Here is a 70,925-nt window from a genome sequence, read left to right as displayed (position 1 = left end):
CCTGGAGGAGCAAAGTCACCCCAATGAACTCCCAAGGCAAAATTAAGCAAAATGAGATATTTGAGGGGGAAAAGCAACAAACAGAGGCTGGGCCAGCCCTGATGACCATTCACAGTGGTCAATATTGCCAATGCTCCTGAAGGAAGGTCACATGGAATTGCAGATCACAGGGAAATGAAGGTTCTGCCAATGCCACCATGCCAGGGCACTTGCCCTCCCAGTGTCTCTGGCACACTGGGCCAGAGCTGGAATATTTCCCTGTCCCTGCAGGCACAGGGAAAACGAGTTAACTGATCTTATGAAATCAGCTAATTATTGTTTATAAAGATGAGAGTCACTGTATAATTATCTCAGAGGACACTCAGTTCCTTATCAAGGGACCTGTTTGGAACCTCAGAGCCCAAGAACACAACTCTGGCTCAATCCAGCCTGGTTTGGAGAGGCAGAACATAAACCAGCCAAGCCCTTGCAGGACAAGTCAGGGTTTAGAGCCCAGCCAAGCCAGGCAGATAAAACTAATTTTAAACTTCATGAGGAGCTCTGGGACCACAGAACATCACTGATACCATCTCAAACCACCAAACTCTCCCACAGCCCTTTCATCCCCAGCCAGCTCAAGCCTGGTGAGAACTGGAGTGATTCCACCACGGGGTCTGGGATGGCATCCCTGGGAGAGCTGTACAGTTCCAACCCCAGCATTCCAGCACTTGGGAACACCCATCCAACAGCACAGGCTGGAGCAACTCAGCACCAGAGTGTTCCAGGGGGGAGGAATGCCCAGCCCTGCCTGGCATCTGCTGGACTTCTTGGTAAAGAGGGAGGGCAGTGAGAGCCTGCCCATTTCTGCAGATAAAATCACCTGAGTGTTATCACTCTGCTCCATGCTGGGGCCACAGGAGATGGACACTTTGGAAATCCTCATTCCATGAGCAGGACAGGAGCAACAAAGCTCACCACAGCAGCAAGGACCTTCTTAGGAGGAGGTGGTTGCTCAGGTTAAGCTCTTAATACCCACTTAATTCCTGCTCCCAACGCTTTTGGAAAGACAACAGCATCACATTTTCCAGCAGGAAAAGTCTTGTGTGTAACCAACATTTTCTTTCAGCAAAGAGCTCAGGAGGTGCCAAGGGTCACGGGAGCTCGGGGATGACATCAGCCCCTTTCCCATTAATCCTGTGTTGAATATTATCCAGCAGAGAGCAATTTTTAATGGGGCCCTGGCTTGTCTTGTTTAAACTTGCACATACCTGAGCTACTTTTAGGCCTAAACCCACAGAAAAGAAAATAATGCAGCTTTGGGCTTTAGAGCAAGCAGGAGAAGTGCTAATTCCCCTCCTTTTATCTCCAGTTTACTCAGTAGGACAGGGTAAATAGCCCAAAAAGGGGATTGTTACATTAGGGCCCACCTAATAATGCCCCACCCTTCTTAATGCCAATTAACTCGGGGCCTTTGAGCTCAGAGCACACTTTGGACAGAGCAGCTGAGAGGGGAGGGGGAACCACGGGGGGCACCGGCGGGGGCACCAGCAGCAGTGCCAGGGCAGAGCTGAGCCCCCAGGAGGAGCACGTGGCACCTTGGGGGCTTCCTCCATACCTGCCCCAGGTCCAACCCTCCCCAGACAAGAGGAGGGCCCCAAGCAGCAGGAATGAAGTCCAGGAGCCCATGGCACCTTGGGGGCTTCCTCCATACCTGCCCCAGGTCCAACCCTCCCCAGACAAGAGGAGAGCCCCAAGCAGCAGGAATGAAGTCCAGGAGCCCGTGGCACCTTGGGGGCTTCCTCCATACCTGCCCCAGGTCCAACCCTCCCCAGACAAGAGGAGAACCCCAAGCAGCAGGAATGAAGTCCAGGAGTCCAGTTCTTCCAGTGCTGAGCCCAGAGTTATAACTGGGTGCAAAGGCATGAGCAGCTGGGCTTGCCCAGGTCATGGAATCACACACTGGGTGGGTTGGAAGGCACCTCATGAATTATCCTGTTCCAACTCCTGCCATGGCAGGGACACCTCCCACCAGCCCAGGGTGCTCCAAGCCCTGTCCAACCTGGCCTTGGACACTCCCAGGGATGGACCATCTGCCCCATGGACTCCAGCTCTGACACTGATGCCCAGTTACACCACTGGCCACCATCAGAGGTGAGAGGCAGCTGAGAGGACACTGCTCCCCTCAGTTCCACCTCCTGCTCCTCCCAAGATAACTCACAAGGCACCCAAAGCCAACCAAGATAAACCTGGAGCCAAGAGGGGACACTCCAAGGCTGACAAGCAAGAGGCTGCAGGAGACTGAATGCTTTGCAGTCACAGGAGTTGTTAATTTTCATGCTCTAAATTAAGTCAACAGGTTGGGTTATGTTTGAGGTGGAAGGTGTGATCTTCCTTCCTAAGTATACATGTGGAAGGCTGCCAGGAGAACAGGGGCCTCCAAAACCAACAGGCAGTTCAGCTTCCAGGAGAAGAGAAGCCCTCAGAGACCTCAGGAGCTGTTTGGAAGGTCTGTTTGACAGACAGCAAGAAGGGGAAGCCTTGGTGGGACTGCAGAGCAGGAGAGTCCACGTTTCTGGTGGAAACCAAGAAGCAGCAGAGCCTTCAAAGCAAGAGAACCAGCAGTTCAAACAAACCACAGAGCTCTGGATCCAGGAGGCTCCTCTAATGAGCAGGACAGTGCTCTGAGGAGGAAGTGAGGAGCTGGTGATGCTCCTGTGCCTTTGGATCACTCTCCCTCCTGGGACTGAATGAGCTGAGCTCGTTTGGAACCTGTTCACAGCAGGACCACACTGTCATCAGCCACCCAAAGGTACAGCACCCATCTGACAGATCCCACAGGGCCACAAAACCTGCTGGGCTTGGCTGGAGGAAGGCTTGGAGTCCTCTCTAGGGTGTGGGGAACTTTGGGGGACAAGACCCCCAGGGGTATCACCCACGTGCTGGGGCTCCCGTGAGGGGCAGGGCAGAGCTGTGGGCAGGGCAGGAGGTCCTACAGAGCCAACACCAACCAGGTCCTTGCCCATCAAGCCTGAAAAGGATGGGTTGGTCACAGCTCTGAGCAACCTGGTCCAGTTGAAGGTGTCCCTGCCCACAGCAGGGGGTTGAAATGGGGTGATCTCCAAGGTCCCCTTCCAAACCAACCCATCCTGTGATCCCATGAAGACTGATTAGATTAATTAGAGGCAGGTGCACTAAATACCACTTGGGCACCACCCAGGACACCCCCAAGGCAAAGAGAAAACCCTCAGCAAGGAACAGATCACACACCCCCAAGTGTGGCATCAGCCCATGGCACAGGAGCTGCTTCCAAGAGCTTTCAAGCTTCATAACAATTCCACCTTCCAAAGGTTTTCCTTCTCTGCCTCTTGCCCTGAAATTCCAAGACTCCCCAGTGTTGAGTAGCTCTGAATTTTTGACTGGGAATCACAGGATTAAGGAAGGAGAAGATCTCTGAGTCCAACCATTCCCCCAACACTGCCAGGTCCTTCACTAAGCAATGTTCCCAAACATCAGAAAGGGTTTAGGAAAACAAACCAAAACGAGGATCCTTCCAAAAATCATTTTGGTGGGGTGGGGGAGTGACCTGTGGCACCGATGCCAGGCAGAGAATCGGCTCAATGTTCCAAACTGAGGTTTCAGGGGTTGCTAAATTTAAGAAAACGCCTTGTAACAACCTATAAAATTAAATCCCAGAATGTGACACTATGGAAAAATCTCTTCTTGCTTGAGGGGGAGGGGAAAGATTTTTTTTTTTCAAATGAAAATAGAACCAGGTTGATCCGTGCCAAGGAATTCCTCTTTTCAAACCTGCACTCTTTGCTCTGTGGCACTGAACTGGCTCAGAGTTTGTGCCCAGGGCAGCCCCCAGGGCTCAGAGGGAGGGGCTGCAGCCACAGGATGCCACCAGGATGGAACCAGAGCAGGAAAAACCCCATTTGGACTGGGATTAGCACGTGGGGCAAAGTCAATTCACTCCTTTCAAGAGGCTTTTCCCAACTGCACAGCCAGCCTGGCCCGTGTTTGGCAGCCAGAGGAGCCCACGGGGGCAGAGGCAAGAGGGGACAGCACCATCTGTGAACTTTCAAACCATCTGTGCTGCCTTTTATCTCCGTGTTGCTGAAAACAAGAGCACGGTGATGGCAAATCAGGTCACTTCACACCACAGAGCCCAACGAGGGGCTCGTTGCTCCAGTCTGAGATGTCTCAGGCAGAGCTGAGCTGGAGACAGACAACCCACCAGCCCTTCCCTGCGCTGATCACAAACAGCCCCGTCCAATCTGGAGCCTCAAAGCAGCCCCTGGTGCTGCTTGGCTGAAGGAGCAAAGCCCATCTGCAGGTTTCAAGGGGGTTTTTCTTCTCTATCAGGTTGGATGTGATTAAAAAAGGAGCAGCACCATCACATCAAAGTGTCCTTCACTTGCAAAAGTGTTGCTGGTGGGAAAGGAGGACCTGCTGGTTTGCTCTTCGTGGCTTTGGAGGAGGAAGGTGTAGATGTGGCACTTGGGGACATGATTTAGTGGTGGGGAGGGATGGGTTGGACTTGCTGATCTTGGAGCTTTTTGCCAACCTGAGCAATTCTGTGATTCAAAGGGAGACAGAGGGAAGAGGATTGTTGGCCATGCCAGTGCTCCTCAGTGTCCTGAGCCCCCACCCAAAGGACCCTCCTCTGCCTTCCCTCACCAGGGAACTCACAGCCAGCCTGGGTTATGCCAAAGGAGAGAAGCTCTCCTGGCAAAATTCATGGAGGTTTCACCCAAACCCACCCCACTCATGACAAGAAGATGAACAGGTTTAATTACAGCTCCTGGATTTGGCTGCTGCTGCCAACTCCTCAGTGCCATCCCACACACACAGGGCCATCTCCACGCTCAGCAACATCAAAAGACCTGGAGATGCCACTGAGGGAAACCAGGAATTCTGATGCAAACACCTCCAGCCCATCAGCCACAGCTCCAAAGCAAAGCCCAACCAGAAATGCAGCTTCTTCAGACTGGCAGCCCTTGCAACATCCAGACTTTCCTGCTCCTCAGAAGCTCTGGAATTGCCCTGAAAGAGCCTTCCTGAAGATGGGTCAGGACCTGGTTTTGGACTTCTCTACCTCTCTGCACACACGTCTCCAATGAAGGTGACGGGACAGGGGGTGGTGACATCCCATCCCCAACCTCCCCTTCCCCAAGCAAGAACCACCCCCAGACATGTCCTGCCTTGGGAAAAAGATGTCATGGAACCACACAGGGATCATGGAATTCCAAGGATCATCTTCATTTTACAATTCCTTATAAGTCAGCATTGTACCTGAAACCAACCTTGGGATTTTGGGCCACCCCCCACCAGCTGCCAGTTCACCAAAGTGGGATTTGGCTGCACAGAAACTCCTCCTTTCCTCAGGAATGTGTCCAGACCCCCTTAAAAAAAAAACTCTTCTCCCCACAGACTGCTGGATTTATACACAAATGGCCCCAGACAAGGGGAAGAGCCGAGGCCATTCCTGCTCTCTGCTAATGGGGTGTTAAATTATCCCAATTACATGTGTCGCAATGTCACATCTTTAGCTCCGTAACAAGCAGTAAAATCTTGGCACTGCTTTTGGCCAAAGGCAATTGCTTATCAAGCTCAGTGCCAAAGAAAAATGATAACTATTTCCTGATGCATTGGAGGAATTCTGCCCTGCATGCAGAGCTTCGTTAGCCAGAGACAAGCCCATTGTTTGGGGGGTTTCAGCTGTGGGGCAGCAGAGCAGGGAGGGCTGAGGGCAGAGGCTCCCGTGGAAATGAGCAGAGCTGAGGCAGAGACAGGAGCACTGGGCCCTGGTAATTCCCTCCCTGCTTTTGGTAGTTATTTACCAAGCCTGATTTCTGCACTCCCTGAGCTGCAGAGAGGGGCTGGCAGCAGCTCCCAGGGGATTTGTGAGAGCTCCTCACCCTTGTGAGAAGGATTTGTGGAATCACAGAGTCATTTAGGTTGGGAAAAAAAAAACCCCTAAACTCATCGAGTCCAACCCCCTCTCCAAGTCCACCAACTCCAGGAAGAAAACTGGTGCACAAACAAACAGCAAAGCTGGAATGGGTGGCCCAAGTTCTGTCCTGCAGCCCATGGATGGTGCACCCTGGGCAAACTCCTCAGTCCTGCAGCACCAGCCAAGCACAGCCCAACCCCTTCCACCACCAGCTCTGCCTGGAAAAGGAGGAATAAAGATGATCCCTCTGCAAGCACCAGCTCTGCCTGGAAAAGGAGGAATAAAGATGATTCCCTTCCAAGCATCAGCCCTGCTTGGAAAAGGAGGAATGAAGAGGATTCCCTTCCAAGCATCAGCCCTGCCTGGAAAAGGAAGAATAAAGATGATTCCCTTCCAAGCATCAGCCCTGCCTGGAAAAGGAGAATTGAAGATGATCCCTCTCCAAGCACCAGCTCTGCTTGGAAAAGGAGGAATGAAGATGATTCCCTTCCAAGCACCAGCCCTGCTTGGAAAAGAAGAATTAAAGATGATCCCCTTCCAAACACCAGCCCTGCCTGGAAAAGGAGGAATGAAGATGATCCCTCTCCAAGCACCAGCCCTGCCTGGAAAAGGAGGAATGAAGATGATCCCCTTCCAAGCACCAGCCCTGCCTGGAAAAGGAGGAATAAAGATGATCCCTCTCCAAGCATCAGCCCTGCCTGGAAAAGGAGGAAGAAAGATAATTCCCTTCCAAGCACCAACCCTGCTTGGAAAAGGAGAATTAAAGATAATCCCCTTCCAAGCATCAACCCTGCTTGGAAAAGGAGGAATAAAGATGATCCCTCTCCAAGCACCAGCCCTGCCTGGAAAAGGAGGAATAAGGATAATTCCCTTCCAAACACCAGCCCTGCCTGGAAAAGGAGAAATAAAGATGATTCCCTTTCCAAGCACCAGCCCTGCTTGGAAAAGGAGGAAGAAAGATAATTCCCTTCCAAGCATCAGCCCTGCTTGGAAAAGGAAAATTTAAAGATGATCCCCTTCCAAACACCAGCCCTGCCTGGAAAAGGAGGAATAAAGAGGATCCCCTTCCAAACACCAGCCCTGCCTGGAAAAGGAGAATTGAAGATGATCCCTCTCCAAGTATCAGCCCTGCTTGGAAAAGGAGGAATGAAGATGATTCCCTTCCAAGCACCAGCCCTGCTTGGAAAAGGAGGAAGAAAGATCTCCTGCCTTGAGCAACATCCAGGTGTTTGTGGGGTACATGACACACCAAATTGTTCTGTTTGGAGAGCCAGGAGCATGTCAGGATGGCTTCAAGTCCCCCAGACACCCACCCACATCTAACCCTCAGAGTTGGGTTGGTGACTTCTCTCAGCCTGGTCTGGGGGTCCTGCAGTGACAACCACAGCCTCTCCCAGAGCTCCAGCAGCTCCACATCCCAGCCTGCTGGAACATGGATCAGCAAAGCCTGCACTGAAGGGAAACATAACCTGGGGGAGGAGGAGGAAAGTCAGCTGAACTTTGTTTAACCCCACAGAGAGTGCAGAGGGATTTCTTATTTTCTTCCCTCTGGTTTGTCCATCCCTAATTGGTATCTCAGAGAAAGTTTTGTAACCTGCTCTGGGGGAGGCCCAGCCAGGACTGCCTGGTGTGGCAGAGATTCAGAGTTCAGGCTTTGTCCTCCCAGACCCTCTGCCAGCCCAGGCCATGGGGTGTGCCAGGGGCCAGACATCAAAGCACACTTTGGCCCCAGAAAGCCTCACGAGGTGATTGAAGTGGGATCTTCAGGGAGCTGGAGCTCCCTGGCCTGAACCCACCACTGGGAACACACTGGATGGGACCAGGCATGGAGGGGTAAGGGCTTGGCCATCCAAGGGTTGGCCCACAAAGGGTGTAACTGTCACCTGCAGCTCCCAGGAGGGACAATTCTCCAACATTTTGTCCATTTAACCTCCAGGGTGAGGAGCTCTGCTTGGGAATTTGCATCCAAGGCATTGCTCAGAGATGAGGAGAAGAGGTGGAAGAGAAGGGATGAAACCCAATCTCCATCCAACCTCCAAGGTGAGGAGCTCTGCTTGGGAATTTGCATCCAAGGCATTGCTCAGAGATGAGGAGAAGAGGTGGAAGAGGAGGGATGAAACCCAATCTCCATCCCCAAAGTGCAGCTGGTTTCAAGAGATACTTTCTCAACTACTAAAAAGCAGGACTTCTCATCACAGTGGATATTTTTAGGTGCTTCCCAGGAGGGCTGTGGGCAGGAGCCACGGACACAGCCTGGAGAACTTGGAAGGGCTGAAGCACATCTAGTTGCAGTCAGATTTTTGAGGACTGTTTCCTAGAAATGGGTGTGTCAGGATAATTCATACCAGCCAAACTTGCACCAAAACTTCCAGACTTGCCATTAGATACTCACAACAAGAGAGAGATCTGAGAGCTCAACCAGGCCAGGGAACAAATCAGTGTTAAACCAGCCAAGAGACTTAAATAAAACCACCAGGACTTACTGACAAGCCAAAAGATGAGGTTGCTCATGCAGAAACCTTTGATCCAAGAGGACAACAAGTGCTTAAAAGGATTCTCATCAATTCCCCAATTCCTCCCACTCACGGGCGACCCAAACCTGGCCAGGACATTCCTTTGTGGAGGGGATGAAGGTTTTACACCAGATGTTGTAGATTCATCTTCAGAGCAACAATGTGGCTTTACAGCCCATCAAGTCTGGCTTCCCAGGACTTCCCACTGACTGGAAGGTTCCACGAGGTGTCCTTAATCTCCATCCCACCCCACAGAGTGTACCCACCACAACGGGGCCCCCAGATGACTCCTCACAGCCATCAACAGCTCCAGGAGGGGTCTCCATGGGAGGGATTTACTCCAAAGAAGACACATCCTTCCTGATAATGCCTTCCAGCCTCCTTCTTCCCAGTCACATCTGGGGGATATTTATAGGTAGCCAGTTTAGCTCTGTGGTTCCACAGATGGTGTCTCCAACCCCAAGTGCAGAGAAACCCTTCCCAATGGGAAGGGCACAGAAAAACAACTCCCAGCAGCTTCTACAGCTGAACAAGGAGCCACCAACACACCAAGAAACAACAGGAAAAAAAAAGAAATTTAACACTGAACAAAGTGATGTGACAGCCCTGGAAAAAAAGCAGCAAAACTGATGCTGTTTGTATAAGATATTCCAAGAGCTGCTGTCGGTCCGTCGTGTTTTGCATTAAACCCAGATGGAGATGACTCCTCTTCAAAGAGGAGTGGCTGTAGCTCTTACAGCTGCTCTGGAGCTCCCCTTCTCCCTGCAGGGCAACACACCCCCTGCTCCTTGGGGCAGATGTTCCCCTGGAATATCCATGCCAAGCAGTCCGGGGTGGGCACACCACGCTGCAACTCCATCAGTCACCCTGAGCCTCCTCAGCCTTGCAGGGGACCAAGGGAAGGTCTGAAAGGGCTTTGGGGTTTTTGTATTTCCTTTTTGTATTTCAAAGCCCTCTGCAAAATCCACAAGGGGTCAGTGTCTTGGCAGAAATCCTCCTCCAACGCTGAGGAGCACAGGAATGGTCTCAACTCCAGGATCTTTTTAATACTCCAAGACCAGGGCAGGATTTGGGGGGGAAGGGGCTTCATTTTGACGTTTCTCCCTCCCTCTTTTTTGTAATTAAAAAAAGCAACTCAAGCAGCAACTGTGCTTTGCTGGGCTGTTTTTCTGCTTGCTCTGGAACAAGTGACCTCTGAGGAGAACCCAACCAGAGCCCTGCAGGGGATGCTGACCTTGGGCCTGTGCTGCTCAACCAGGATGGAGGCTGGGGCCGGGCAGGGAGGGGGCTCAGCACCACCAGCTTGCCCAGAACCTGCCAGGGCTCAGGAACCTCCTTGGTGGTGGGACAGCAATGCCCTAAAGGGTCACAGCCCCTTGGGGTCCCTCAGCCCTCCTGCAGCTCCATGCTGAGCTCAGGAACCTCCTCCATGGTGGGACAGCAATGCCCCAGAGGGGTCACAGCCCCTTGGGGTCCCTCAGCTCTCCTGCAGCTCCAGGCTGAGCTCAGGAACCTCCTCCATGGTGGGACAGCAATGCCCTAAAGGGTCACAGCCCCTCCTGCAGCTCCAGGCTGAGCTCAGGAACCTCCTTGGTGGTGGGACAGCAATGCCCCAGAGGGGTCACAGTCCCTTGGGGTCCCTCAGCACTGCTGTAGCTCCATGTTGAGCTCAGGAACCTCCTCCATGGTGGGACAGCAATGCCCCAGAGGGGTCCCTTGGGGTCCCTCAGCTCTCCTGCAGCTCCATGCTGAGCTCAGGGCTCTCCACAGGTTCCCTGGTGCTCCTCAGAGTGGTGGTGTCACCCCCACCATGCCTGGGGACATCAGCCCAGCTTGGAAACGACTCAGGATGAGCAAGGTGAGGCTGCACAGCCAAGTGCCAGAGGATATTCCAACCCAAGTCCACCCAAAGCACAGCCCAAAGGCCCAGCTGACCGTGGGCTCAGTGGGACAGGGAAATAAATAAACTGAAATAAAGCCCAGCCCCAAGTTCCTCCCTCTCCAGGATCCACCTGAGGGATAAAATACCAACAGCAGGTGCAGAGAAGGAGGGAGTTCAGACCAGATGATCTTCCAATCCATTCCATGGGGGAACAGAACATTCCCAAAGCAATAATCCCAGAGTGTTTCTAAAACAAATGGGCACCTTCAGCCTTGCTGCAGAAGTTTTCATCTCAAAGGTAGGCTGAGACTTCCAAGCCCACGTGCCACACTTCCCTACACCATTTTCCTGCCCACAGGGAGGATCTCAGGAGTGTTTTCCAGACTTTTCCACTGATTCCCTGGCTGCTGCTTCAGGAGGGGAGGTTTCCTCAGAGCAGGGATTCCTGGGGGGGTGTAGGTTGGTGAGAGAGGAAGGATTGCCCAAGTCTTACCCAAGGAGCAGCTCTGACCTCCATCCACACCATCACTTATCTCGAAGGAAACATTTCACAACATCCCGTTAAAAAATTACCTCAGATCTTTCCTTGCCATTTAATAACCCAAAGTTTGTGGCCATTAAGTTGATATCAAAAAAGCCTTCTGGAAATTTCTTCTCAGCTTGCCCAGTTTTAGACTAAAATGCTACAACCCTGTTGGCCAACTCCAAAAATATCATTGCACATCCCCTTTCATCTCACTGGTGACCAGCTCAGAAACACATTTCTGTGACATGTTTGTTAATTCAAGAACTCAAGGGCAAGCCCATCAAGCTTTTTAAAGGGAAAGTAACACTGAGGTCAGTTCCTACCAAGGCACCACAGACCCGAAGCCACCTGAGATGCTGAGAGACTCCCTGCCCAAGCTCCTACACACACACACTGACAATTAAAAAGGTTTAAGTCCTGCCTAAGTGAGCCCAGCACAGGTTTAACCAGGCTGGGTGATAGCTCAGATTTCAGGGATTGATAAAACTGGGGAGAAGAGAGGACAAAAAGGTCTCCAATCACGTTCCCACGGATGGAAGGTGATGCCAAAGGTTCCTCAGGGATTTGCTCTGCCAACACAACCAGCTGGAGGAGAAGGAGCATTTGCCCTGATGAAACACCACAAGTAACAACCAGAGGGGAACATTCTACAGTTCAGGGCATGCAACAGGACAGCTCAGCAGGGACTTTCCTGGTGGGAGACACTTTGAGCAAAGCAGAACAGCCCTCCTGACCATCCACATGCAGCTGTTCCTTCAAGAGCTGCAAAGGAAGCAGCTCAAAGCCATGAGAGCACATGGGGAGAAGGTCACCAAGCACCCAAGGTTAGAGCCCTGGTGGCATCTCCATGAGCTTCATGTTTTACTAGAGCTGAGAAAACATCTGTAGGAGGACAAAAAGCTTCTGGAGATTTTCCATGCCAAGGGTTCACCTCTCAAAGAGTCTCTTCCCAGGGAGCATCATCAGGACAGGACCTGGGGGACCTGAAGAGCACCAGGGCAGGAGACACTGAGGGATTCCTGAACTTCCAAATGCTTCAGTTCCCAACTTTATCTATTCATGATATTTTGATTGAGCTGCAGCAAAGCAGACAGAGGTCAAGACAAAAATACCACAGCAGCCCAAACCAAAGGAAACTGCTCCAAACAAATCACCTTCAGAGACCAGTGGCATGGACCACTTGCCACTGATACCACCATTCACTTCCACCACCCTTTGCCATGAGGTTTGGGACTGAAATTCTGCTGAACCCCAACCCCAGAGTCTGGAGGGTGGAGGAAGTACAGACTTTTTTCCAGGCACACATAAACAGGTCAAGATACAAAAAACTGGACATGGATCTGTCTTGAATTGAGCTGGCAAAATGCCAACTGCCCAACACAGAGTCAGGTGGTCTGAAGATGAGGAAATGGGATTCCACAGAATTCAGATATTCAGCAGAAAACCTGAGAAGCTTCTGCCAGACCCTCTAATGCCTTCAGCCTCTCTCCTGGTCTCCCAAGGCCAAGCCCAGCTCTGCCCCAGGAAAACAACCCCATTCCCTGTGGGCACTGCCCATAATGGAGCCCACAGAGCCTCAGACAGCTCTGCAGAGCTGAGCAGAGAGAGGAGCCAGTACAAGGGCACAGATTCAGCACAAGGTCACAGATTCAGCAGTGCCAAACATCCCATGGAGAGACCTTCTCCTGCAGCTCCAGCACCAAACCATCACATCCAGAAATTCACACGCTCAGGAGTTTTAAGAGCCAACAGTGGGTTAATTATGGACTTGCCAAAGCTGTTTTGAAACTGCTGCTGTGACAGAGAAGAGCAGCAGAAGCTGCTCCAGCATCAGCTTCCCTGGGCTGATGGTCCCACTCAAGCCCCACCACAGGAGCTGCTCCGTGGGCTCCTTGCAAAGCCCTCAGAAGAAAAACATGTTGAATTCCCCACACTGAATCCAGGGGTGTGTTTGCCCAGAACGGGCCTCCCTCGCTCCAGTTTCATCATCTCTCAGTGCCCTCAGCCTGGCTGGGGCACCATTTGGGCAATAATTAACTGTTCCCAGAGCTCAGGGCCTGCTCCCAGTGCCTGTTCCCAGAGCTCAGTGCTGCATGTTCACAGAATCACAGAATGGATTGGGTTGGAAAAGACCTCCAAGATCAGCAAGTCCAACCCTTGATCCAACCCCACTGTGATCACCAGCCCAGGGCACAGAGTGCCATGGGCTGGTGATCACAGTGGGGCTGGATCAGGGGCTGGATCAGGGGCTGGATCAGGGGCTGGATCAGGGGCTGGATCAGGGGCTGGATCAGGGGCTGGATCAGGGGCTGGATCAGGGGCTGGATCAGGGGCTGGATCAGGGGCTGGATCAGGGGCTGGATCAGGGGCTGGATCAGGGGCTGGATCAGGGGCTGGATCAGGGGCTGGATCAGGGGCTGGATCAGGGGCTGGATCAGGGGCTGGATCAGGGGCTGGACTTGCTGATCTCTGAGGTCTTTTCCAAACCAATCCATTCTATGAATGCCACCTCTGGAGGCTCTTCCCTTGCTCTCCCATCCCTGTTTCCTCTCTCTGCGATGCCAGGCTGGAGGGATCAGGTCAGGCATCAGGTCAGAGACACCATTATTTGAAAAAAAAAATTAAAATAAATCAATCAAGGCTTTTCTGTCAGTGCTTCATCTGGAGAGAATAATCCCATTTCCTCTCTCCCCTGTGCCACAGGGTGATGCCCACCCCACAGGATGGGCCCTGCCAGTCCCATCACACGTGGAACAAGACTCCTCACCCAACTCCAGCTGGCAGCTGAGGCTCCCAGGGCTGTCCATTCCCTCAGGGCTGTGGAAGGAAAGAGCTGGGAAGCACCAACAAACGGATGAGGAACCTCTGAGCAAACTCCTGGCAGTGGTTCTACAGCACCAAGGAAACCCTCAGCTCCAAAGCTCCTGTACCATGACCCCAGGATGGGGAGGTGCCACCAGTGCACAGGCCCTGGCAACCCCGAGCCCAGTTCCCACTGCTAACCCCTCCCACAGATGGGATCACACCAAGCACAATCCCATAAACACAATCCAGATGTGACTTGGGAGGCTCTTCATTTTCTGACAATGGTGCCCGGAAGGGTTTGGAGAGTTGACAAAAACCCTTGGAGTTTTAGAGAATGATCTTTGGACTTGCACAGCCCCAGCTCCACCGGCCCCATCCCACCCTGAGCACCCTTCCCACACCCCAGGGTGCTGCAGGGGCAGGAAACACGAGCCCAAACTTTCCAGAGATCCTGTGGGGTGGGATCAGGGAGCTCAGATGCTGCTCTGCTGTTTGTCTCCATCCTGGTGGTCCAGGAATGACTCTGACGTTACTCGAGGAAAACAGCACTTGGGACATTTCCTCTCTTTCCTGGTCCAGCCTGAAAATACTGTGGGAAAAATGATTCCCAGAAAAAAAAAAAAAAGGATTGGTAGGTCTGAGGCAGGAAAACCAGCAGAGCAGCCACTCCCAAACGCAGAGAGGAGCTGCTGGGGGGGATTTTGGAGCAGTTTCCCCAAGGAAACACGGGATTGAGCCACTCTGCCCATGCCCCCAACTCCAGAGCCACCAATTTGCTGGTAACAAAAAGTGGGTGAGGATGAGCCATTGCAAAAGGCATTCCTGGGGTCTGGAGGGCATCCCACACACCCTCCCTGCCCCTGGAAACACCACACAGGAGCTGATGCTGCTTTAATAAGGAGCCACGAGATGTCCCAGCAGCAGATCCTGCACCTTCTCAGACAGGCAGGAAAATCCAACCCCCAGATGTGACTCCAGAACAGCTGGAGCCCCCCAGGCCTTCCCCTCCTCAACAAACACCTTCCTGCTCTCCAAAGCTTTGCCTCTCCACCAGCAGGATGCACTTCCCACCACCCTCCCAGAGCTCCATCACACACCCCCCAGGTTTCATCCCACTCCTCCGAGGTCCTTTGGCATCTTTGTCCCCCAAACTCGGTGTCCCCCCCCCGAGCCAGGGCTGGAGGGAGCTGCAAGAGTCACATTTCCCCAAGAAATTCCGGGAAAAACGCTCCTGCTTTTAATGAGATTTTTTTTTTCCTTTCTGCTGACTTCCATAGCCAAGCTAATAAAAATGGAAAGCACTAAGAAATTCCAGCAGAAGGGAGGTGTGGGGGAGGAGAAAAAGGAAGATACTGCTCATTTAAACCTATCCTAAATAGAAGATAATTAGCCACATATATCCCAGAAAGAACAGCACCAGTATTTGCAATATTGGGAATGCACACTTTAAGAGCATTTGCCAAAAAATGCCTGGTTTTATTAAAAAGGAATGGTCCCACAAAGGCCCAACTGTAAGAAAGGTTGTAATTTGCCCAAATAAAACTTAATTTGATCCATGAAATAGCTGTGGTTTATTGTGTAATATACGTGCTATGTGTTTTAATTTAATAGAATCCAATCTAATTGTAGGCCAGTCAGGCTTCAGAGCAACTCGGGGTTGTTCCCACAGTGCCCATGGCACAGATGCCACGTTGGGGCACAGATGCCACGTTGGGGCACAGATGCCACGTTGGGGCACAGATGCCACGTTGGGGCACAGATGCCACGTTGGGGCACAGATGCCACGTTGGGGCACAGGGAGAAATCAGGAATACAGGGAGGATTATCCACAAAGCAACAAGAGATGTCCCATCACAAACCAGACAGAAAACCAGAGCTAAAAGGAAGTAACTTGGGATGCTCTGCACTCAACCAGGGGCTCCTGGAGGCAGTTTGGGCTGCTGGTGGTGGCCCAGGGACAGCCCCAGGTGGCATCCAGCAGCACCTGATGCTGTGCAGTGACAGGTCCCCCAGCTGAGCTCCCTCCCTGGGCACCACCAGGGGCAGCAGCCCAGCCCACCTCAAGTGAGGGGAGATGGAGATGAATCCTTGTTTTTGCTTTCTAGGAAGGTTGTGGTCCATGTTGGCCACCCATCAGAGCGGATCTGGGCTCACCCACGAGGCAGTTCCTGCTCCCAGTCAGCTCAAAGGGCAAGGGGGACACCCTGGGATTCCTCACCCCCACCCCCAGCATCCATTTTCTCAGAAAACTGAGCTCAAATCCAGCCTGGAAAAGCAGAGCAGCAGCTTCACCCCCAGCCACACTCCCCAAACCTGGCAGATCAACCCCCAAGGCCACACTGTGCACCAGCAGCACCTTCCCACAGCCCTGTCCCTGCAACCACCTCCTCCACACAGCATTTACCTGGATATTTGAGGGGTTTTTTGGTCAGGAAAAAAGCCAACCCACCCCTCAGAGGTGCCAGGATGGCAGCAGCTCCACTCCATGCCCTGCCTGGGCAGCTGTTCAAGCTCTCCCTCCTCTTCCATCCCACCTGAGGCCCTGCAGAGCCACCCCAGGAGCAGAGCTGAGCCTGGAGGGCCCACTGGGATTTGGGCAACTCTGCTGCTCTGACCAAAACATGAATCCACATCCCAAATTGCTGCAGATGCTCCACAGACCACCAAGCCAAGCAGCACCACACCCCAAAACAAACCTTCAGCTCCTTCCTCTGCACCAACAATGATTTTTAATTATTTTTCCTCCTAGTCCATGCATGGGGGGACAATATTGAGCTGTTAATTATGCACTGAGCAAACCCTCCCTACTTTTATGGCAGAGATAAAACCCTAAGGAGAACTATGGCCTGAAGAGTGACAGACCCTGTGGCTAAACCTGGGCCACAAAGGGAGCTCAGCCTCTATTTTTAATGAGTTGATGTGGATCATTTTAGCATTAATTGGCATTTCTCGGTCCCAACAGCAATGACCAGCAGGGACAGAGATGAGAAATGTCTTCTTACAGAAGAACAGCAGGCTCTGGGACCCACCAGAGCCACTGACTGCTCCTCAGCAGCCTCTGGCAGCTTTAAATCCAGTTTTACTAAATTCAGAGGATCTTGTCACATGAACACATCAAAGGACTCAGGTCCAACACTAGAATTGCCAATTCAGGATGTGCACTGGAACAGACTTGGGGTGCTTTTGGCACAGGGAAAGCAGAACCAGACTGTGGAGCCTTCAGCCTCCTGGTTGCACCCACAACACCTTGAGAAACCAGGTGATGCCTCTACCACTGTCTCTGCACCCACAGAAGGTGCCCAGCAAGTTCCACTGCTTGAGAAACACCTCAGAACACCTCCATGTCCCACCACCTCCACAGATGATCCATAAAGCACCAGCTGAGTCACCCCATTCATCTCCTGCAGGATCAAGATCTTCCTCCTTACTGGCAGGGAAATCTGAGGGCTGTGCTGTGGGGAAGCTCCACCTGAGGAGTCACTGCCTTGGAGGGGTGAGAGTCACCAGCCTGGGTTCAGCTGAGGCACCAAACCCACCCAACCCCACCACAACCTCTCCATACAGCTGGGATGTTGGAGCAAACTCAGGGTCAGGGCATGGCTGGAGCCCTTCAGCACAAGTGGGGAAGGATTTGCTGCCCTGTGTCTCCTCTGAGCACGCAGGGCTGGGGATGCCACCCCCACCCCCCTGCCTGGGCACTGAGCAGCAGCACAAGCAGCTCCTTCAGCTCAGCCTGGCACTCTGGAGCAGCACAGTGGGTGTTCCAGCACCTCCACAGCATAAAAAAACCCCTTCTCTGCTGCCCTGCCCAAAACAACCTCCCAGAAAATGCCCCCAGTGACATGTAACCACTCAGGAGACCCAACAGCTGTCCCAGGACAGAGCTGAACCAGCTCCAGCTCCAAAGGAACCACCCAGAGCCCCGCGGGGCCCCGCGGGCGGCACCCGGAGCGAGCCCCGCACGACTCCGCGACAACCACCCAGAGCCCCGCACGACTCCGCGACAACCGCCCAGAGCCCCGCACGACTCCGCGACAACCGCCCAGAGCCCCGCACGACTCCGCGACAACCACCCAGAGCCCCTCACGACTCCACAACCACCCAGAGCCCCGCACGACTCCACGACAACCACCCAAAGCCCTGCAGGACTCACAGCAGCACCAGGAGCTCAGTCCAGGCACAGCCCAGCACCTCCTGCCAAGGGGCTGCTTTGCCTTAAAATGACAAACCACCACACAGACCTTTAGGAACAAGAATAGAGAATGCACCACTTACCTCAGGTACTGGGAGACCAAGAGTCCTTCAGGGGACAGAAAAGCACAGCCAGAGCACCTCAGGAGGCTGCTGGAAGAAGGGAAAGGCTGTGGCCATCCTGCTTTTATAGGGGCTGGGGCTGATGGGCAAACACCACCAGCTGAGGGTGGGCACAGCTGAGACCCATCAGCTCGTTAATCAAACCCAACCATGTCCAGCTGCTCCTGCAACCCCTGGCAGGGAAATAACTGTTCCTTCCCTGCTGGAAGTGCCCTCCCAGGTGCCAACTCAGCCTCCAGGGCAAACCCAGTGCAGGGGATCACACAGGGGAGGCTCCAGCTGAGCTTGAGATCCTCCAGTGTGGAGTTCAAGAGCTTTGAAGTCCTAAAGCTTCTTTAAAGAATCCTGAATTTGACTGATTATGAGATTAAAGGGGCAAAATGGGGCAGAAAAGGATACTGATTTCATTGCCTCACCATAAAATCCTTTTTTTATTCCCTTTAAGGCCTTCCTGTCAAGCAAAATAAAACTCCAGATTTAGTCCTGGGGAAGTGCACGAGTAATGAAAAATTCAGCACTATCAGTGGGTTGCACAAGGGAAAGCCCAAAGTTAATCCTCAAACCCACCCTGGGTGCTGTTTGGTCCAACATATGGATGAAGTGAGGAGAGAGTGGAAAATGATGGTGCTGCTGCATTGGAGGAGGAGGAGGAGAGGGAGGAAGGCTCAGCCAGCTTGGGATGTGAATGCAAAACCTTTAGGGAGGCATGGGAAATGCTGGGAAAAACTGAAGGAAATGGGGAGAAGCAATTCAGCTTTTGGCTCATTTTCTCCAGGTAAAATGAGGACAATTTGAACAAAGATCTCTTAAAAAAACCCCAACAAAATATAAAAACATCCCCTTGACTGAGCATGTGAAAGTGATACAGGAAGGGAGGGGGTGGTGGGGCAGGATCAACCAAAGGGGATAAAAGAATCCCTGCAAAGCTCTTGAGAGCTGCTTGAAATGGGAGTGACATGTTTTGACACCGTCCCTAAGAATGGCTGTGACACAAACAAAACTCCACCATGTCAGGTATTAATCCTGATGCTCCAGGAATTCAACCAATGTGGTCCCAATTAAACATCAAATACGTTTCTAATTTGGAAAAGGACTGAGGAAATGTCAGTGGGACATTCCCTGCTCGGGTCTCTCCCAACATCCACCCAGGTCCTGCTTCCCTGGGGGATCAGTTCCCACCTTCCCCCATCCCTGGAGTGTCCAAGGCCAGGCTGGACAGGGCTTGGAGCACCCTGGGCTGGTGGGAGGTGTCCCTGCCCATGGCAGGGGGTGGGATGAGATGAGCTTTGAGGTCCCTTCCAACCCAAACCATTCCATGATTCCCCATCCTCACTCGTGGTGGTTGTAGGGACATCAAGTCCATCTACCCAAGCACAGGACCCTGAGATGCACCAGGAGAGTTTTTGAGGACCAAGTTTAGGTCCTGTTTTACTCCGAGTTTGAGGAGGTCTCATTGCATGTTTTTCTCTGCAAATACCAAGGTGACAAAACCATCCTCTGCAACCCTGAAGGCTGAGGTGCCTCCCAGCCCCTGGACTCGAGGCTGGGACTTCATGGAAATCAAAGGTCCAGGGATTTGTAACCCAACTCCAGGCCTTGGCAGGGCTGCTCCCTGGCAATAAATAACTTCCCTGAGCAAGCCAAGGCAGTGTCCAGGCAGCCCCTGGCAGCCCCTGGGTGCTCTGTGCTCACAGCAGGGCAGCTCAGGCACCAGCCAGCAAAGGGCCTGCCTTTAGCCAGGATTTCCAGGGAGGAACTCAGCCCACACAGGCACATTTGACCAGGACACTTTTTTGGCTGCAGCTGCTCCTCAGAGCAAACACGTTCCTCCCAAACAATTCTGAACCAGTTTGTGGCGGGACAAACCTGCACACAACTCATGCAATGCCCTCTGATGAGTTACTGGAGACAGTCCTGAGGTTCAGGCCATGCTCCAACAGAGGATCCACCCAGACATGAGTTGTCCAAAAGTCCCACTTGTTTCTGCACCATCAGACATGGCAGGAGGTGCTGAACTCACAGACAAGCTCTGGGAAAGGCTGGGAATGCCAACTGGTCCTGCTGGGCAGCTCTGTGGCCACGTTGTGTCCTGGTTGTCTCTGATACACATGGATTGGCACTGACTAAGTGCAAACTCCTCCTCACCATGTCCCACCACGTTTTCTGTTAGCAGAAACACAGCCCTGAGTGACATCAGCTACAGGATATTTCCCTTCCACCTTCTCCAAGCATTCTCTGCTGTCCAACTGCCCTCCCTGACCCTCCTCTGGGGGTCACCTGCACCCTTAAACTCATTGATTGGCTTTTTGGGGTCCTGGCTGAGATGGGAGACAGAGGTCACCCCTCTGGACCCCCCCTGGCTGCAGAGCACCCCAGAGCAGGCACTGCTGGACTTCAGTTTTGGGAGGGGGGGGAGAGAAAAAAGACAATTAAATCCCCCCCCATAATGCGAATACTTTATTATCAATGAGTGACTGGTATTAGCTTTTTGTCTGGGTATTAATAATATTTCCAAAAAACCATACATCAAAATTAGGGCTTTCTCCTATTTTTGCTGTATAATTTTTCTCTTTTTTTTTTCCTTTTTTTAAAAAAAAAAAAAAAATCTGTATTGAAAGAATTATATAAGCCAAAGTGCATTTTCTGGTTTTTGTCCATATACACATTGCACCATACATAAATAATTACATTGTAAAAATGACTCCATAATTACAAGTATAATATATATTTTCATATAATATATAAAACTTTATATTAAATCTAGGTAGATGATATTTGGGATAGTCTGTGTCTTTTTTTTTTTTGTTGTTTTAAATTGCTGTTGGGGTTTTTGTCTTTCTCCTTTCCTCAGAGGACCAACCACTACCGGTTGTTACTGAGGAGGATCTCCAGCCAACACGGACAGGAGGTGATGAACTGTCTGGAGTAACAAGGTCCCCACCCCTTGGCGAAGCTGATGCGGACGCTGTTGGGGTCGTAGGGCCCATCTGTGTAGTCCAGCTCCGTGTGCTGCAGCAGGCAGGACTTCTCATAGTCAAACACCTTGATGGAGTAGCCCGGCATGACCTTGCGCACGATGAGGCTCCTGCAGTTGGGGATGTCCAGTGTCGGGGAGTTGACGAAGATGGGGTGCTCGCTGCGGTTGTAGGCCCACACTCCATCGGGCTCTTTGCTGAGCAGGATCCCGTAGCCGATCTTACTTCGAGTCCTTCGCACAGTCTCGCTCCTGTTCTCCAGGTTGAGCTGTCCCAGGCAGAAGCCGTTTCCTTGAGGTAGGTCGTAGAAGATACTGACAGACTGTTCGTACACTGTGTAGAGGCGGCCCACGCGCGTCCGGTGCTCCCAGTAGGCCACGTTGCACCAATGGCTCCTCTTGGCGGCATCGGGCGACGTGCTGGCGTCTGGGGGGAGAGCAGAGCACAGTCAGGGCTTGCTGGGACCACCTGGAGGTGACCGCTGTGGAAGGGAAGGAAACGGCTCTTCCCAACCCATCGGCTTTGCTCGCACGAGAACCGAACTTGTGCTCAACCCCAAACTTGTGCTCAAGCCCAAACCTTGTGCTCAACCCCAAAGTTGTGCTCAACCCCAAAGTTGTGCTCAGCCCCAAACTTGTGCTCAACCCCAAAGTTGTGCTCAACCCCAAACTTGTGCTCAAGCCCAAACCTTGTGCTCAACCCCAAAGTTGTGCTCAACCCCAAAGTTGTGCTCAGCCCCAAACTTGTGCTCAACCCCAAAGTTGTGCTCAACCCCAAAGTTGTGCTCAACCCCAAACTTGGGCTCAACCCAAACTTGTGCTCAACCCCAAAGTTGTGCTCAACCCCAAAGTTGTGCTCAACCCCAAACTTGTGCTCAACACAAAACTTGTGCTCAACCCAAACTCCATGACCTACTCAAAAGTCATGTCCAATACAAAATCCATGCCCTATCCAAAAGTCATGTCCAACCCAAACTCCAAGCCCTACCCAACATTTGGTTTCAACACAAACTCCATGCTCTACCCAACATGTGAGTTCAACACAAACTCCAAGCCCTACCCACCATTTGAGTCCAACACAAACTCCATGTTCTACTCAACATCTGACTTCAAGACAACTCCATGCTCTACCCAAAAGTCATGTCCAACACAAACTCCATGCCCTACTCAACATTTGAGTTCAACCCCAACTTCATGCCCTACCCAACACCTGAGTTCAACACAAACTCCATGTTCTACTCAACATTTGACTTAAACACAAACTCCACGCTCTCCCCAACATTGGAGTTCAACATGAACTTCACATCCAACCCAGCATTTGACTTAAACACAAACTCCACCCTCTCTCCAACACTTGAGTTCAAGCCAAAACTTGTATTTAACCCAAAGTTTATACTTAACCCAAAACTTGTATTAGGTGGAACCAGACAAATTTTAGGGTGGATGGGGAGGGGGTAACTGGGCAAGCTGGGAGGCAGTGGGGTGTCCTCTGCTGTGGGCAGTGCTCATAATCTTCAACTAACCCCTTCACAGGTGACATTTTTGGGGAGACCATCTCAGTACCATGGGCAGGGACACCTTCCACTCAACCAGGTTGCTCAGAGACCCATCCATCTTCCACAGCATCCAGTTTCCATGGTCATCTTTCCCCTGGGACATCACACAGATGCTCCCAATGCCTTTCCAGAACCCTCCTACAACACTGAACTTTGCTGTTGTCCCACTCAAGAGATCTGGGGGGCCACAGAGCAGCTCAGGGCCTTTCATCTGCAGGCTGGGAGCAATTACTGAGCTCTGCATCTGTTTAACCTCCCACCCTCCTCAAAGCCCTCCATGCTAATTAGCTAAGCTGGGTTTGTTAATACATTTTTCAGCAACTACTGCTCAGCCCCTGAATTTCCCTTAGAGACCAAGGATGGGACAACTTCAAACTCCATTTGTCCATCAGCTGAGAGAAACAGGGGAACAGGCAGCAATAAACATTTAAAGAGGTGTTTCCTGTGGTTTATTGCAAATTAACACATGAGGGGGGGCAGCAAACAGGATTCCAACTGTGTCTGTCCTACAGGAACATCTCACTGGAGGTGCCACCAGCCCTGGTGTCGTCTCTGCTTTCCAGGAACTGGCAGAGATTTTGGTAAAATCATCCATGAAAATAAGAGAAGGCTTTTTTACACCCTCTGCTTCTGGGCATCTGAAACAGCTTTATAAAACCACTCCATGCAATTGAGGGCACCCCAGAGAGTCCTGCAGGGATCAACCCACAGCCCTGGCACCAGGAGGGCACCCCAGAGAGTCCTGCAGAGATCAACCCACAGCCCTGGCACCAGGAGGGCACCCCAGAGAGTCCTGCAGGGATGAACCCACAGCCCTGGCATCAGGAGGGCACCCCAGAGAGTCCTGCAGGGATGAACCCACAGCCCTGGCATCAGGAGGGCACCCCAGAGAGTCCTGCAGAGATCAACCCACAGCTCTGACACCAGGAGGGCACCCCAGAGAGTCTTGAACCCACCCCACAGCCCTGGCATTAGGAGGGCATCCCAGCAGAGATGAACCCACCACCCCACAGTCCTGGCATCAGAAGTGGACCCCAGCAGGTCCTGTAGGGATGAACCCACCCCACAGCCTTGACACCAGGAGGGCACCCCAGAGAGTCCTGAACCCACCCCACAGCCCTGGCATCAGAAGGGCACCCCAGCAGAGATGAACCCACCCCACAGCCCTGGCATAAGGTGGGCACTCCAGAGAGTCCTGCAGGGATGAACCCACAGCCCTGGCACCAGGAGGACACCCCAGCAGAGATGAACCCACCCCACAGCCCTGGCATCAGGAGGGCACCCCAGCAGAGATGAACCCACCCCACAGTCCTGGCATCAGGAGGGGGCATCCCAGTCAATCTTGCAGGGATGAACCCACAGCCCTGGCATCAGGAGGGCACCCCAGCAGAGATGAACCCACCCCACAGCCCTGACATCAGGAGGACACCCCAGCAGAGATGAACCCACCCCACAGCCCTGACATCAGGAGGACACCCCAGCAGTGATGAACCCACCCCACAGCCCTGGCATCAGGAGGGCACCCCAGCAGAGATGAACCCACCCCACAGCCCTGGCATCAGGAGGGCACCCCAGCAGAGATGAACCCACCCCACAGCCCTGGCATCAGGAGGGCACCCCAGCCAGCCCCCAGCCCAGGGGCCTGTGCTGTGTCTCATCCCCTGCCAAGGCTTAGCTTTGCCTCCAGCCATCAGCCACTGCCACTCTGCACACAGCAGGGGTGGCTGCCAGAAATCCACGGCCTCTGCCTTCTAAATAAATATTCCACTTTTCCCTCCTCTTTTTTCCACCCTGCCCTTTAAGCACAGACAAGAAAATCCACTTTTTGTCCTTCCCACCCTCTCCCTTTTCTGCTGGAACAGAGACTGGCTTGTTAACTTGCTTTGGGAAGAAAGGAAAATATTTTAGCCCTGTAGTGGTGCACGATGTGTTTGTAACAACTCTCATTGTGGGCAGCTCCAACTTCCAGCAGCTCCACTGAGGTGCAGTCAGGACTATCTGCTCCATCAAAGCCACCTCCATCCAGCAGATGGAGGGGCTGAAACTCCAGCTCCAGTTTTCCAACACTCAGAACACACAACCTAAAGGAAATCAAACAATTTAAGACTAAAAAAAAAAAAAAGATAAGAGAATCAAATCCAGAATTTAATGGGAAAAGAGTCCTGCATGGCTCAGGGTCTGGGAATAAATGCAGAGAGCAAACACTGGGAATCCTCCTGGCAGGAGCAGCATCGCTGGTGTCGCTCCCTGCAGAGTGTGGAGGGAAAGAAAATAACTTGAGGTTTGAGACTATTTGTGATTCGACAGCATTTTCTGCCAGTGAAGTTCAAAGGAGTGCAAGAAAAGAGCAAAGAAAGATGCTTTTTTCCAAAACAAAACGCTGCACAGCCCCACTGCTTGATGTTGCACTTGAAAGGAGGGTGGAAAACACGGGCAGCTCACGAAGGACACGGAATAAAGAGCTCTGAGTCAAGGCTTTGGCTCTTCCCAAGCCACCAAACCCCCTCTCAGCAGGTCAAACGGCCCCACAATATCTGGCTGTGAGGAAGATCTTCTCCAAACACAGTGAAGAGGCGCCCACAGGGAAGACCACGCCATGAAAAATAAATCACTGCACTCTCCAAACGTGACAGGGACTTGAAGGCACAGCTGGGCACCTGGAGAAGGGGTGGGACATTCCAGAGTGTTCCCACACATCCCCCTCTCTGCCCTTCTGTGCCACGGGGCAGCCTCACACTCCTCTGCCCTGGGAGCTGTTACATCCTTTCTCAACACCTTCCCGTTCAGTTTTATTCCACTTTAGGCTCTCTTAGATCCATTTCCCCCCTTTCTCCCACAGCACAGGTCTGTGTTTCTCCTGCCTGACACACAGGGTGGTTATACCCACACCCAGGTCACTGTGAACAAGGTCCAGATACAAAACCCTGCAACAAAGAACACACACATTTCCCAAAAATCTATTAACAGTTCACCAGGGAGCCATCAGTTCAAATCATCCCCCGTTAATAGACCTGGAAACAAGTTCCAGGGTAAGGAAAGGGTTAAAACTTTCCACAGCAGAAATGGAATTTTTATGGCCTTGCAAAAAAAAAAAAAAAAAATTAATTGTCAATCTGTCCCAGCAAAGCTCCCAACCATTTTTGTTGAGCCAATACACTTAAAATACCTCTGCCTTCCAAGTTTCAGCTGGAATGTCTCCCTGTGCCCCCTTGGAGTCCTGAGGGTGGGGAGGAGCTCAGAGCTGTCCCCAGCACGGGGGTCCCCCACACAGATGTCCTGGGGACACAAACTGGCCACCTGCCCTCTGTCCATCCTCACTGGGAGTGGTGGGGTGGGACTCTGAGGGCACCTTCCCACCCTTGGAGATGTTGGTGATGCAACAGAGGCAGGAGATGGGATGACACCCCGAGGGGGCCCTGGGGACACTGGAGGGAGAAGGTTCTCCATGTGGAAGCCAAGGAAAGTCCTGATGAGGACACAAAGGTAGTTCAGTGCCCTTCTCTAATTCCTTCCTGGTTTCTCCAATGAAGAGGGAGCTGTGTCTTAAAGCAGGACCACAACAGGACAAGGGGGCACGATGGACTCAAGCTGTGCCAGGGGAAATTGAAGTTGGAGAGCAGAAAAAAATCCTTTGCAGAGAGAGTGCTCAGGGATTGGAATGGGCTGCCCAGAGAGGGGGTGGATTCCCCATCCCTGGAGGTTTTTCAGCTGAGCTTGGCCGTGGCACTGAGTGCCATGATCTGGTAAAGGGACTGGAGTTGGACCAAGGGTTGGACTTGATGATCTCAGAGGTCTTTTCCAACCCAATTCTGTGATTTTATGAATGTGGCACTGAGTGAGAATCCACCATGTCTTGATCCAACCCCACTGTGATCACCAGCCCAGGGCACTCCGTGCCCTGGGCTGGTGATCACAGTAGGGTTGGATCAAGGGTTGGACTTGATGACCTCGGAGGTCTTTTCCAACCCAATCCATTCTATGATTCTGTGATAAGGAGAAGGCAGTTGGGTGCAAGTAGAAGGCTGGACAGCCCTAATTTTCCTCTTGAACTTCTTCTTTCAATCCCAGAATCAACTGAGGATCCTTTCATGTCCCACGTTTCACGAACAGAAACTCTCTCCTGGTTCACAGAGGCCCTGAAAAGCTCCCACCAGCTCCCCAGCCTGTGCCCAAGGTCAGCCACAGGGACACCCATCTGGACCTTGCCAGGCTGGCAGAGCATCCCACTCTCCCCCAGACTTCTGGGTCACCCCAGAGACCTGTGGGTTCAGCCCAGAAAAAGGTGATTTTACATTACAATGGATCTGGTGTCACCGCTGTCCTGGGGAGGGGGTCCCAACTCCTCCAACCCCACCATGGCTCCAGCACATTCCTTGTGTTGGATGTGGCCATGGACACCAGTTCAGCTCACTCATCCCATAAAAACCACCAACAAGGAAAGATGGGTGGAAAGAGCACTCACTGCCACCAGACCCACCATGGAGGACCCACCATGGAGGACCCACCATGGAGGACCCACCATCCTCCTCCTCCTCCTTCTCCAGCCTTTCCCTCGGAGCAGAGCTCTGGTGCTCCCCATCCTCCTCCTGCAGCCAGTTTAATCTGTTAACCCAGTAGATGATTAACTCAGAAGAACACTTGCACTGGGTTAATTAATGCAATTAGTTCCAAAAAGGGTCTGAGGAGCCACAGAGCCGGTGGCAGAGGTGTGTGGAGAGGCCTGGGGGGAACGGGGGACATTTCCATGGCAGCCCAAGAAACAAAAGCAACACAGGGCAGGAGCCAATGCCAAGAATGAGGATGAAAACAATTTTCTCTGCATAAAAGAAACCACTCTGCAAAATCATCAGCTCATGCTAATTTTTTTTTTTAAGATCCTTCAAAGAAAAACAGATGCCATGTTTAGTTCTGCCCGGAAATTTGGAAGTCATCATCACTTAGTGCATTTTCAAGCAAAATTCAAGGAGTTTGCTTCTAATGTACCTTCTCTGGCCATGAAATCTGCAGTCCAGGACATGATTTGAAGGTATTTTAGCAGGTTTTTTTTTCCCAGCTCCCCTGCATGGTTTGCAAAGCTCTTTGAAAAGACTAGAAAGTAAAAAAACTGGAAAAACTCAACTTGGGTATTTCTCACTGACATTTTTCCACGTTGCTTCTAAATGCCAATGTTTTCAGAGGTTTAGGTGAGGGGTTTTGTTGGAGTCCAACAGTCTCCACGTGCTCTCAGCTCTCACAGGAACATCCAACTCCTTCCAGTGCCTGGGCCGTGCCTGGCACGTCAATGCCAGCACAACAACGTAAAAACACCTCCAAAAGGCATCTCTGTCCCAGCCCTGTGTCCCCACCCTGTGCCCCAACCAGCTGGAAAAATGGGGAGGAAAAGGAGCTGCTGGTGGAAAACACAGGTGGGGGGAAGGCAAAGTCCTCACTCATTCATTTCCTCTAAAATCCAGAGGTTTGGGTGAAAACCTTCTGAGCATCCTCTACTTGGGGTTGGGTTTTCCCTCTGCTTGCCAGCTGGGAAGGCACTGACTCCACCTGGAGATGAGGAGGCTCATTCCCAAGTGACCTCTTGCCAGCGTGAGGGATACCAGGACAAAAAAGGAGGAAAAAAGGAGGAAAAGAGAAGGAAAAGAGGAGGCAAAGAGGAGGCAAAGAGGAGGGAAAAGGGAGGGAAAAGGGGGGGAAAAGGGGGGGAAAAGGGAGGGAAAAGGGAGGGAAAAGGGAGGGAAAAGGGAGGGAAAAGGAGAAAAAAGGAGGAAAAAAAGGAGGAAAAAAAAGGAAAAAAAAGGAGGAAAAAAGGAGGGAAAAGGGAGGAAAAAAGGAGGAAAAAGGGAGGAAAAAAGGAGGAAAAAGGAGGAAAAAGGAGGAAAAAGAAGGGAAAAAGGAGGGAAAAAGGAGGGAAAAATGAGGAAAAAATGAGGAAAAAATGAGGAAAAGAGGAGGAAAAGGGAGGAAAAAGGGAGGAAAAAAGGAGAAAAAAGGAGAAAAAAGGAGGGAAAAAGGAGGAAAAAAGGAGGGAAAAAATGAGGAAAAGAGGAGGAAAAAGAGGAGGAAAAAGGGAGGAAAAGGGAGGAAAAAGGGAGAAAAAAGGGAGAAAAAAGGAGGAAAAAGGGAGGAAAAAGGGAGGAAAAAAGGAGAAAAAAGGAGGAAAAAGGAGGAAAAAAGGAGGAAAAAGGGAGGAAAAGGGGAGGAAAAAAAGGAGGAAAAATGAGGAAAAAGGAGGGAAAAAGGAGGAAAAAAGGAGGAAAAAGGGAGGAAAAAAGAAAAAAAGGAGAAAAAAGGAGGAAAAAAGGAGGAAAAAAGGAGGAAAAAGGGAGGAAAAAAAGGAGGAAAAAAGGAGGAAAAAAGAAGGAAAAAAAATCCCCTTTTTTCCATTTTTAGGTTGAGAACTCGCATGTTTTCAGCTCCTCCAAACAACCATGTGTGTAATCCCTGTTTTTTTTTTTCCCTGAGAGCCTGGAAAACGTTGAGAGAATCAGGGAGAAGTCACCCCATCAATCAGCCCATGGCAGCTTTCCCTGGCATGATGGGATGTCCAAGGCTCCCTCCCCGCTCTGCTCCCGCCCGGCCCCGTGCCAACCATGCTGGCAGATTATCCAGGGCCTCCTGCTGCCGTGCCAGAGGCTGGCATGGCCAAATCCCATGGGATCCCCTCAGCTCTGCTCTGCCTCTGCATCCCAGAGCCATTCCAGGTGCTCAGGAATGCCACCTGAAGCCCTCAGTGCCCAGAGCTGGGCACAAGGGGCAGAGGCTGCTCTGGGAAAGGGGATAAATAAATATAAATAATCCCAGTTTTCGCTCACGGAGGAGTTTCGGCTGAGCTCTTCAAAGCACTTTAAAAGCAGAAACTAATTAGTAGGTCCCTCTGAAGAGAAACAGGAATAACACCCCTCTGTGCCTCCCTCCCTCCATTGTGCCTCTTGGGCAGGGCACGTTGGGCGCTGGGGCTGAGCCTGGGAGTCACCTCAGCACCCTCAGGGGGAGGGTCCAGGGCCTTCACCAACCAAGCCCTGCCTGGGTCACACCAGCACTAACTGATGGAATCGTTAAGGGATGGAAAACACCTCAATGAAGGGGGTTCTGCCAGGGTGGAGGGGCACTAAGGGGATGGAGCTTCTTTTGGGAAGCCACAGAGTGAGTTGTGAGGATGTCACAGAATATGCTGAGTGGGAAGGGACACACAAAGATCGAGTCCAACACTCAGTTCTGCACAGAACTATCCCAGTTCAACTGAGTCCAACACTCAGTTCTGCACAGAACTATCCCAGTTCAACTGAGTCCAACACTCAGTTCTGCACAGAACTATCCCAAAGAGTCACACCCTCTGCCTGAGAGGATCATCCAAACACCCCTTGAGCTCTGGCAGCCTTGGTGTTGTTACCACTGCCCCGGGGAGTCTGTTCCACCAGCAGAGATGTTCCTGGAGATGCTGAAGCCTCCTCATTTTCCACACTTCTTAAGAACATCAGTGTCTCTCCAGCAGCAGCAGGACCACTAACCCAGCACTGGGTGCCTTTAGGAACATCAGCAGCAGCAGGACCATTAACCCAGCACTGGATGTCTTTAGGAACACCAGAGCATCCCCAGCAGCAGCAGGACCACTAACCCAGCACTGGGTGCCTTTAGGAACACCAGAGCATCCCCAGCAGCAGCAGGACCACTAACCCAGCACTGGGTGCCTTTAGGAACACCAGAGCATCCCCAGCAGCAGCAGGACCACTAACCCAGCACTGGATGCCTTTAGGAACACCAGAGCATCACCAGCAGCAGCAGGACCACTAACCCAGCACTGGATGCCTTTTTTCATCCAGCTGTCAGATAATCCAAGGGCACTCAGCTCCTCCAGACCAAGTGGGCTGTGCTGCCAAGGCCAGACAGCCCATCATCACCTCCTTACACCACCCTCAGCTCAGCCCCAGCCTGAATTTTGCTCAGCTCTCTCCTGTAACAACCCAAACCTGCCATTTCCAGAGGGAAATGCTCTGCTTCCCCTACAGGAGGCCTCCTTCAGATGTCCCAGCTGATCCTGCAAAACCTGCTTCCCAACATCCCAGAAGAGCTGGAGACTTTGGGCTTCAGAGCTTGCCCAGGACACAGGGCATGGAGCAGGATGGGGCTGCAGCAGCTCTGCCATGGCATTCCACCCTCCTGAGCTTCAGAGCTCACCCAGGACACAGGGCATGGAGCAGGCTGAGCTCACCCAGGGCACTGGGCATGGAGCAGGCTGAGCTTGCCCAGGGCACTGGGCATGGAGCAGGCTGGGCTGCAGCAGCTCTGCCATGGTGTTCCATCCTCCTGGGCTTCAGAGCTCACCCAGGGCACTGGGCATGGAGCAGGCTGGGCTGCAGCAGCTCTGCCATGGTGTTCCATCCTCCTGAGCTTCAGAGCTCGCCCAGGATACAGGACATGGAGCAGACTGGGCTGCAGCAGCTCTGCTGGGTTTTCTACCTTCCTAACCAGAGAAGGAGCAGAGATGCTTTCCTGGGATGAAAACCAAACCAACACCAACCAACACATCACCAACAGACACATTCTGAGGCCTGCCCTGTGCTCCAGCCTGAGCTGCTCCCTCTGGAGCAGGAGCCCACCCTGCCATCACCCCTCCAAGGGATTTGTGCCTGAGAAGGACCTGCTGGGCTGCAGAGATGACGTGGGAAGGCTGAAGAAACCCAAGGCCACTCTCATTTCTTGGCACAGCCACGGTGGCACCTGAGAGGAGACCCAGGCGGAGAGATGTGTGTCAGCTCCACGCCAATCCCACTGCCAGGATCAAGGACTGGGAAAGCTTTGGGAAACTATCACAGACCTGGTAAACAAAGCTGTGATGGAGGAGGCTCCCCAGGGGCCACAAGCAGGAGCCCAACAATTATTTTGCTCCATGAAGGCTGGGAAGGAGCTGCTTTGCTGGCTGGGTGCAGAGTCCAGTGCTGGGCAGACACCAGACCTTGACATGGGAACTCTGGAACAACAAAGATCTTGGGCTTTCAACACAACCCCCTTCCAGGGGTTTCATCCCAGACCCCAGACCAGCTGTGGGTCCTCCATTCCAACCCATCCCCTCCCTCCAAAAGCACTCCTCAGTTGATGCCTCCCCTCATCTGATAATTCTCCCCCAGCAAGCCCCCAAAAAAGGCTCTTTTTTCCAGCAGGGTATCAGTGCCCTCATATATGGGAAGCAGACAGGGGCTGAGTGGAATGGAAATTCAGGCTTTGTTCCAAGATCCTGCTCCTGATAAAGCTCTGCCGAGCTCTGTGTCTGAGCAGGCTCGGGGAGTCCCGGCTGCCCCGCGTGGCTCAGCCCACGGCTCCTCCCAGTCCTCACTCCTGGGGGATTTGCCAAACTTTTACAGGGAATTAAAGGATTTGGGGTGCCAGCGTGGCCTTTGCAAGGAAACAATCCCTGTGGGGTGCCAGCCAGCTTGGTCATGCTGAAGGGATAAACCTGCACTGGGAAGTCTTGGGGCTCTGAGCTGATGGAGAGGGATTAGAAGCAATGGGGATGGGGTTGGTGGGGGCAGCCCTGGGAAGAGCCTTGGGAAGAGCCCAGTGGGAGCAGCCCTGGGAAGAGCCTGGTGGGAGCAGCCTTGGGAAGAAGAGCCTGGTGGGAGCAGCCCTGGGAAGAGCCTGGTGGGAGCAGCCTTGGGAAGAGCCCACTGGGAGCAGCCCTGGGAAGAAGAGCCCAGTGGGAGCAGCCCTGGGAAGAAGAGCCCAGTGGGAGCAGCCCTGGGAAGAGCCCAGTGGGAGCAGCCCTGGGAAGAGCCCAGTGGGAGAGCCCTGGGAAGAGCCTGGTGGGAGCAGCCCTGGGAAGAGCCCAGTGGGGAGCAGCCCTGGGAAGAAGAGCCCAGTGGGAGCAGCCTTGGGAAGAGCCCTGGGAAGAGCCCGGTGGGAGCAGCCCTGGGAAGAGCCCAGTGGGACCAGCCCTGGGAAGAGCCCAGGGGGAGCCATCCCGCCAGGCAGAGGCAGGTCCTGCAGGGCTGGCAGGGAGCACAGGGATGGATGGATGGATGGATGGATGGATGGATGGATGGATGGATGGATGGATGGATGGATGGATGGATGGAGGGAGGGAGGGATGGATGGAGGGAGGGAGGGAGGGATGGATGGATGGAGGGAGGGAGGGATGGATGGATGGAGGGATGGGTGAATGGCTCCTGCCCTCCTGCTCGCCCCAGCCTGGAGAACATGCTGAGGGCAGCGTGAGTGAGTGTGTGAGCGAGTGAATGAGCACCCACACAGCAGATCTCCTGATAGCTGGGTCAGGGGTTTATGGGTAAACATCTTCTGGGGCCGGGCCAGCCCCCACTCCACTCCCAACTGCTCGTGGTCAGCACCCACGGGCTCTGACTCCCTCTTCAAACCAAGACTAAACAATGACTTCAGCACCTCGGGATTGAAGCCCCACAGTTGGTCCCTCAGATGCCCAGTGGAAGCAGTGAGGATGCTGTGCTGGCATCTCCTGCTTTCCAGGAGGTTCTACACCCCTGGGAATGCTGTGGGTAACAACCCTGGAGCCATCTGTGTGCCCTTCTTCTGGAAAATCCACAGATCAGCAACACGGGACATTCATCTCTAACAACCTGGGATAAGGTCACCCCCAAAGACCAAACAGACCTTGTCTTAGAATCACAGAATTGTTAAGGTTGGACCTCTTAAGATCATTGAGTCCATTTGTCTTGTTTTTATACTCCCTGAGTGGTGCTGTAAAATCTATTAAAGTGCAGAGAAAAAGCCAGAAAATGTGTGTAAAGAGTAAGCAGGGGATGGGGGAGGAAAATCAATGTATTTGTGTGAAACCCACAACATTCAAGAGCATCACTGCAGCCCAGAGAGGCAGCAAGTGTGGCCTCTGAAAGTCCCCACCTCTCAGTGTCATCTCCCAGATGACCAAATTCTAACCCTGTCCTTGCCCATGGAGAGTGGAGGTGACTCACACTAATTACCCTCCCTGGCCAAGAAGGAGGACTTGTTTTCATTTCTAAAAACCACAGTTTCTTAAAAAAAAAAAAAAAAGGGAGGGAAATAGGAAAATGCCAAAATACACAGAGAACTCCATGGAATACATCCTGTCCTGCTGCACTAACACAAACCCCAGACACCCCAATACTGCAGCTTCACTTGGGATGGTCAGAGAGAGAAGGATTAATGAGCTATCCCAGAATCCCAGAGTGGTTTGGGTTGAAGGAGATCTTAAAGTTCATCCCATCCCATCCCACCCCTGCCATGGGCAGGGACACCTCCCACCAGCCCAGGCTGCTCCAAGCCCTGTCCAACCTGGATCCCACCCCTGCCATGGGCAGCAGGGACACCTCCCACCAGCCCAGGCTGCTCCAAGTCCTGTCCAACCTGGATCCCACCCCTGCCATGGGCAGGGACACCTCCCACCAGCCCAGGCTGCTCCAAGCCCTGTCCAACCTGGATCCCACCCCTGCCATGGGCAGCAGGGACACCTCCCACCAGCCCAGGGTGCTCCAAGTCCTGTCCAACCTGGCCTGGGACACTCCCAGGGCTGGGGCAGCCACAGCTCCTCTGGGCACCTGTGCCAGGGCCTGCCCACCCAATTTATTCTCAATATCCCAACTATCCCTGGCACTCCCAGGGATGGGGCAGCCACAGCTTCTCTGCCCAACCTGTGCCAGGGCCTGCCCACCCAATTTATTCCCAATATCCCAACCATCCCTGGCAGGTTGAAGCCATTCCCTGTGCCCTGTCCCTCCATGAGTTATAGACACAGCCACAGCCCGTGGAATCCTCTGGATTAAAACCCTCCGTCCCTTTGCAGGACAAGCTCCCATCTTTCTTGGAGGGCAGCTGAACCTTCAAGCTAAAAATAACCTTTTCAGGCCTGACCTACACGGGGTTTGTGGCTGCAACTCCTCCAGGAGAAGGGCTGGGAGCACAACCTGCCCTGAAAAACACTTCAAATTCAGCCCCAAAGCAAACGACCTTCCCAGGCAGAGGAAAAGGGGAAGGAGAGCAGGTCGGGCTCTTTGTAAATCAAGGCCAGGGAGATTAGCAGAGCATGTGAACACAACGCCGGGGCTTAATGAGCTCAACGCTGCACTCCCTCAGAGCCTGCGAGGAGCAGCAGCTCCCTGCAGGCAAATCCAGATAAAGGAAGGCACATTGGGGGGAATTCTCCAGGAAAAAAGCAGCCTGTCAGCAGCCTCAACCAGCCCCATTTCTCTTCCTCCTCCTCTATAGATCACATTTCTAAACAACCCACATGGGTGCAGGGAACCCCCTGCACGAGCCTTGAAGAATAAGTGAGTGGTGCAGAAATGCATTCCCAAAACTCCAACCCCAAATTCCCACTTTTGGCCAACTCTGGCCCTTTATTGCAACGTTTCACACCATTTCTGGGTGATGGAGAAGCCTCATCCTTTGCATGGCATAAATATCAATGTTATAAACTCTGTCAAGAATCCTGAAATTGTTAAAAATAGGAAAGAAACTGCACAGTTCACATATTTTATAAAGCTGGGTTAAATCAACATCTGCAAAAAATATCCCCCTTAAACGAAATAGCAGGATTTCATTAAGTAAATTGCAAGTTGGCAAAAATTCTGAAAGAAAGGGAAAAAGCCACAGCCAGCCCTGTAATTTAAACCTTATTTTAACTGTGACAGCACGACTGAGAGAGGCTGCACTTCCAAAGGAAAAAAAAATAAAGTTTAAAAAAAGTACCTGTTCCCCTGGACCCCACCTTGGTGTCTGGAGTCATTACTCTAATGAGCTTTTCTGTAGGGACATGAGGAGGGAGAGCAGGAAATGCTCCCAGTCCTGTATCCTCTGGATTAGATCTGCAAAATCCAGGATTTCCCACTCTGGGAGCACCCACATGGATGGGGGGTGGTGGTGGCTGAGGAGCCCCCACAGTCAGGAGGGCTTGGGGACACCCCAGGGATGCTGGATTAGATCTGCAAAATCCAGGATTTTCCATGCTGGGAGCACCCACATGGATGGGGGGTGGTGGCGGGTGATGGGTGGCAGTGGCTGAGGAGTCCCCACAGCCAGGAGGGCTCAGGGACACCTCAGGGATGCTGGATTAGATCTGCAAAATCCAGGATTTTCCATGCTGGGAGCACTCACGTGGATGGGGGGTGGTGGTGGGTGAGGAGCCCTCACAGCCAGGAGGGCTCAGGGACACCTCAGGGATGCTGGATTAGATCTGCAAAATCCAGGATTTTCCATGCTGGGAGCACCCACATGGATGGGTGGTGAGTGATGGGTGGCAGTGGCTGAGGAGCCCCCACAGCCAGGAGGGCTCAGGACACTCCAGTGATGCTGGATTAGATCTGCAAAATCCAGGATTTTCCATGCTGGGAGCACTCACATGGATGGGGGGGGGTGGTGGCTGAGGAGCCCCCACAGCCAGGAGGGCTCAGGGACACCTCAGGGATGCTGGAGATCTTCAAAATTCAGGATTTCCCACTTTGGGAGCACCCACATGGATAGAGGGTGGTGGGTGATGGGTGGCAGTGGCTGTGGAGCCCCCACAGCCAGGAGGGCTCAGGGACACTCCAGTGATGCTGCAGGTCCTGTCCCAGGGAGCCAACCCTGCTCCAGAAAGCTGAGCAGCCAAAATCCACGAGGAGATGGCTGTGGATCTGAGAAACAGCTCAGGCTGGGTGACACTTCATCCCTCTGGATGCTTTAAAGACAACCTGCCCCCCTGCACAGGCCCCATGGCCACAGCCATCTGTGGTCCTGCATGGTCTGGGTGCCATGGGAAGGGTGGGTGGCAGGAATTGGGCTCCTCACAGAACCACAGAATTATAGAATCAGAGAATGGATTGGGTTGGAAAAGACCTCCAAGATCAGCAAGTCCAACTCTTGATCCAACCCTACTGTGATCACCAGCCCAGGGCACAGAGTGCCCTGGGCTGGTGATCACAGTGGGGTTGGATCAAGACATGGTGGATTCTCACTCAGTGTCACATCCATAGAATCACAGAATGGATTGGGTTGGAAAAGACCTCTGAGATCATCAAGTCCAACCCTTGGTCCAACTCCAGTCCCTTTACCAGATCATGGCACTCAGTGCCACGGCCAAGCTCAGCTGAAAAACCTCCAGGGATGGGGAATCCACCCCCTCTCTGGGCAGGTGGTTGGAACATGCTGAGCTGGAAGGGACTCCCAAGGACACAGAACCACAGAACATGCTGAGCTGGAAGGGACCCACAAGGATCAGAGTCCACCTCCTGTCCCCACACAGGACCATCCCCAAGAGTCACACCCTGGGGTTGAGAGCGTTGTCCAAATGCTCCTTGAGCTCTGTCAGTGTTGGTGCTGTGCCCACTGCCCTGGGGAGCCTGTTCAGTGCCCAGACACCCTCTGGAAGTCCCTGAAGGGACAGGATGTGTGTCCTGCTACCCAGCAGGACATCAGTGCTCACCCCAGGGAGCTGTGCCGGGGTCTCCTCTGGGAATGATGGTCATGGCACTGTGTGCCCAAATTCAGGGCAAACCTCATCCCTGGGGGCAGGCAGGGCATGGCCAGCCCTTCCAGCCAGTTCTCCCAACCTGCTGAGTGCCCTTCCTGCCCAGGGTGACTCAGGAGGGCTGGGCTGGGCTGTGTGGGCACACTGAGCTCTTCCCACAACGCCTGCCAAGGGCTCTGCAGGGGCCATCCCTGCAGGCACCAGGGACAGGGACACTCCAGAGGGCACCTCCTCCAGGGCACCTCCTCCAGGGCCCAAATTTTAGCTCTGAAATGACAGCAGTTGGTGTTTCCCACCCAAAAGCTCTGCTTGTCCCAAGGGAATCCCCTGGAAGCAGCACCCTGGGAGCAGTAAAACCCCTCTCTGGGCACTGCAAATCTGTTTGCTTTGAGAAGAATTGCAAAACCTCCAAACAAAACGCTGAAAGAGCAGCTCTGATAAGCAAACTCGGAGCTGAAGAGGAGCCCTTTCACAAAAAAAGACCAATTATTTGCTCTCAACGTTTTGGCTTGGCTGTTTTTCCTGGCCCTGGCGACGCTGGAGTTATTTTGAAGGGCTGTTTGCTCCAGGAGGAGCTGAGCAAACAACGAGCCCATTTCCTTTCGGATCTAAACATCCGCCTGCCGTGCGAGAGGGAGGAAAAACCAACCCCCTGAGCCTCAGCAAGCACAAGGAAAGGGCTGGTGGCTGCTGGGGGAGAGGAGCAGGCAGAGCCCACCCCCAGCAAGGCTTCACCTGGCTCTGCCCAAGGGGCATCCACCCCCTGCTAGCCAGAAATGGAAGGGAATGGCCATGCCAAGGGGGATGGGATGCTCTCCTTGAAGCAGCCCAAGCAAAACACCCTCACATCTTCCTCATCCCACCCATGGGGGTTGGACTAGATGACCTCCAAAGGTCCCTTCCAACCCACACCATTCTAGGAAGACAAAGGCTGCACTCACGGTGGGATGGGGCAACTCCTGAGGGGGGAAATCCAGGTAGTTTGACAGCCTTGGGCTGGGAAAAGCAAGAAGTAAAAGCTGCACAGGCCCCTCTGGAGAGGCAGCAGCACTGGAGCCTTGGAATCAAATCTGGGAGCAAAGGAAAGGGGGTTGTCCTGGGGAAGTGCATGGCAGAGGACATGGAGCTGCAGGAGCAGATCCAGAGGAGGCCACGGAGCTGCTCCAGGGCTGGAGCCCCTTTGGAGCCAGGCTGGGAGAGCTGGGGGGGTCACCTGGAGAAGAGAAGCCTCCAGGGAGACCTGAGAGCCCCTGCCAGGGCCTGAAAGGGCTCCAGGAGAGCTGGAGAGGGACTGGGGACAAGGGAGGGAGGGACAGGACACAGGGAATGTTTTCCCACTGCCAGAGGGCAGAGTTAGGTGGGATATTGGGAAGGAATCCTCCCAGCTATGCTTTCCACCCTTCAGTGAGCAAAGGGCCAGCTCACCATCATGTTCCTAAATTTCCTGGCTTTTGAGGATACAGGCCAGGTCATTAACATTATTTATAGGTTCCTGTGTATGAGTTCCCATTTGTTTGCCTGCTTAAAACCAGTTAGGTGAAAAAAAAAATTCCTGGAGGTCAGACAGTTAAAAAACCCTCATGGCCATGGTCTGATGGACCCAAAGGATCAGCAGCTCCTTCAGAGACAGAACTGTTTCCTTAAATGCTTATTGTGTAAATATTTAAGCTACTTTATAAAACTTTTACAATGTACTTAGGAAGCATAAATCTCACCATCAGAGCAGGTCATGGGCTCAGGCAGCTCTGAGAACACAAACAGGGCCATTGCCAATGCTAATGCTGCACCCCAGGGGCCCTGAGGTCACCAAAACTACTGAGCTGATCCCCCTGGTCCCCCCCAGATGGCACAGTGGGCATTGCAAGAGTGTAACTCCAGCAAAGACAACAACGTGCTGATGTTTGGGCAGAGTCCTGAGATTCTGCTCTTTAAAGTGCAGCACCAGATTTAGTGTCAGCCCGGGCCAGAATTCTGCAATTCCAAAATAATCCACTAATGCACATCCATTTGAAGAATGAAACTATTCTTTTGCAGTGCCATGTGGGCAGGTTTGAAGCCAAACCCTGTTCATGACAGCTCAGCTCTGCTTCCCTCAGTGCCAACCACCCACCCCAGCCCCTCTCCTGGGGCCAGCTGGGGAGATGCCCTTCCCAGAGGGGAATATTCCCTTCCATTAGGGAAAAAGCCCCATGCCTTGACTGCCACATCTGCATCCAGGCTGCTTTCCACATGGAAAGCTGTGCAGCTTTAGGAGCTTTCCTTGGACACAGCATTTCCCAGCTCCAATTCATCAAATAAATGAGACCTTTTGATGAGAAATAACATGTTTAGGAGTTTTCCCCTGGAAACAGCTTCTTTACTGTAATTTAGATGCATTTGAGGCAACAACAACAACAACTGGAATGAGGGAACTGGAAGTTTATTCCCTCTGCAAAGCACAGCTTGCTGTTGTACATGATGAAGTGCACAGAAAATCCAGAAAAAACTTGGATGGGAGTTCAAACAGGGATGATGTTTTAAAGATGAAAGCCTGCTCTTGGGTTAAATGTTTAAATAAAGTTTTCTCCTACTAAATCATTGAAACATTTTCACATTCCTCTCATTTCTAGAAGTGCCCTTTGCTTTTATTTATTGTCCTAACCCAGTGCCCCCATCGAGCCACCAAGGCCACTTGAGGCAACCTGCTCTCAAAAGGGAAAGTCCTTGCAGGAGGAAAAGGGCAGCCTGAGCCTTATTCTCCACCCCTCATTTATCCTCCAACCACCATCAGATTTTCCTCCTTTCCTTACAAATAAATCCTTCCATGCTGCACATGAGCAGGGCCAGGTTCTGCTCCAAATATTGACCAGAAACTCAAAGCAACTCAACTGACTTCACCGGGGTTGTATTTAGACAGCTGAACCTCAGAGCAGAAATTGGCCTGCAATTCAAATTGTCTTTTTTAGAAGCTCTTGGGCTGTTCCAGAGTGCTGTCAGTGATGAGGTCAGCCTTACTCATTGGGACATGGAGCTTGGCTCTGCCACCAGAGCCCTCAAACAGCTCCAAGAAGAAGAAAATCTGAGGTCCTTGAGCTTCTTGAGAAGGTACAACTCATACAACCATGAAGACCAACACTCCAGCAAAGCTCTGACCTGCCCTCTCCCAACCTTTGCTACAAAGCTTCAAGGAATGAGTAACTACAGCAAGATCCAAAATAAATGGGGATAAACTTGCCACAGGGACAAACTTGCCATGGGGACCAACTTGCCACGGGGACAAACTTGCCCTGGGGATAAACTTGCCCTGGGGACAAACTTGCCACGGGGACCAACTTGCCACGGGGACCAACTTGCCATGGGGACAAACTTGCCATGGGGACAAACTTGCCACGGGGACAAACTTGCCACGGGGACAAACTTGCCATGGGGACAAACTTGCCACGGGGACAAACTTGCCATGGGGACAAACTTGCCACGGGGACAAACTTGCCATGGGGACAAACTTGCCATGAGTCACTTTAGAGCAGAAACACTGGCAAGGTTTTCATTGCAGTAGCAGAGGAATGGAGAGCTGAATTCCTCTTCAGATAGAGCTTGATAAACACGATGTGCTTTCCAAAGACAGAAGGCAACTGGGCTAAGTCACCCACCAGTGCCCTGGTACCAGCCCTGATGTTCTGATTTCCTTGAAAATCCATCATTAAGGACAGAAACAACAAGCCAGGCCCGAGGGGACATCCTGAGTGCCCCGTTCTGCTCCGGGTACCCCGGCGGGTCCATCCCACTGCTCTCCACTGAACCTCTCCCCAGGAGCTCCCAGGGCTGTTTAGTTAACACAGCCCAGTATAAAACTCCCTGTTTGCTTTGGCCCCATCCCCTGTGAAGGCCCTAAAACCCAAATAAAGTGCATTCCCCTCTGTGAGTGTCCCCAGCCCGGCCAGCGCTCGGAGCCAGCGGCAAAGCCAAACAATGTTGTGTAATGGAGCTGCAGGAACCCCCGGGCAGGGGGAGCTGGGGATGTGCTCGTGGGGAAGGCTCTGAGGGGAGGCAGCCCAGCAAAGCAGCACAAGAAATTCAGCTTTTACTCTGAATAAACCAGGGGCTGTTTGCTGCCTGTGACATCACGGCGCGACACCGGAGCGAGCCGGGCGCTGGTGGAGTCACAGAGAACTCGGCCCTTTCTTGCTGCACTTCCCTCTTTTACAAACAGCTTTTTTTTTTTCCTTTCATGTGTCTCACAACCACCCAAATCCTCTCTGCTGGCTTGGCTGAGGGAAGGGTAAACCACAACATCCCAGGGAACGATGCAAAGTTTGGGGGAACGACTTATGTGACTGATTTTATCCCTCTCCCTTAAAGAGAAGATAAATTGTGCCCTGTAAGTGGCTCTTTCTCCCTGCTGACTGCAGGGAAGGAGCTGAAAGACCAGCTCAGCCACAGATATCTGGATTAATCCAAGACTAAGAGCAAGAACTGCTGCCCAAACACCATCGAAATGACTCAAGAACGGATCAGTCCTTTAATTACATGCAAAAGCAACACCTCACTAAGAGAATTCAGTTTTTATGGGTAATGTGCCATCCTGCTGGGTTACTCTGGATAGGAAATGGAGCTGGAAATGGTCTGGGAATATAAACACAAGTTCCACCTCATTTTCATGTGTCCATTATTCCAGAATTAACTGTTACAAATAAAGAGCTTCCCCAAACTCCTCCTGCAGCCTGAAGGACCCTGTGGTGGCCAAGCCCAGAGACCCATCCCAGCCACCACTGGGTCTCTGCTCAGCACAAAAAGGATTTTCAGCCCTTCACCTGCAATGTAGAAGGCAGAGCAACAACTCTATTTTAGCCCTGCTGCAATGCAAGATGGCTACAAAAATAAGTCCTGCTTGTCCCCTCCCTGGGGACATCCCTGTCCTGCTCCTCCTGGCAGCACAGACTGGGCAAGGTGAGCCCCACTCACCTGCCCTGGGCCAAATTTACCTGGTTTCAGCTTTCCTTATAAACCCCAAGACATAAATACATCCCTAATTCTGCTGGGGAAGCTGAGCCAAGTTTCTGGCAATGCTGTGCTTGGGATTGAAACAAGGGGGGGAAAAACCCCCACAGTTTCCACCCACAACAAACCCCCCTTCAAACTTGGCAGTTCCCACTGATTTTTGTCTCAAACACTTGGGGAAGGGGGTGGGTTTTCAGAGCCTGCAAGACACCCTGTGTGACACTGGACATCTCAGTGGATGCAGCAGTGCAAAGACAAGGAAATCACAGCTTTAAAGGCAGCAGAATCCCCCCAACCACCAGAGCCTGTTGCTCAGCCCTCATTGCCAAGCCCCTCCGTGCCCAGAGAGGAGCAGAGGAGGCTGCACACAAACAGAGCTGCAGGCACCTCTCTGATGGCTGCAAAGGGGAGGTTAAAAGCAGGATGTTTGGCTGAGCTGCTCTTCCCTCAAATAAACACCCACGACCTCACTCCACCAGAGAGGCACCACTCTGGGAGCTCTCGCTCCCTGTTTCCAAATGCCCAGCCTTGATTTTCCCCCCTTTGCTGTGGGAATGCCCCAGGGCTGGATGGGGCCAGAGCTCTCCAAGGGGCATCCTGGAACATGTAGGGAAGAGTTTTCTCATCATCCCTTTCTCAAGAGAGTTGCTGGGTTGGAGCTACTCAGAAAATCCTGTTTCAGAAGCTCTGAAATGTTGAGTTGTGGAGAATTTGTCCCCACATCACGTTCTGCTGTGTGGCATCCCAGGAAGTAATCCAAGGTATCCAAGGGTGAGCTGGAGCTTCTGGGACTGGATCTGCATTCAACACTCAGTGTTGCCTCTGCAGAGTGGAGACCACCAAATCTCCAGAGTGTACAACTGCACCACTCACAGCAGAGCACCAGGAGACAGTCCCACCCTTGTGCCTTCACCTGGGGTAAAGACACAGCACTTTGGAAAACCATTCCTGCTGCCTGCACATTACACTACTTCACCTTATTCATGTGACAGGGGCACTAAATGTAATTTAAAAGGAAAAATCAGGTATGGAAGCTCCAAGATGGGTCTGTGCTGTTCCCCTCAGTGGCTGCACTCACCCCGAAACAGGGAAAGGCTCCTTCCCTCTGCTGAGGCAACAAACCCTGCAGGTACCTCACCACCATCCTGGGACACCAAAGGATGGATGTGAGGAGGAGTTCTGGTACTTCCTGCAGCAGACCCATGTGAGCTGTTAATGCCTGACCCAATTTCACTCCCTTGCCTGCTTTGGAAGCTTCCTCTGAATGCCTAAAACTCTGCTGGGTGTTCAAACAGGATGGAAAACACAACTCAAAACCCCAGCGATGCTTCCTGTGCTCAACACGCAGCAAACACTCACACCACGGGCTGTGAGTGAGGCAGCCTGACCAAGCAGAGAGCTCGAGAAACAAGCAAGCTCCTACTCCTCTGGGATGGGCAGAGGTGGCTGGGGCACGGCAAGCTGTGTGGCACATCCTGTATCCCACATGGCACATCTCACGTGGCACATCCCGTGTGGCACATCCTGCATCCCGCATGGCACATCTCGCATGGCACATCCCGTGTGGCACATCCTGCATCCCATGTGGCACGTCCCGCATCGCACATCCTGCATCCCATGTGGCACATCCCGTGTGGCACATCCCGCATCCCACGTGGCACATCCCACGTGGCACATCCCACGTCCCGCATCGCACATCCTGCATCCCATGTGGCACGTCCCGCATCCCACGTGGCACATCCCGCATGGCACATCCTGCATCCCACGTGGCGCATCCTGCGTGGCACGTCCCGCATCCCGTGTGGCACATCCCACGTGGCGCATCCTGCGTGGCACATCCCACATGGCACATCCCACATGGCACATCCCGCATCCCATGTGGCACATCCCGCATGGCACATCCTGCATCCCATGTGGCACATCCCGCATCCTGGTCCAACCTCTGCACCACCCGCAGGGAATGCTCCAAAACCAGCCCCAGAGCCCAAGCACATCCCGCATCCCATGTGGCACATCCCACATCCCGTGTGGCACATCCTGCATCCCACGTGGCACATCCTGCATGGCACATCCTGCATCCCACATGGCACGTCCTGCATCCCACGTGGCACGTCCCGCATCCTGCGTGGCACGTCCCGCATCCCACGTGGCACGTCCCGCATCCCATGTGGCACATCCCGCGTGGCACGTCCCGCATCCCACGTGGCACGTCCCGCATCCCATGTGGCACATCCTGCATCCCACATGGTACATCCCACGTGGCACATCCCGCATCCTGGTCCAACCTCTGCACCACCCGCAGGGGATGCTCCAAAACCAGCCCCAAAACCAGCCCCAAAGCCCAAGAGGACAAACCCCAGGTGTCCAAAGAGGACAGAGCCAGGAGGAAAAGCACTCTGGAGGCTCAGACAGAGGCACCGGCAGCGCAGCCACGAGGGCTGAGCCCGCCCCAGCCCTGGCCCCGCGCGGTGCCAGCTTCGCCCTCGCCCGGCCCCCGCACCCAGCTGGCTCCTGCTCCGAGGGGAAAGCGCCTTGGAAGGCAGCTGGTTCTCATTGAGAGCCTGCAGGGAAGGAAGGGGAGAGGGAGAAGGAGGGGCAAGAGAACGAGGATTAAAATAATATTGTGTCGAAATCTCAATGAGAGGGAGGAAAGGGGGAAGAGGAGAGGAAGGAGCTCCTTCTGCCAGGCAGGGTTGGAGCGGTGGCGACCCAGGCCAGGGCTGAGCTGGGATTATCTGCAGGCTCCCAGCAAGGTTCTGGTGCTGCTCAGTTTGTCCTCAGTTAAACCCAGACTGATCCCATCACACACACCCAGCCAGGCACGTCAGGTGGCCCAAAGGCACCAGCAGGAGTGGAGCTGCTGCTTCTAACACAGACAACACTCACATCACATCACCCTCCACCAGGCTGGTGGGGGGCACTGAAAGCCCTTTTGGGGCAGCCCAAGGCTCTGGGAGGTGACAGCCCTTCAGCCCTTGCATTAGCACCTTTGATTTTACCTTTTTTTACCCTGTTTCTGTATTTTAAAGGGATCAGATCCACATGGATACACCAGGCAGGAGGGGAAAGGGCTTCCTGCCCCACGGCAACAAAACCTGTTTGGTGACAGATCTGCTCCAAACATGCAAAACACCCCAACCTCAGCCAGCTTCTCGTGCTTTTCCTTCTGAGATGAAGCTACTTGGGGAAAAATACACTTCAAGACAAGAATGGGGGAACTTCACAAGATTCTTTTTACTGTTCACTTTTTTTTTGATCCTTGCTACAGTCCAACTGCATCTCTTGTGGTTGGCTTCACATTGCCCAAGATCTCAGTTGAATTTTATGGGACCAGCTATCCCCAAACTCCAAGTGCCATGCAAGTCACCTCCAGGCTCATCTCACCCACAAAGCAAGGAAGGGAACCACATTTAGTGCTGTATCACAAGTCCCTGATGGAGCTCCAGCTCTGGTTTCCTCCAGGAATGAACCCTGGACATGGAGTTTCCTTGGTGGCTTTGAAAAGCCCCGCTCAGTTTGTCCTTCCTGCAGGTTTGAACAGAGTCCTGCTCTGCTGCTTCCCGCGGGTCGTGGAGCTCAGCACATCAAACACCCAGAGCAGCAGCCTTTGAAGCAGAGCCCTTCAAAGACAGCCACATACCAAATCCACTGAGGTTTTCTACACAAACAAATTCAGCATGGCAAGAGCAAAACTAATTTGCAAAGATCTTTAATGTTGGGAGTCTCAAATGACCGACCCTTTCAAGCACAGCTGAATTCAATCCGGCTCTAAAGGTCTGGACTGGCAAATCAACATGGAAAAGACCAGGGATGTTTCAAAATATGTGGCTGGAATTACTGGGAAATAAAGAGCAACCCTAATTTTCTTGTTTCAGGGATGAAGAAGCTGCCCAGTGTCTGTAAGAGCAGTGACTTTTCTTCAAATATACTTGTGCTGATGCTTCCCTTCCATTAAAACAGCTCAACAATGGGGGGAAGAGCAGCTCCCTGTGCCCACGGGATCTTTACCTTACTTTGTGCTCACACAGGAATTTCCTTGTTCTCCTCTGGGGGAAGTTTCCACTGTCACACACAAGTGGCTTTAGCAGAGTGTCCTGTGGCATCCCAGAAACTCGTTAGATCCCTTTTTCCAGGAGATGGATGTCAATGTTCTGAGTACAAACACTCCAGTTTGGGTGTGGATCAGCTGGGCTGAGTGAAGAAGGTGGTGGATTCTCCAACCCTGGAGGTGTTTAAGGTGAGACTGGATGTGGCACTGAGTGCCCTGGGCTGGTGAGCACAGTGGGGTTGGATCAAGGGCTGGACTTGATGGTCTCAGAGGTCTCTTCCAACCCAACTGATTCTGTGATTCCAAGACAGAGGTGATGATGTGCTGTCAGCAGGGTGAGCAGGGCTGTCCCACTCCCTGCTCACTGCCATGGCATGGGATGGTGGTGACACTCTGTCTGCACACCAGCAGCTGTCCCAACACCTGGCACGGCTTCAGAGGGATACCAGGGATGGACAGAGCCCTTGACCATGGACAGGATGGACCGCACGGATGGACAGAGCCCTTGGCAACGGGCAGGATGGACACCAGGGATGGACAGAGCCCTTGGCCATGGGCAGGATGGACCCCAGGGATGGACAGAGCCCTTGGCCATGGGCAGGATGGACCCCAGGAATGGACAGAGCCCTTGGCCATGGGCAGGATGGACACCAGGGATGGACAGAGCCCTTGACCACGGGCAGGATGGACCCCAGGGATGGACAGAGCCCTCGACCACGGGCAGGATGGATCCCAGGGATGGACAGAGCCCTTGACCATGGGCAGGATGGACACCAGGGATGGACAGAGCCCTTGACCACAGGCAGGATGGACCCCAGGGATGGACAGAGCCCTTGGCCATGGGCAGGATGGACACCAGGGATGGACAGAGCCCTTGGCCATGGGTAGGATGGACCCCAGGGATGGACAGAGCCCTTGACCACGGGCAGGATGGACCCCAGGGATGGACAGAGCCCTTGGCAACGGGAAGGAAGAAATTTTCCCTAATTTCCTGTCTAAACCTCCCCTGGCACAACACCCTGCACTGGCACAGCCACCCCACCCCAACTGTGCCCTTGCTCTGGATCCATGAGCAGATCCAACGTGCCATGGATGCAACAGCCACCCCGTGTCCTCACCTGCACCAGGAAACCCAGCAGGAACCCACCTGAGGTGGAGAAAAAGCCTCCCCTCCAAGTTTGCAGCTCCAGAGCTGTCACCCAGCTCAGGCCCCAACCATAAAACAAGCTCCACAATAGAGTTATTTGTTTTTTTGAAGTCACAAATGATTTCCAGCAGCAGGAGGGTGGCAGGATGTGGCTCTCTGGACCCTGCCCACGGCACCCAGCCAGTCTCATAAATGGTTGGCAGCCAACAGAGCAGCAAACCCATTTCTATTGAAATGAGCTTGTTACTACTAATTTTTACTGCCTTCCCAGTCAATTCATAAAGTTTTGTTGGTTTTTTTTTTGTTCATTTGGGGTTTTTTTTGTTTTTTTGCAGATCTCAGAAAGCAATTCCTGTGACATTTGAGGAAAACTGAGCCCCGGCCTCCCCACCAAGGACTGATCCTGGCACAGGCACCTCATCCCCCCCAAAACTACAGAGTGTTGGTTTCAGGGCTTCATAAAATCTTGGGAGAAAGAGTTCTCCAGAGCAGAGGCCAAAATGCAAACCTGGTGGGTTCAGTTTTCCTGCTCTCAGCCCCGTGGCAGAACAGCTCAGAGGCAGCTGCAGACACACATTTTATAGGGAGGGTTTGGGTCCCAGACATTGAATTCCCCATTTTCACATCTGCTCCTTCTCTCCACAGCTGGATGCACTGAGGGCCTGCACCAGACAAACCCAGGCAGACCCAAGCTTGGAGCCTGAGCTTTTTACAAGCACCACTATTTGCTGCGAGACTTGGCAAAGCTTTGCTCGTGATCCCAATGCCTGTTGAGATGGGATGGATCCCAAAATCATGGAATCACTTGGGTCACAAAGAACCTTCCAGACCATCTCATTCCAACCCTCTGCCATGGAAAGGGACACCTCCCATGGCTCCATCCAAGCTGGCCCTAAACAATTTCAAGGGAAGGACTCCTGTTTTCTCAAGGGCAAGGACAACCCAAGTGACACCCCCTGCAAACCCCACAAGGGTCACAACAGTTTTACTTCATCAAAAAATCCCAACATAAAGACTGTAGAACCCAACACACAGCTCAGCACCGAGATGGGCCCTAGGACAGGAGGTAAGGACACCCTTAGCCCAGCCAAGGCCAGGAGGAGGAGGAGGATGCTCTGGGACAAGCCCACCCAGCATCACCTACATCCCTGTCACATTTCTAAGTCTTCTCTAACACTTTAGTATGGAATCATAGAAGGGATTGGGTTGGAAAAGACCTCCAAGATCAGCAAGTCCAACACTTGATCCAACCCCACTGTGATCACCAGCCCAGGGCACTCTGTGCCCTGGGCTGGTGATCACAGTGGGGTTGGATCAAGATGTGGATTCTCACTCAGTGTCACATCCATAGAATCACAGAATGGATTGGGCTGGAAAAGACCTCCAAGATCACCAAGTCCAACCCTTGGTCCAACTCCAGTCCCTTTACCAGATCATGGCACTCAGTGCCACAGCCAAGCTCAGTTGAAAAACCTCCAGGGATGGGGAATCCACCCCCTCTCTGGGCAGCCCATTCCAATCCCTGAGCACTCTCTCTGCAAAGAATTTCTCTCTGATCTCCAACTTCAATTTCTCCTGGCAGAGCTTGAGCCCATCGTGCCCCCTTGTCCTATTGCTGAGTGCCTGGGAGAAGAGACCAACCCCCACCTGGTCAGAACTTCCCTTCAGGCAGTTCCAGACAGTGCTGAGGTCACCTCTGAGCCTCCTCTTCTCCAGGCTGAACACCCCCAGCTCCCTCAGCCTCTCCCCACAGGGCTTGTGCTCCAGTCCCTTCACCAACCATTCCCCTGTGTCTTGCTTATTGTTTAGACTTAATCAGTGCAAAGACCTTTTTCTACATATTTATTTCCCTTTTCCAAGTGTTGTTTGGACCCTAAAGAAATCCACAGCACAAGGCAAGGGGCTCCTCAGTGTAATTCCATAGTTTTGGCAAAATCACAGAATCATAGAATGGATTGGGTTGGAAAAGACCTTCGAGATCAGCAAGTCCAACCCCTGATCCAACTCCACTGTCATCACCAGCCCAGGGCACTCTGTGCCCTGGGCTGGTGATGACAGTGGGGTTGGATCAAGATGTGGATTCTCCCTCAGTGCCACATCCATAGAATCATGGAATGGATTGAGTTGGAAAAGACTTCCGAGATCATCAAGTCCAACCCTTGATCCAACCCCACTGTGATCACCAGCCCAGGGCACTCCGTGCTGGTGATCACAGTAGGGTTGGATCAAGACATGGTGGATTCTCACTCAGTGCCACATCCATAGAATCATGGAATGGATTGGGTTGGAAAAGACCTCAGAGATCAGCAAGTCCAACCCTTGGGCCAACTCCAGTCCCTTTACCAGATCATGGCACTCAGTGCCACGGCCAAGCTCACCTGAAAAACCTCCAGGGATGGGGAATCCACCCCCTCTCTGGGCAGCCCATTCCAATCCCTGAGCACTCTCTCTGCAAAGAATTTCTTTCTGATCTCCAACTTGTGTTGGGTTATCCCACGGCTTTGAAAAAGAATGGGGAAAAAAATACATACAGTTCATTTTCCCTGTAAGGTTCAAAGAGCAACAAATATAAAAACAACAGGAAAAAACATCTGTTTGCCACAGAGCTTGGGAAAAGATGCAAAATGATCACTGGGAATGTGATGCCAACAGCAAGGAATGAAGGAAAGCAAAGCCCTGGGAGTTCCCAGCCACCACTGCCCATGTTTGCCTTTCCTGGGCAGGGCAGGGATGCTCCAGACCCCCCAGGCACAGCAGGGGGAGAGGAATCAACTGGCTCATTGTTCCCAGTGGACAAACTGGCCTTTTCCTGGCACAGGGACTCACAGACAGGCCCTTGTGTGAGCCCAGGGTTGGGCAGTGCCAGAGGGGAAAGAAAGGAGGGGAAGCGAAGGCAAGGCCAGGGATGTGCTCTGAGCAGCACGTCTGGAACCTCCGGAGACACAGGGAATGAATCACAGACAACTCAGCCTTATCACAGAACCACAGCAGGTGGAGCTGAAGGGGCCGTCAAGGTGGGGGACGTCAAGGTGGGGGCCGTCAAGGTGGGGCACGTCAAGGTGGGGCACGTCAACGTGGGGGCCGTCAAGGTGGGGGCCGTCAAGGTGGGGGCCGTCAAGGTGGGGGCCGTCAAGGTGGGGGCCGTCAAGGTGGGGGACTTGACTGACTTACTTCAAGGTGGGGGACTGGACTGACTTACTTCAAGGTGGGGGACGACTTCAAGGTGGGCCCTCAAAGCTGGGCCCTCAAAGTTCATCTCTAAAAGCTCAGCCAGTTCCAGGGGCAGGGGCACCTTCCACCAGCCCAGGGTACTTGGGCACTCCCAGGGCTGGGGCAGCCACAGCTTCTCTGGGCACCTATGCCAGGGCCTGCCCACCCACCACTCAGCCCCCCAAGTGCCAAACCTCCCTGCAGGTATTTCTGGGGCTTTTCTCCCTCATTCACCACAACCCAGTGGTTTGCATCACTCTATGTGGAGGCACAAAGCAGCTGGCATTCTTCTGCCTAAAGCCTTTAACATTCTTTGGCTCCTGAAATGGAAAAATCTCAGCAAATGAGATCTTAATAAATGGAAAGAGCTGAAAAACAGCCTTTCTGCTGGTGTGCTTTGCTCCTGCTAATGGAACACGGAGATAAAACCACCAGGGTTGTGTCTCCCACCCTTCCTGCCCGGGCAATCCTGGCACCAGGAGATGCCCCTGCAGCAGGATGAGGCTTCTCCAGCTTCTCCAGCCTGGAGGAAGAGGCAGCCCGACCCTCCTCAGAGCTACAAGCACTTATGAGGAGACACATCTCCAACCCACACAGGTGGAAGAAGGCAAGGAGGGGAGAGATGGCCAAGCTGCTGTGGCTGCAGCTGAGCATCAGTGCCCAGCTGGGACAGCAAAGGTGGCACAAGGGCACACCCAGGAACTGCCACTCAGGGAGGGAGGGAGGGCTTTGGTCCAGCATTTGCTCTGGGGAGCACACCTGGAATGGGACAAGGGATGCTGCTGGGCAGGAGCACAAAGGCACCACTGCAAGGGGTCCTTGTCCCATCAGGAAACACCTCCTGAATCCCCCAGGAACAACAAACTGCTGTGAAGGGGAAAACAAACTCTCTACAGATCCCTCTCCCTTGCACTGTTGGGATTGGACTTTTTGGCAGGTTTCAAACCTTGCCTTTTATAACCTCAAAAGCAAAGTGTTAAGTGCCCAGAGAAGCATCACAGCCTGTCTGTTCCCAGACAAAAACTCCATCCCTGTGGAGAGGAAGGATCAGGCTGTGATGTGTGAGGGAATTCAGGTCTGGGTATCAGAGGAAATGCTTATATATTTAAAATAAAAAGGGGGGGAAATGGGGTGCAGGGCTGATTGAGGAGATGCTGGGGCAAGAACAGACCTTTGGTTTTAATTGTATTTATATCCTCTGTTCCCACAGCCAAGGCCCAGGATGAGGAAGCAGAGGGATGCTCAGCTCCCTGAAGGAGAAGCACCTCTGGGAAGAGGGTGGTGGGGCAGCAACACTTCAGTGCTGGAGCCTCTTTAATCCCTGCTCCAGCCCAGGAGCTGCAAAGGCCATTACCAGGCAGCATCAGCAGCTCTGCAAGAGGTCAGCCAAGACAGGCATTTCCATGTGAAATGGTTTTGTTCTTACAGAAAAAAAAAAAGCCCAAACAGGAACTCAACAGTTGCAGTGCTGGTGATGGGCTGCACATCTTCACATCAGCCTTCCCTCTCTGACCCTGCAGTGCTGCTTTTTCCCAGCTCAACACCCGTTTTCTGGGGCTGTGAGAAAGCTGGAGAAGGACACAGGACAGGGTGGTGGGCAGGCCCTGGCACAGGTGCCCAGAGAATCAGAATCCCAGACCATTCTGAGTTGGAAGGGACCCACAAGGACCATTGAGTCCAACTCAAGTCAGTGACACACCCAGGGGATTGAACCCACAACCTTGGCATTGTTACAGCCAAGTTTGAACCAACTGAGCTGATCTCAGGGTTAGAAGCTGGGGCTGCCCCATCCCTGGGAGTGTCCAAGGCCAGGTTGGACAGGGCTTGGAGCAACCTGGGACAGTGAGAGGTGTCCCTGCCCATGGCAGGGGGTGGAATGGGACAAGATTTAAGGACCCTTCCAACCCAAACCATTTCGGTTTCCATGACCCACCCAAGTGTGGGGCACAGAACAGGAGCTGCCAGGACGGGCACCATCCAAACCTGACGCCCCACGAGCGAGGTGGGACCCCAAGGAGCAGACAGGCACACCCCACAAGTGAAGTAGGACCCCAAGGAGCAGACAGGCACACCCCATGAGCAAGGTGGGACCCCAAGGAGCAGACAGGCACACCCCACAAGTGAGGTGGGACCCCAAGGAGCAGACAGACACACCTCACAAACAAGGTGGGACCCCAAGGAGCAGACAGACACACCCCACAAGTGAAGTACGACCCCAAGGAGCAGACAGACACACCCCACAAGTGAGGTGGGACCCCAAGGAGCAGACAGACACACCCCACAAGTGAGGTGGGACCCCAAGGAGCAGACAGACACACCCCACAAGTGAGGTGGGACCCCAAGGAGCAGACAGACACACCCCACAAGTGAGGTGGGACCCCAAGGAGCAGACAGACACACCCCACAAGTGAGGTGGGACCCCAAGGAGCAGACAGACACACCCCATGAGCAAGGTGGGACCCCAAGGAGCAGACAGGCACACCCCACAAGTGAAGTACGACCCCAGGGAGCAGACAGACACACCCCACAAGTGAAGCAGGACCTCAAGGAGCAGACAGACACACCCCACAAGTGAAGTAGGACCCCATGGAGCAGACAGACATCCCTCCTCCTCCTCCTCCCCAATGCCCCCAGAGCCCAGGGAGGCAGCTCAGTCCTCTCCTCCCTCCCAGAGCCCGTGGCTCTCTCTGCAGGGCACCAGCAGTGCTGGGAATGGCACAGTCACGTGCCTGCTCCCTGCCCATCCCCTGGCAGCGACAAAGAGCCGAGTCTGCTCCGCCAGGAAATCCAACCTGTGGCTCCAGGGGCTGGGGGACACTTCAAAGCCCTCAGCAGCCTGGCCAGCAGCAGCAAAGGGCTGGACTTCAGGGCTGTGGGAGCAGCAGAGTGAAATCCACACAAACAAGCAGTGTTCCAGAAAACCAGGTTTAACCATCAGCAGCTCCCAACGACAGGGGATGTTTTTCCTGAGCGTTTTTTTTTTTAATTTAACTCCTCCTTTCCAGTTTGCCCCCCCCCCTTTTTTTTTTCATTTTTTTTCTGCTAAAACCAGGCTCAATCTCCCACATCACACCCCCCTTTTGGGTCTGAGCATCCTCCAGAGGTAAAATGCTGAGTTAGGTATTGGAGCCCAGGAAAGGAGGTGCCTTTGATGAAGAGCAAATCTCCAGACTTCAATCGTTTTGGGGAGTGCCACACATTTAATAAGTTATTTCCGTGGAAAACCTGAGTAACTGAGTTATGAATCAAGCCTATAAACACCTCTCACTCATCAAAGTGCCACAAAAAAAAAAAAAATCTATTGCTGTGACTGTGAACACAAGACTCTCTCTACAGGTCCACTGGAAGAAGCCAAAATTCCTCCTTGCAAACATTTGCAGTTTTCAAAGGTCAGGAATACACAGTGTCCAGTATTCAGCAAATCCCTTCCAGAAGCCCAACAGAAAAAGGAAAGTTCAAACAAAGACCTTCCCTCGGATCTGTGCTGGGGAAGGGACACAACCAGCTACATCAAAAGAACTTTTTACTACCTAGAAAGCCCCATCCAACCCCTAATAGGGTGCAAGAATGTAATGTTTTGGCTACAAAGATTAAACTAATTCACTTTTAAGTAACTTGCTTACTTCCTGATGTTTCTTTTTTGAAGAGTGATGCCGAGGTGCTTGGAGAAGTGAGGGGTGTGATTATTCTGTGATTCAAGGCCAAACATCATAAGTACTCAATGAACCACAGACAAAAACATATTTTCTCTGGGTGTTGTACCTACTCCAAGAACTTGGAGGTTGAAAATATCCAGGCTAGCTGTGAAAATCCATCCCAGCTCCAGGTGAGAGAGGGGGGGAAAGCAACTCTCTCTCCTTCCCTGTAGAAATACACTGAGAAATTCAGTGTGTTGCCTACAGTGGTGCCCAAATACTGCCCATGGAACTGTCACTTCAGGGCATCACCATGCCTGGCACCACCCTGGCAAGTTCCCCTTCACAGGGAGCTCTGTGGACACTCCTGAACACAGAGGCATCATCTGCAAAGCAGCTTTAATCCCTGCACAGGGCCAAATATTGGTAAGAACAACCTTCTCCCACCACCTTGGCCACCAGGCAGGCTGTGCTGCTCCAGAGGGATGAGCCCAAGGCTCTGGCAGCTGGATTTGATTTTATTCCTCTCCTTTTTCTGGACTAGGAACAGCTCCAACTGTCCACATTTTTTAGGACAGCTCTGATTTACCCACATTTTGCAAGTGTTGTCTGTTGGATGGTTATAGCAGAATTATCAGCCATCATGAACAACCCAAAGGGAAAGATCTTCTGGCACATCAAGCAATGGATGGCCACGGGGAAGGGGAGATTTCAGCTCCATTCCCAGCCATGCAACACCTGCCCTTTCTATCCTGGGAATGCCACTCACTCACAGGGAAAACCACATGGGAAGGAGGGCCTCCCCCACTGCTTCAGGTGAAGAACATCACCTGAAGATGCTCCCTGGGGCAGCAGCTCCTGGGGATGCAGCAGCACAGGATGCTGGGGGAGCTCCTTCCCACCCTCCCCTCTCGACACCAAAGGTGCTGGAGAAGGCACTTCTCTTGCAATGCCTTCATGTGACCAAAGACCAAGGGACATTTCTCCACCTCCCAGTCCAGAAGACACTTTCCCTCCTGGAAAACAGTCTTTTTGGAGGCTCTTTTTGGATGCTCTTTCTTGCCTCAGCACAACCTTTTTTCCCTCCTTGGGAGACCTTCAGTACAAACCATCCCTTCCCATCTCCAGCAAATTCCCCAGTGGTCCCTCACCCTTCACAAAACTAATTTGCCCTCCCCACACTCAGCTCTGCCTTAATCCTTAATCTCCAGACCAAAAGCCTTGCCCTGGGAGCCCATAAACCACAGGAGGTTTTTTACTAACAGGTGGCACTTCTTGAAAAGTCTTTCTTAAATTGGTGCTTGCTCAGCCTCAATGATCTGGACAACACCTTCAGATGCTCATCATGAACCCAGGTGGGACATTCCCTGCTGGGTTATGTTGCTTATGGATGAGGCACTGCCACCAACAGGCTTTGGACACAGTGAGGAGCCCACCTGGCTACAGAATCACTGATCCCTCTCCCTTCTGCTCCAATAAAAAAAAACAATGTCTGAACTCCAGGAGGTGCCAACGGAGCTCAGTGTGGTGAGCACAAACCCCACCACCCTCCTGTAAAGTCACTGGTTCCTGTGGATGTATCACCAACCCAGAAAGACACCTGCCATGGAGTAGAGCACACCTGCACCTGTGACAGGGACAGCACTGAAAGGCCAGGGATGGATCTCCCAGAGCTTCCCCACCTTCCCTTCCAGGGATTAATCCAGGAGTCACCCCATGCTTTGAGAAGTTGCCTTTGCTGGCAGCCCCAGGCAGGGCCAGAAGCTACACATGACCAAGGGCAGGTTATTCCTGTGGAGCAATCCCAGCCATCCAGAGGGATGTTCTCCCAAGGGGATTCCAACACGCAAGGCCACCCATGGCCAAGGGCAGGTTATTCCTGTGGAGCAATCCCAGCCATCCAGAGGGATGTTCTCCCAAGGGGATTCCAACACCCAAGGCCACCCATGACCAAGGGCAGGTTATTCCTGTGGAGCAATCCCAGCCATCCAGAGGGATGTTCTCCCAAGGAGATTCCAACACCCAAGGCCACCCATGGCCAAGGGCAGGTTATTCTTGTGGAGCAATCCCAGCCATCCAGAGGGATGTTCTCCCAAGGGGATTCCAACACCCAAGGCCACCCATGGCCACCTGGGAGAGACACCGAGCAAAGAGCTCCTCTCTGGAGCAACTGGAAAATAGATGCCCTTCATTTCCTGTTGGCAAACTGAAATTATGGAGGAAAGCTGTTTAATATAAAAACATCTGACAAAGCACCTCCAGGATGTGCTTTTTTGCATCAAAGGAGTAGCTCTTGGCAACGGGCTCGTTCCTCCAACCAGGAGAAGTTTTAGCCAAGCCCTGATTGTTGTAGACTGTACAGGGTTAGACAAGCCAGCAAAATAACAGTTAAATATGGAATAAAAAAAAGAAACCAAAACCATTACTGGCCCAAATAAACATCTGTCTGTGATTTAACTGGATGCATAGAGATGTTCTCTGCCTGGTTTTTAATGGATTTGTTTCTGCAGGACTGGAGGAAGAAAGGATGAAAAGGCTTCAGGGTGCTGCTGGGTCAGACCCAGCCTGCAGCTCCCAGCCCATGGTGGGACACACAGAGTCAAGCCTCAAAAAGAAACCAAACCAACATTTCCCCCCCAGAAGAAACTGCTGCCCTATTAGTGAGAGAAATATCTTTTTTTTTCTCTTTCTTCCCAGGTAATTCCACAAACTCTCCCCAGGCTGGAAAGGGCAATGTTTGCCCAGTTGCCACACATATCCTGACATATTTAACAGGCTTTTTTTTTTTTCCTACTCCTAACACACACAGGATCTTCATAAATTTCCTTGGGAGCATAAATCCTGCAGCCTGTTATTGCTGGGGGGAGAGGAAGAGAGATGTTCACTTTCTCCATTCAGTGGGTTTTCAAATATGCTTCCTTAAGATCATCCTAAATACTGCTGGAAGCAGAAAAACCCCCTCTGGCTCTGCCTGGAGCTGTGGCATCACTTCAGCAGGGCTGAGTCACTAGCTGGGATGTTCCTGCCTTCTGCCTCCCCTTGGAGGGACTCTGCTCCCCAAATCCAACACCCCCAGCCCCACCACTGCCCTGGAAAAACTCCTCCATCTTCCCAAGGCTTGGAAAAAATAAAAATCAGAAATAATTTAATTAAGTTCCAGCCTATTCAGTCTCTCTGTTTACAATTCACTTAAGAGTTGGACTCGATGATCCTTGTGGGTCTCTTCCAACTCAGAATATTCTGTAACTCCATTTCTTCTCTCTGTTAATTCCCAATCATACTCCACCAGCATCAGAGTAAGTCACCAAGCAGAGCTCATCCCCTCACAGAGCTCTTCCATCTTCTGGACCTCAGCAGAGCTGCTGGGAACAGACTCAACCTGTGCTCCCACTTTCAGGGGGGAAACAACTTCCCTCCACTTTGGAGAGCAGAGAGAATTCATCCTTCCTCCAACAAACCAACCCACCATTTCTTCTTCTTCTGGATTAGCTCAGTTGGGTAAAACTTGGTTGCAATAACAATGCCAAGGTCATGGGTTCAATCCCCTGTGTGGGCCACTGACTGAAGAGTTGGACTCGATGATCCTTGGGGGTCCCTTCCAACTCAGAATAGCCTGGGGTTCTGTGAAAGTCAGGAATATTATAAAAAAATCATGGAAATTTTCAGCCATAAATGGGTTCACCAGCAGAGTTTTAGCACGTGGGAAGTGAATTGATTTAGTTCAGAAGAAAAGTATTTTTGGGAAAAATAAACCAGCACCTTCCCTGGCTATGGCCAAGGCAGCACAGAGACCTGCAGGAGGATCCTGAGCTGCAAAACCACCTTTTGCTCCACCCTTCCCCTCCTGCAGAGTCCTTGGGACCTCCGGGATTTAATGCCACCACTGCCCAGAATTCTGGTTGGTGCCTGTAGGAATTCCTGGGGCTTTTTCAGGCAGACACCACATTGTGCAAGGGGAGGGCTGAGGAGCTGGGCTGTTTCATGGTCTTTGGGAGAGGGATGGGGAGGGATGGACAGCCCTGTGGGGCTGGAGGAGGAGGAGGCAACCCCAAAGGGCCCACAACATCTGCTCCAGCACGTCCCCACCACCCCCAACCAGTTCCTGCAGCAGCAGCAGCACATCCCTCTACAAGCCTGGCAAGTCTAACGGGTACAGCAGCTTCTTGGCATGTGCTGCAGGAGCCAAGTCTGAGGGGAAGGGAAAAAAAAATTACTACAAATGTTCCACCAATTATGAGTCACGAGGCTGAGCTTTTGTTCCTGCCCTGCTGGAGTCTGCCCTTTCCCTGGTATTTCCCCAGCTCCGGTTGGGAGCCGTGGGGACGCCGAGGCTGTGCCACATCCCAGGGGACAGGCACGGCCCCTGTGCCAGGGCAGCCACCTGGGGCTGCAGCACAACTCCCAAACCAGCAGGTTTCCTTCAGCTTTATTCCCAGGAAGAAATCAATCTAATGAGGGAAAGCTGGAGCCCCTCTTGGTGCTCTCACCAGCCTGAATGTGACGCTGCTTGAGCTCAGGAGACAGAAAGTTCAGGGCCAAACACCTCCAAGTGCCTTTTCCCAGAAACTCAGATCATTCCAAGCCATCACACCTCACTCAGGGAAACAGGGACATCCCTAATCCAAGGGAAATGCTGTGGCTGGATGCTGGTCCTTGCACAGACAACTCTGTTTCATGACCCAAACACTGTGGAGCTCAGAGGAGAGGGCTCTGGGGTGCCATCCTTGGATCCAGGTCATCACACAGAAGGGTCACAGCCACCCAACTACACACAATTTGTGTTTCCAGTTAGCACTGGAAATGGAAACACTTCCATTTTATAGGGAGCCTGCCAGTTCACTGAAGACTTTTACTCTTAAAAGTGACATTATAGCCATGAAAGGTTCTACTTCAAAAAGAGTGTGGTTTTTTAAAAAATTTATACATATGACAGAGATCATCTTTTCCCTTCATGCTAAAACTTCCTGTTTAGAAGTTCATCAAGTAAAGGACCAACAGAAGAAGAAGAAGAATGGTTCTCTTTGTTATCCAAAATTGAATTTTGTGGTTTTAGTAGGAAAAGCCTTTTTGATGATCAAAGCTGCAGCAATAAATAGTCGTGGCTTGATGCTAGATCCAAAATGGACTTATTTTTGGAAGAGGAGTTCAATGCACACTGAGCTCCTTTGGTACACAAGAGGAGGCAGGGAAGACCATGTGCTTTGTGTACCCTTTCCACAGCCCTACACTTGAAGCAGAGCTATTAAAGAAGCTGAAATGGAGAATAAACAAACTGAAAGGTGGCAGGTAGACTGGAGCCTAAGTGGGTTTTTCCCTTTTCCTGGCCTGTGATGACATGTATGGGTTAACTCCAGCAGAGCTCCTCTCCCCTTTCAGCAATGGTGAGCACTGGGGACAAATAAATCAGCCAGCCCCAGACTCTTATTAAAAGTTACACCACTGGAAACACGGGGGGAGAGCAGGGATCCGATTTCAGTCCGATCTCAGTCACGTGTCGTCGTTATATTGTTCAAGGAAAAGTTAAAGTCTCTCTTCTAACTCCACACAACCCACCAGATGTCCCATAAAGCCTCGGTGGGGAGGGAAGCAAAGCCTTGGCCCCCTCCGGAGCCTCAGCTCCCACCTCGGCTGCTCTAATTAACGCCAATTAGCACGTTCAGATAAAAGCCATGGGCACGGGGAGCTCTGTGGACACACATCCAGCCCCAGGAATGTTTGTTGGGAATTGCAAACACATTATTTGTTATAGCACAGGCCAGGAACACTCCAACTCCTGGCTATCAATTGTTCCCCTGCCACGGCCACTTGGCAGCGCAACAAACGCCGGCGGCTGGCACGGCTGGCACGGCCCGATCCGGCACGCGGCAGCACCACGGCTGGCCCCCGCGCCAGGGGCACCTGAGAGGGGCAGGGAACATCCCCACCAGAGGCAAATGTGCCACCACACCCTGGCACTGCTCCTGGAATGCTCTTTATGGAGCCGGGATGGGCTTAAACATCCCAAGGAAGGCGCAGGTGTTCACAAACCATCCGTGAATTCTTTCAGGAGAACACCAAGGGAAAGCCAGGACTAAGGGACCAGCTCCTCAGTGGTGCCCCTTCACCACCACCAGCTTGCAGCTTCCCTCAGAGAAGGCAGCAAACTCAACACACGTGTGCTCAGCAATCGGGCAACGCGGCACGAGGTGCCCAAGTCCTGCCCAACCACAGCCCAACCACCAGGACCAAGGTTTGTCCACCTTCATCTCAGTTCTTAGATCATTAACCAGGCAAAGAAAGTACTCCTGGTCCTACAGACAGGCCAGTCCTGTCACTGCATGGCCAGCCCCCAGCCTGGGATGAGGCACCAAGGAGAAAGATGCAGAACCATCACTGCAGCCAGAGCCAACACCGAGCCAAGGAAAACCCCAACTCCACCTGCTGTCAGGTAAAACCACTCCAGGCCTTTCAGAGCTCCATTAAATGAATGAAAGGTTGCAGGGGTGGGGCAGAGCAAAAACCAGGACCTAATTAAGCCAAGCTTTGTTCAGGAGCTTCAATGGCACCGTGGCTGGGAGCCTGCCCATGAAAGCAGGGACAGCACCACGGGGCCAGCGCCCAACAGGTAACACAAGCCAGACGGACCCAGCAGGAACCACCACAAAGCAGCACCTCTGGAACAGCCTCACTGCTCCTGCCATGGACGTGGGGAGGGTGCACAGCCCCACCCCACTGCACCACATAGCCCTGGAGCTTGGGAGAGGTCCAGGTGGCTTCCACAGTGGACACACGAGTGGCCACCTCCCAAACGTCCCCGCTCATCACACCAACAGCACCTACCACAACATGTTCTGGTGTCTCTGACCAACCAACTCAAGTAACTGCTACTTTTTTCCCTTCTCTTCACACCAAGAACACAAACCAACAGCAAAGACCCCAAAGTGCCCCCTCCCCTCCTGCTGTCCTGCCCCAGCCCCCAGTGCAGCCCACGCGGGTGGGGAGGCGCAACATCTGCCAACCTGAGAAATCTCCGGGCGTGACGTTGGGCGAGTTCGTGGCCTCTGTTTCAGTGTAAGACAACGTGGAATCTGATAGATCTGAAAAAATAAAATAAATAAAAAGCACTTTTAGTCCTCCTGTGTTTGCCTGCACTACACGAGCAGCCCCTGGCTCTTCAGCTTCCCACCACCTCCCCCAGAGAAACTCTCCACCCACCGAGCCAGAAAGCAACGATTAACTTTGTAGCTCTACCACGCAAATGCAAAGCTTGAATTGCCTCGACCACAAAAATAACTCCAGTTAAGTTGATCAAACAAGTAGGAACTTGGTGCTTACTGGATAAAGTTACATTAAGCCTCTAAACAAGTCAGAGTTACTATACTTAATTATCACCATTAAAATTCTTGAAGCTGTTTATTCTTGCTTCCTTCCTTCCTTCCTCTTTGCTGAAGCGAAGGAAACTTTGTTTTAACAAGTTAAGAGTCTTTGTTATTCTCTCTTGCTTACACCCCTCTAATTAAGTGCTCAACTGTTTGCTCACAGATTAACTATTATTTTTCCAATCAAACAAGCCAGTGAAGCAAATTTCAATCCCTGGCTGTTGTTTTAATAAAGTCACGTGTTGCTCACTATCATCTCTCCCTGCAGCACAAGCACTTTCCAAAGGGAATTAACTCGGAAGGGGGAGTGCAGAGAGGGACAACTCCTTTTTTTTTTTTTTCCTCCACACCTAACAAAGAAAAAAAAGCAAAGAAACCACAAGCAGCCACTTTGGCTTTGCAGGACGCTCTGGTCAGGGCCCTGTGGTGACGGAGGCGCCGGTGCCTCCGGCGGGCACGGGGTGGCTGCGCCACGGGGAGATCCCAGGGCAGGGACTCACCTTTGGCACGGGCCAGCGCCCGCCTTCCCTCGGGGCTGGGTGGGACAGGCAGGAAGGTTGTCCCATTCCTATCCCCCTGCCAAACCCTGGCTGTCTCCTCCCTGTCCCTGCTTGACGGGGTTCCCATTGGTCACCACTCCTGGCAAGTCAGAGCCACTGGGCACAGCTGCACTGATGCCAGCAAAACCCCCCCAGGGACATGGGATTCCTGACACGGGATTCCTCCCTTCTTTCCTGTGCCTTTGCTTCCAATTTAACCAAGCAAGAAGCAGGTGCTGAGAAAGGTGGTCAGGATGCAGCAATGCCAACTTGAAACACCTCCAAGCCAACGTGCAGCACACACAGGACCAGGATCCAAGGCTGCCAGGCTCTCCAGCACCCTTCATTCCATGCCCAGCCCACCCACCCCAGCAGCTTTCACCACCTTTGCTTTGCAAACCTTCCATAATTCAGCAGGAAAAGTGATAATCCCACTCAGAAATGACAGAGCTGAGTTTCAAAGACTTGACATCTCTTTTAACAAGCAGAGGAAGGGTAAGAGCTGGTTCCTCCGTGGTTGAGGACAGCCAGGGCTCCATGGAAATGGCACCCAGGAGCTCCCACTCCCCCTCTGCTCCATCATCCCACAGATTACACAGGCAGACAAAACATGACGTCTGGTAACCTTTCATTACGCCTTCATTAAAAATAGAGCTTCATATTATTTTGGAAAATATGCATGTGTCTACCTGGTAATTTGGGAGGATAAACTCACATCCATTTACTTCTTAAAGCCAGTCAGGTGATGCTTGCTCAGAAATAATGAGGAGCCATAAAATCCCGACTTGTTGGCTTTTGCCTGACGTGCCAGGGAGGGCTGTCTCAGAACCAGCACCGGGACTGCACCATGAAAGGCTTCCCGGGAGATCAAAAGACACAAAACACGTACCCAGTGGCTTTTGCTCATCGTTAGGAGACAGCCGAGAGTAGGGAGGTGGTGGAGACTCTGGAAAAACAAAACTTTAGGTTAGTGCTGCGTTCAGTTTATCAGCAAACCCTCCCACTTTATCTCTCGGGGTAGGAACTTTTCCAAGGTTATCAACACCCAATGGAAAAAAACTCACTTGGGAGCAACTGGAGAGCAAGTTTTCCCAGTTTCTGAGGAGTGGGGGGGTCCACCTTGACCATTCAAAGTGGGCTTTCTTACTAAAAACACTGCAAGTCTCCCCTACACCCCTGTCCCATACCCATGCCTGGACACTCACACAAAACATCACCCTGCTTCCCAAAAAACAATGTTTCCATCACCTGCACCGGGAGACAACCTTCCAACCATGACTCCAACACACGTGGACTTCACAGGAGCTCCCCAAACACATCCCAAGCACTGAAAAAGGGTGTTGGGTGATGGAAAGACACTCCTCTCTTGGCACATAAAGGTTGACACCAGAGCCAGGCTGGCTTCAGCCAACAAGCCACCAAATTTTGGTCCCTCCCAACAGGGGCCTCGGCACACACGTGACTCAGCCCGAGAGGCCTCTGTGATCCTTCTCTCCTGACCTCCATCCCACAGAGCTCCCCAGCACACGCTGGGCTTTGAGCAGGACTGCAGCAAGTCATGTGCTCCACGTTCGGCAGGTCCTCAGAAGTGCTTTGCTGAATCAGGTCATTCAACTGGCTCTGGGTGTCCTTGTAAGGGTCAAGACCACGCAAGAGGCTGATGAAGGTCCTTCACCAACTCTGTGCTTTGATTAGAGGGTTTTATTCCCTTTCCACAATAGGACAGTGACGTCTTTCTCAAATTATAACTTGCCAAAACTGAGTGTGCAGCCAGCTGGGCTGTGTCATGGCAGGAGCACTGAGCAGGCACTGACTTCAATGAGAAACTGCACTGACAATCAGTGGCATCACATTCACCCCAGAGTATTGAAACGTGGGTGTGCTCCTCAGCATTCACACAGATCCAAAAGGCCCTCAGTCCACAACTGCAGCTCAGCTTGGCTGAGTTCACCAAAGAGAACCTCAGCACCTCAAGTGTGATGGCTCTGGGGTCATCTACTGCTTCTAAAAGGTTCCCCATCTCTCCTAAGGGAGCAAGATAGATGTTCTCAGAGGGTGCCTGAGAGTTTCAAAACAAAAAATAATCACAGAACGGATTGGGTTGGAAAAGACCTCTGAGATCATCAAGTCCAAACCTTGGGCCAACTCCAGTCCCTTTACCAGATCATGGCACTCAGTGCCACGGCCAAGCTCAGCTGAAAAACCTCCAGGGATGGGGAATCCACCCCCTCTCTGGGCAGCCCATTCCAATCCCTGAGCACTCTCTCTGGAAAGGATTTTTTTCTGATCTCCAACTTCAATTTCCCCTGGCACAGCTTGAGCCCATCGTGCCCCCTTGTCCTACTGCTGAGTGCCTGGGAGCCACCTGTCCTGTTCAGGTCCCACAGGGGCCATTTCCCAAAGCACCTCAGCTACCTCACCCACGGCCAGCTGGGTGGGAAACACGAACAGGGATCGTTTCTGTGGAGCCACTGATGGAAAAGGGCATCAGGGCCATTCCTTGGCTCCTGCCAGCAGCGCCCAGCCGGCACGGGTGGGGCCCTGGCACAGCCACCCATTATCAAAGTGATAAGGAGCCACTTGATAACAGCTCTGCTTTCTACTACTCCCAGCACAGGGTTGGCAGCCACACAGGGCTGGGAAAACCACCGCGGCTCCAGGAAAGCGCCTGGGAAACTCTGCCCGCCTCTAAAATAAATGCTCCGTTCCTACAAACGCAACTCTGCTCCAAGTGGAGGGAAAAAGCCGCCTCCAGCCTCTAGCGACCTTCGGGGGAAGCACGGCCAGCAGAGACATTTCTTTGAAAGAAGCGATGCAAAGCGAGGCAGGAGCCCAGATTGCAAAATAAGAAAGAAAATCCAAGTTCTTGCCAAAAAAAAAGGAATGTCAGCATCAGAGTGGTTTGGGTTGGAAGGGACTTTGAAGATCAACTCCTTATACCCTCTGCCATCCACCACCAGCCCAGGTTGCTCCAAGCCCCGTCCAACCTGGCTTTGGGCACTTCCAGGGATGGGGCAGCCACAGATTCTCTGGGCAACCCGTGCCAGGGCCTGCCCACCCTCACGGCCAAGAATTCCTCCCCAATATCCCATCTAACTCTGCTCTCTGGCAGTACGAATCCAACTATTCGGTTTTGTTGCAGAGTTTTCGTACAGCCCTTTAAGTATCATTTCCATTTCTGCACCTCAAGCACCACCACGTTCTCTGCTCCACGAACTCTTCCCCGTTCCCAGCTCACTGGGAGAGAAACAAAAACCTCTCAAGAAAACCAAACCCGCTCCTCGAAAACGCCCAGGGTAAAAAAGGAGAACCCCGAGAGAAGGGCCGGATCCGCGGTTTCCCCGCGGGTTCGGGGATGCCGGGGTGGGGACATCCCTCCCGCACCCCCCGAGGCGCCCGGCGGGGCCCTCCCTGCGGCTTTAAGCGGCGGCGGGGACCGCCCGAGCGGCTCCGATACGGGCGAGCCAGGCTGGCGCCAGCGGGATGGAGCCGCCGATTATCGCCCCTGCGGCTCCCACGGCGCGGGGAAACTCCGCGGGAAGGAGAAAAAAAAGGGAAATAAAACCAGAAAGGGCTTTTTACGCACAACTGGAACCGCTGCCGGCAGCGGAGCGGGGGATGCCCGGCGGGGACCCCGGGCCAGGCGCATCCTCCCCCCCGGGCCAGGCGTATCTCCCCCCCGGGCACCCCGGGGCAGCGCTGCCCACGAGGGGTTCAGACCGGCCCAGAAAGGGGCCAGAAGGCCCATACTGGTGTGTGTTCGAGGAGGGCAAAGCCCACCGCCCGCTGCTCACCTGGCCCACAGAGGCGGCTGAAGTGGTAGGGGTTGCAGCAGACGGTGGGTCCGTCGGCGACGCCGAAGCTCTGGCACTCGCAGAGGGGCTTCAGCTCGGCGGGGTGCTGCAGGTCGGGCCAGCGGAACAGCTTGCCCAGGAGAAGGTGCGGGGGCGCCGCCAGGCCCCCCAGGCGCACCTCGGTGCGGGCCACCAGGACGCAGCCGCCGGGCATCCCCCCGCGGGACTCCACCGCCTCCAGCAGGCTGTCCAGCGAGCGCTCCTTCAGCCGCTTCAGCAGCGAGTAGGTGACGGCCTTCAGCTCCTGCTCCAGCAGCAGCAGCCGCGCCCGCGCCTCCCGGCCCCGCCGCTCCGGGGAGCCGCCGTCGGTCGCGCCGTCGGGGCCGGGCGCGGCGGAGGCGCCGTCGAGGGGCTGGGGGCCGCCGGGCTCGCGCTCCGTGAACAGGCAGCAGGTCACGGTCCGGCCGTCGCTCTCCGGTGGCCCCGCGGGCCCGCGAGCCCCGCGCCGCTGCTCCGCCATGGGGTCCCCGCGCGGCGCCGCCTCGCCCGCGTCCCGCAGCAGCAGCGTGCGCGCTACCGCGCGGAGCTCCGCCGAGGGGCTCTTCTCCGCCGGCTTGCAGCTGCCCGTGGCTCCGAGGTCGTGCTGGCCGCTCCTGGCGCTCCCATCTCCGCCGTCCCTGTCCGGAATGACGCGGCTCCTCCAAAGTCGCCGCACCAGCCCTGAGCGTTTGGACCTGAACATACGACCCGCGGGCGGCCGGGGGGTCGCGTCGCTCTCGGCCGCTCCCCCCTCCCCTCCTCCGCGGGGCTCTCCTCGCTCCGCCGCCGGCTCTATCTCATGGCAGCCCCGGCGCAGCCCGGGCTCCCCGCGGCGCTGCCCCGCGGCTCTCGGACGGCCCGCGGCGGGGCCGCACCACGGGGGGGGCGGGCATAGACGGCGCCGCGGGGGCCGCTCCCGCGCCGTGCCCTACATCGGCTGCCAACGCGAGGCCGGGCGGGCAGCGCGGCCGCGGAGAGCGAGCGAGCCCGGGGCAGCCCCGCGCCCGCTGCACCCCACGAGGTGCGGAGCGCGGCGGGGCAAGCGCGCCGGGGCGCGGGGTGCGTAAGAGGGGCTCGGAGGCGTCGGGTCCCTTCAGCCGAAAATAGTCAAAAAAAAGCAAAAAAAGCAAAAAAATTAAAAAGATAAAAAATACAAAATAACCCCCAGCTCAGACACGCGAAGCAGCAGCCGCAGCAACAGCGCGCGGTGTCAGCGCGGCCCCCGTCCCGTCCGCATGGCAGGGCGCGGCCCCGGCCCGGCGGGTCCCCGCTCGGTTCGCCGCTCCCGGGGCCGCCGCTGCCGCCGCCGCTCCCGCCCCTCGCCGGCTTTTGTGTGGCCGCGGCGCGCGCGCGGGGCCCCTCGCGAGCGGCGCCGCCATTGGCTGCCGCCCATCATGTGCCAGTCTAGACACTGCGGCGGCCCGAGCGGCACCGGCCCTTGCGCAAACACCGGCTCGGGTTTCCCGGCCCTTAAAGGCACACGCGCCCCGCGCTCTGCCCGAGGCGCCCCCGCGCTGCCCGCAGCGCTCCCCCCGCGCCGGGCTGGCCCTGCCCGCTCTGCCCGCAGCCCGGAGGGTACCCCGGGGGGCGGCGGGCACGGGGGATGGTGGCGGCGCGGAGCGGGCCCGGCGCGGGGAGGGTTAATTAATTAATTAAGGGCGCTGCCGCCGGGGCGCACCCGCCATGGAGCAACTTGTCCGCCGTGGCAAAAGTTCAGGCCCGGCGCGCTCCCATTGGTCAGAGCCCGCGTGACGCGCGGCGCCGAGCCTGCCCATTGGTGGGGACGCGCCGCAAGCCACGCCCCCTCTCCCACCCCGCAGTGCCCGTGAATGAATCGCGGTCACGGCGCGGGGTCCCTGTGCCCGCCCCACCGGCATGGGGAGGGGGGGATAAAGGGGGGACACCGGGGGGACACGGGGAGGGGGGGGGTGCGGGGGAAACGGGGGGGTGCAAGGGAATATGCGGGGAACGGGGGGTGCAAGGGAATACGGGGCAATACAAGGGAATACGGGGGGAACGGGGGGGTACAAGGGAATACGGGGGGATACAAGGGATATACGGGGGGAACGGGGGGTACAAGGGAATATGGAGGGAACGGGGGGGTGCAAGGGAATACGGGGGGATACAAGGGAATACAGGGGGAACGGAGGGATACAAGGGAATATGGGGGGAACGGGGATACAAGGGAATACGGGGGGTACAAGGGAATACGGGGGGATACAAGGGAATACGGGGGGTACAAGGGAATACGGGGGGGTACAAGGGAATGCAGGGGTTGCCGTTGGAAACGGGGGGTTATGGGGGGATACGAGGGGTTGCGGGGAGAAATGGGGGGTACGGGGGGAAACGGGAGGGATTCAGGGGAAACGGGGATGGGGGCGATACAGGGGAGATACAGGGAGATACGGGGGATGCGGGGGGAAACGGGGGGATTCGTGGGAAACGGGGATAGGGGTGCAACGGGAGATACGGGGGGAAACCGGGGAATGTGGGGGGGTTATGGGGGGAAACAGGGGAATACAGGAGGAAACGGTGGGGTTGGATCAAGACATGGTGGATTCTCACTCAGTGTCACATCCATAGAATCACAGAATGGATTGGGTTGGAAAAGACCTCCAAGATCATCAAGTCCAACCCTTGGTCCAACTCCAGTCCCTTTACCAGATCATGGCACTCAGTGCCACAGCCAAGCTCAGCTGAAAAACCTCCAGGGATGGGGAATCCACCCCCTCTCTGGGCAGCCCATTCCAATCCCTGAGCACTCTCTCTGCAAAGAATTTCTTTCTGATCTCCAACTTCAGTTTCCCCTGGCAGAGCTTGAGCCCATCGTGCCCCCTTGTCCTATTGCTGAGTGCCTGGGAGAAGAGACCAACCCCCACCTGGCCAGAACTTCCCTTCAGGAAGTTCCAGACAGTGCTGAGGTCACCTCTGAGCCTCCTCTTCTCCAGGCTGAACACCCCCAGCTCCCTCAGCCTCTCCCCACAGCACTTGTGCTCCAGTCCCTTCTCCAGCCTCGTTGCTCTTCTCTTCTCACTTGGCTTGGAAGAAACCTCTGAGATCATCAAATCCAACCCTTGACCCAACCCCACTGAGATCACTCTGGCACTCCATGCCCTGGGCTGGTGATCACAGTGGGGTTGGATCAAGACATGGTGGATTCTCACTCAGTGTCACATCCATAGAATCACAGAATGGATTGGGTTGGAAAAGACCTCTGAGATCATCAAGTCCAACCCTTGGTCCAACTCCAGTCCCTTTACCAGATCATGGCACTCAGTGCCATGGCCAAGCTCAGCTGAAAAACCTCCAGGGATGGGGAATCCACCCCCTCTCTGGGCAGCCCATTCCAATCCCTGAGCACTCTCTCTGCAAAGAATTTCTTTCTGCTCTCCAACTTCAATTTCCCCTGGCAGAGCTTGAGCCCATCGTGCCCCCTTGTCCTATTGCTGAGTGCCATTTTTGGATGCATTTGAGGAAATGTGTGGATTACTTGGTTAAAAATGTAAAAAATGATATAAAACCTGTAAGGGATCTGCAGTCTCAGCCATTGGGTGCTCTGGCCAGGGGGTCGATGGTCCATCCAGCACTGGCCTCCTCCAACAGATTCCCTCCTGAACAGGAACCAGCTGGAAATAGAACCAGATGATGCTGTTTGGGCTCTGCCCCACTTGGTGTGCAAAGCCTGACCCAGGAGGGCTCAGACCCAGAGCTCACCCCATCCCAGAGCACCCACATTTCACACCTGCACCACCATTTGGAGCCTCTGACAAAGGTCACCCAACGTCCCACTGGGGTGGGGAAATGCCATTTTTTCCCCTTAAGGAATAAAATCAAGTGAAAAGGCACAAAAGAGCTGCAAAAATAATTCAGTTTCAGCCATGGAAGCAGAAACTGGGATTTCCTGCATCTCATGGAATCATAGAATGGTTTAGATTAGAAGGGACCTAAAAGCCCATTTCATTCCACCTCCTGCCACGGGCAGGGACAACTTCCACCAGCCCAGGTTGCTCCAAGCTCCATCCAGCCTGGCCTTGGACACTTCCAGGGGTGGATCTCAGGATCCCTGCCCATCCTGAGAGGTTCCAACACTTGTTTTTGATCTCCCTGTCCTGCCTGACCCAAAGATTCACCTCCCTGAGCACAGCTGATGCTTTTCTTTCCAACATTGTCTTTACAAACTGTCATCCAAATTACAATATGTCACAAATGTGCAATTACCAGCATTTAAATATATAGAAATCTTAAATATAGCGCTGCTTAAACTAAGGGTAGGGTATTATCTCAGCAAGCAACGTCTCCCTGCTTATCCAAGGCTATATAATCATGGATGTGCAATATGGCAGGAAGAACAATGGAGCTTTCATGGGCTGGGGAGCAGCCCAGCACCTCCATGGGCACAGGTATGTGATGGAGCAGTCCCATCCCACCCAGAGTGCCATCCAGCCCAGCCCCTGCAACAACAGCACATTGTTCCCTGCTCCAACGTGGGCAGGAAAAACAGAGCCCTCGATTGTGCTGGTCACAATGCACATATAATTTATAGTAATGCTGGTTATTAAAGGATTTCTAGTGATTAACAGCAATGTGCTCTTTCACTGCTTTTTTTTCCCCTCTCTCTCTTTTTTTTTTCCCTGCCTGTCATAATAACAAACATTCCTGGGAGATGCTCTGGAACACATCCTATAAGTCTTGGCAGAAAAGCTGGAGAGGAGCTTTTGAAAGGCTGCCAGTCTGATCTGACATGGATCTCCCAGGTACTACAGAAAGCCAAACCCTCCTGGGTCCGGGAGGACTGTGGGTAGCTGGGAGGGCACTGGAACCTCTTCCCAAAGCCAAACTGCAGCCAGGGTGGAGGGAAGAGGGGGAGAGGGACCAGTGTGTCCACACCAGCATCCTCAGAGGCATCAGCAGAGCCCAAACCTGCAGGCACACACTGGGGGTGCTCCAGGTTTTCTGGGAGGAAAATCAATGTCATCATTTTCTGCCCTTTTTTACTGTTTAGTATTTTGTACCTTTCTGGTCAGAAAGGGTGCAGGGGTTAAAACACAAAATTAAATGTAATATTTTCACAAAGTTGCCACTTAAATTATAACAGCTTGATTTGTAGGTCATTTTAATGCCTTGGAAATGAGGTGGAGAGAGGGACCCCCAAGGGGCTGAGAGCCAAAGGGAGGTGGAGGATGGGGACAAACTGACCCTGGGGACAAACTGCACCTTGGGGACAAAGTGC

At 53.2% G+C, this 70,925-nt stretch overlaps 1 protein-coding gene across 1 annotated transcript; it reads right to left on the bottom strand.

Annotated features, from left to right (window-relative positions):
- Positions 1-20,414: 20,414 nt before the first annotated feature.
- Positions 20,415-67,111, bottom strand: SMAD6 (SMAD family member 6). Its single transcript, XM_071568726.1, has 4 exons — positions 65,657-67,111; positions 62,752-62,808; positions 60,964-61,041; positions 20,415-21,376 (listed from the first exon to the last, which is right to left on the bottom strand). The coding sequence occupies exons 1-4, from the start codon at positions 66,396-66,398 to the stop codon at positions 20,838-20,840; spliced, it is 1,416 nt and encodes a 471-aa protein (XP_071424827.1). The 5' UTR covers positions 66,399-67,111; the 3' UTR covers positions 20,415-20,837.
- Between the last annotated feature and the right edge of the window lie 3,814 nt (positions 67,112-70,925).

Source organism: Pithys albifrons, chromosome 13, assembly GCF_047495875.1.
Source record: "Pithys albifrons albifrons isolate INPA30051 chromosome 13, PitAlb_v1, whole genome shotgun sequence".
Classification (NCBI taxonomy): Eukaryota; Metazoa; Chordata; class Aves; order Passeriformes; family Thamnophilidae; genus Pithys; species Pithys albifrons.
Note: the sequence above shows the minus strand (reverse complement) of the source record. Positions and strands in the feature narration are given on the sequence as shown.

Excerpts from the sequence above, each read along its gene's own strand:
- SMAD6 (XM_071568726.1), bottom strand. The coding sequence starts at position 66,398 with ATGTTCAGGTCCAAACGCTCAGGGCTGGTGCGGCGACTTTGGAGGAGC. Across the intron at positions 62,809-65,656 it reads CAGCCGCCTCTGTGGGCCAG|AGTCTCCACCACCTCCCTAC; the intron begins GTGAGCAGCGGG and ends TTGTTTTTCCAG. Across the intron at positions 21,377-60,963 it reads CACGCCCGGAGATTTCTCAG|ACGCCAGCACGTCGCCCGAT; the intron begins GTTGGCAGATGT and ends CTCTCCCCCCAG.